At 30.3% G+C, this 72,089-nt stretch overlaps 2 protein-coding genes across 2 annotated transcripts; one reads left to right on the forward strand and one right to left on the reverse strand.

The window, feature by feature from the left end:
• Window positions 1–10,159: 10,159 nt before the first annotated feature.
• On the reverse strand, window positions 10,160–11,561 carry LOC141679906 (uncharacterized). Its single transcript, XM_074486269.1, has 2 exons — window positions 11,029–11,561; window positions 10,160–10,268 (listed from the first exon to the last, which is right to left on the reverse strand). The coding sequence occupies exons 1-2, from the start codon at window positions 11,559–11,561 to the stop codon at window positions 10,160–10,162; spliced, it is 642 nt and encodes a 213-aa protein (XP_074342370.1).
• Window positions 11,562–40,861: 29,300 nt separating this feature from the next.
• Window positions 40,862–43,309, forward strand: LOC141679908 (uncharacterized). The gene has a single exon (XM_074486270.1). It carries the CDS (start codon window positions 40,862–40,864, stop codon window positions 43,307–43,309), a length of 2,448 nt encoding a protein of 815 aa, XP_074342371.1.
• Window positions 43,310–72,089: the final 28,780 nt, after the last annotated feature.

The following is a 72,089-nucleotide window of genomic DNA, read 5'->3' on the forward strand; positions in this document are numbered from 1 at the left end:
TTTGTAATGTAACCTCCATAAGTAAAATGGATAACAATAAGATGAAGGTATCTACTTCCCCAACTTAATGGTGTCTCCATAGATTAATTATATGTATATTATTATCACACCAAAATAATATCATGTTTTAGTTTCCCTAAATTTTCCTCAAAAATTGTTAAAACAATTATTGAATTTTATGTTATATAAAATTAGCATAAGTGTGTCATTGTAAAATATATTTAAACCTATATGTTAAATGGTGTTGGCTAAATATTTAATTGTAAGTATTGTTTTTATTAGCGGTATCTATTTTTAGGTTGTTTCTTTACAAAAAGTGCAGTAATGATCCCATAAATAGTCATTACTGTAGTAAAATTGTTAAATATATTAGATTATGTAGTTTAAGAGTAAAGTTCTATGGAGTCCACCTTTAATTGGAGTCCTCGGAGTCCATATATGTTCTGCAAGTAAAATATAGCTTAAAATTTGCAAAACATATTATTTTTCGACAAACATCACTATTCTATCAAAATCTCGTAGATTGCATACATTTTATAAGCAGAACATTGCAAAAATATATATTCTACAAAACATGTTTAGTTTGCAGAACATAAATGTTCATGTTGCAGAACATATTGCAGAACATACATATTGTACCGTAAATATATGAGATTTGCATGATTTTGTTGAAGTTATGCTATTTGTGTAACATGTATTGCAAAATAACACGTTTTACAATATATTTTATTTGCAGAACCTAGATGGACTCCGAGGACTCCGATAAAAAGGTGGACTCCATAGAACTCAGCCCGTTTAATATAGTTATGTGAAAGTAATATGTCATGACAATATAATATGTGCATTTTGAAATCTTATAGTAGTTTTAAAGCATTGCTGGCACCAAATTTAATAACTTGGATAACATTCAAGTACTTAAAGTTAAATTATAAGAGACAAAATATTGTTATATGTGTGGTGATATAGTATTATGATATTAATTTGTTTTCTATCTAAAAGGCAATTATAATGATAATATTGAGCTATAATATTATTTTATAGATAGTTAGGTTGTACTCATTAAGAGTTTGATTAAATAATTTTTTCAAAAGTGTTAAAACAATTGTTGATTTAATGTGATGTATTAAATAGGCACATTGTAAGTATATTATTAACCATAGATGTTAAGTTTTGGTTTTAAAATATATAATTATTATAAGTACTTGTAGGTGTGTCCTTTACAAAGTTAGTATTTAAATTTATATAAATGTAGGTATGTTTATTAGAAAGTTTGTGAATAAACATTATGGTTATATGTATGTATGTTAGATTAGATTAGATTAGGTGTTTATATAATTTAGATATGTTATTCATTTAGGTTTTTACTTTCTAGGTGTTAGATAATATTAGGTTGAAATAAATTCAAATATTCATTAGAGTTCTATCTCCCAACACACACCTATGAAGTCATAATATGGCATCAAGATTATATATATTATAAATTAAACCAATGATTAGATTGAAACTTACAAAAATGCAGTTGATTTCATTGTGGCATTGGATTTTGATCACCCACTTTAAATCATATCATTGAAATACCATGCCAATTATTTAATAAGTACAATGACCAAAAAATATCTTCCCCACTATTTCTTGTGTTGCCTTCTAAGTTGATGAAAAGAATGTTCAAAGTTTCTTTAACTAATGAGATAAAATCACAAACTAGAAGGATGGAGGAAAAGATGAAGTTTTCACTAAAAATACATTCAACCTATATTATTTTGTATCCAAAGGTGGTTTATTTCAAAAAAGATTATGATGGAATGGATTTTTTTAAACATATCAAACTGAACCATTTAACGATAATTTATGTGATAGTGAAGTATGTGCCTATCTTCAGTATGAATTACTACATGGTTCCATGTTTCTGTGTATACTTTTTTTATTATCTACACGTTATCGTATCGGTAGATGATGTAGTTTTAGACAAGAAGTTCGTCAAATAATCATCATTTGATGATTAAATTATATGTTTTAATTATCAGAACAACATGTGGATGAATAGTAAGTTAAATATTGTTATTAACAAACTTATACAAACCGCATCAGCTTTAGATCATAATTTACGGCGGATACAAGATGGTGATGTTGTGAGACGTCAAATTAGATAAAGTGTTTAGTTTCCTAGGAACAATGCAAGCATTCCTCCCTCATTTTACTTTTAGAATAGCCAATATTTTACATATGAATGTGTTATTCTGATTTTGCAGGACCTGTTTCACTATTCTATATTCTGAATAGTTAGATATGTTTATATCCATATGTTAGATTTTAAATTATGCAAATGTTCTCACTATTGTAAATTCAGAATTTATTTTGAGATTATTGGTGACCATGTCAAATGGGGTAATTTATTTATTAAGGATATCGATTGATTGAGCTCCCTTTATTAAAGTATTTAAGGTGAGGTGGTTAGCATTAAACATCTGTGGGCAGCGGCGTAGCGAGTGAATATACTATGACACACTTTTCATCGAAGCATGATGCACTGCTGCTATTGGACTTATCATAAGTGGCAGTTGTAACACCCCTTATTAATAATAAAAGGAGATATTACTTAAACTCCATAAACCTGCAACAGAGCACTAATATATTTCTAAACACGATTAAACAGTCTAAAATCTCCAAAATAATAATAAATCTCCAAACTTTCTAAACCAATATATAAATGTAGAAATCTCTATTTAAATAATTAAGTCTAATATAATAAATTTGAAATCCTAATCTATAAATGGGTAACTCTCCATCACATAGTCCCAGACCCCCCTAAGCACCTGCCAAAAAAGAATACGGCATGAGCCAAACACCCAGTACGGATTTAGAATACAGTTTATAAAACAAGGGATCAGAATTAAATAATCTGTAATTTATAATAAATAAATAATTTTAAAAATTAAGGCTGAAATAACGAGGGGTTATGATATTTTATATCGAGATCAGAAAAGATACAAATACACACATCATAGGGTACCTAGTGCGTGCAACAGAATGAATAACGTGTACGATATATACAACGTCGCCATAAATCACATCACAAATCAAACTCTTGGTGCACCCACGTATCCTGAACAAATGAATGTGTAAAAGCTCCTCCCAAGAGCTAACAGAGGGATACTCGTGACCAATCACACTGTCACGAAAGTGTCATGTCACCGGTGCCGTAATGACATGGTTGTAGTAACCCTACAGCTGGTTAACTCGGTATACCATATATTACGCTAAGGGTCAAATTAAAAATAATATTTCTTGTAAAATTTAAAAATCATATGAGACAAATAATACAGATTTCAAGCAGACGGTGTCATAAATAATTTTAAACCAATTTTGGGAGTCAAAATAACCAAACAATATTGACGGAGCGAATAAATATGAAATTCAACAAATCAGAGATTTTAATTTCTAAGAAGAAGAGTACTGAATAAAAATGGGACATAATCCATACCTCAAACCTGTAACTAAATTTGCTAACGATATCCTCAACTTATCCGCTAATTTATGGGCTCTTAATCTAAATCACAAAATATAATTTCGTTAATGTGCATTCTTACTACATTCAATAATTAAACTCATCCCTCCTACCAAAATATTAATTATCTGTAACTTAGTTAACACTGGCCTGAACCACTCACCTATACAAATTGCATCGAAGCTCCGGACTTTCTTTTATAACTACCTTAACTTTAATATTAAAACCAATATTATATTTTCTAATAGAATTAATAATTAGGCAGAGTTCATTCACTTCAAAATATATAATATATTATTTGGACTATACATAAACAACCCTACCACAAATTTGGTTAATTAAATATTAACATGTCATGCCTAATTTATTTAAATATTAAAAATTAAGATCTCATCTCTTTTATATATGAAGTTACATGTAGACATTAAAGTTTAACTAATCGGGACACCAACTAGCGTGGAATTATATTATAGTCTTGGAATCTCTATTTAGGTACAAAAACGAATCAACATAATTGATGACAAGTAATAGCTTGAGACTTTATTGGCAATAATTGAACTAATTTATGAATATGGTTACCTGATCTATTAAGAGCTTGAAAGCTAAAAGCGAATTAACCCCTTTATTTTGCTCAGCTTCTTTTCCTTTTCGGTTCTCCGGCTCTATCTCTCTCCACTTCGTTTAGGATTTTAATAAAATGTAAATTTGTTTAATTAAGGGTCATGTCAACTATATATAGGTTTTATAACTACTCCACCTTTTTAATATAATTACTACTTACTCGATTACAAAATCTTTTATAATTCTAATTCTAATTTAAATCAAATTCTTTATTATTATTATTATCATTATTTTATTTTTATTATTATTTTTATTATTATTTTTATTTAAAATATTCAAAATTCGCTTATATTACAGCATCATACTGTCTTGTGATTCCCATGCAAAATGATTTATTTATTTGGTACTAACTTTTGATATATTGATTGAGAGCATTCATATAAGACTAATGATTCAGATTTTTTTATTGTATCATATTATGGCGTACAATAATAGTGGTGATACTTTTTTACTAGTTCTCATTCTTGTTGAGATTGAAATTGTCATTGAGCCTCGTTTCTCATTACCAAAGATTTAATGATAAAGTATTGAAAATTATCAAATCACTTTGTTATTATTAAAGTGAAGATTTCAGTTTTATTTGAAAAACCTGCAAATGTTTTGAGGCTTCCTAATGATGGTTCAGGCTGATGTTCTTAACACACACAATATATATATATATATGGTATCAGAGCTACATTCAGTGAATGGCAAAAGAGAATACGATGGAGACAACTAAAATTAAGGAGAATGCAGTTGGTCTGAATTACCCGATTCTAACAAGAAGTAATTACACATCATGGTCGTTAAAGATGATAGTTTTTATGCAAGTTCATGGGGTGTGGAGTGCAGTGGAGCCTAAAGGTGCTAAGGCCACGATAGAGGAAACGGCAGACAAAATGACACTAGCTGCAATTTATCAGATTACTCTAGAGGACATGTTACTCATAATTGCAGACACGCAAACGGCCAAAGAAGCATGATATATGCTGAAAACATTATGTCTGGGGACCGGGTTAAAAAGGCATGAATTCAGATGCTCAAGGATGACTTTGAGTCCTTGACTATGAAGGACACAGAACTGATAGATGATTTCTACATGAGGTTAAATGGCCTAGTTATTAATATCAATACCTTCTGTGAGATAATAAAAGACGATTATGTGTTGAAGAAACATTTATGAGCTATCCCTTCAAAGTTTCTACAAATTGCATCGGCGATTGAACAATTTGGTGACATAGAAAAAATGAATGTGGATTAGACAATTGGGTCTTTAAAGGCTCATGAAGAGAGGTTACGGGGACAAACTGAGGCTAGTGGCGGAAAACTCCTGTTAACTGAAGATGAGTGGTTGAAACAGGAGAACAATGAGGGTCAGCTATTACTCACTAAGGAGGAATGGGCAATGAGATCCAAGAAAATGGGATAGACGTGTCTCAAGGTCAGAGAAATAGAGGAAGTGTCTTGTATAATCCAAGGCAAGGAGGACGTGGAGGACGAGATAGAAATAAAGTACGAAGTTTTAACTGCAATATACTTGGTCACTATGCTGCGGAGTGCCGTAAATCACGACGTGATAAGGAACAAGGACCAGAAGCAAACATAACATAAACTCATGACGATGAGCATGCACTGCTTATGTTAGAATGTGAAAATAAGGAGAGACCTCAATTGCTGCTAAATGAGGGAGATGTAGTACCAAAACTGAATTGGAGTAAGAAGGTCGAATCAAATGGTTGGTATTAGGATAATAGAGCTAGCAACCATATGATAGGCCAACACTCAAAATTTCTGAAATTGGATGAAAACATGACGGGGCAAGTCAGGTTTGGCGACAGATCGACAATGGACATCAAAGGGAAAGGGTCAATAATGTTCAAATGTAAGAATGGGGAGGAGCTAGTCTTTCGAGAGGTATATTACATCCCCACTCTCTGTAATAATATCATAAGTATTGGGCAATTGTCAGAGAATGGATAATAAAATTGTATTAAAGGGTGACCACCTATGGGTTTATGATGCGCAACAAAGGCTACTCATGAAAATCAGGAGATCTGCAAATAGGCTATATAAGATTATTCTTAAACAGGAAAATCAAAGTGTTTAATGACAAAAATGAAGAAATAACATGGTTATTGCATGCACATCTTGGGCATATAAACTTTCAAGCGATGAGGCTGATGTCTGCAAATAAGATGGCATATGGTTTTCCACAGATAGTCTGAATTACCCAATGCTAACAAGAAGTAATTACACAGTATGGTCGTTAAATATGATAGTTTTTATGCAAGCTCATGGGGTGGGGAGTGCAGTGGAGCCTAAAGGTGCTAAGGCCACGATAGAGGAGAAGACAGATAAAACGACACTAGTTGCAATTTATCAGAGTATTCTAGAGGACATGTTACTCACAATTGCAGACATGCAAATGGCCAAAGAAGCATGGAATACGCTGAAAACATTATGTCTGGGAGCAGACCGGGTTCAAATGGCATGAATTCAGACGCTCAAGGATGACTTTGAGTCCTTGACTATGAAGGACACGGAACTGATAGATGATTTCTGTTTGAGGTTAAATGGCCTAGTTACTAATATCCATACCTTGGGTGAGATAGTAAAAGAAGATTATGTGGTGAAGAAACATTTATGAGCTGTCCGTTCAAAGTTTCTACAAATTACATCGGCGATTAAACAATTTGGTGACATAGAAAAATGACTATGGAGGAGACATTGGGTCTTTAAAGGCTCATGAAGAGAGGTTACGGGGACACACTATTTTATATTTATACGTCATAAAATTTACATATTAAATATACATATTTTCAATTAAATCAATTAACAATTGGTATGAACTCTTACATCAAACAAAGAGATATATATCATAAATTATTAATCCATATTGCTCTAAATTTGACATTCAAATAGGCCAATTATTATCATTTATCATTTAAATTTAGTATTTTATCCTCAACCGTATGACCAAAAAATTATAAATTATAAATTAATATTTAAACACCAAAGATAAAAGAAAAGAAAATATTATATATACTTATTTTGCTTATTATATTTTTCAAAGTTATTATTTCCTAATTTTTATACACTTAACAGACCAGTACACAAAATAATAGTTTTGTGAGGCCCAAACCCCACCCTTTAAGGTAATCAGGGTACCATTGTGGGCACACCTATATTAAAATAATAAGTTCACTAAAGGCCACTCCACATATGTAAATGGAGCCTCCACAGTTAATGTTTCTTACATAGATAGTACAAATACTACTATAAGTGGAAGATAAGATACAAGTAGTTTTAGTACATTATTACACATGATGATAATATAAAAAATGTATTATCTATTCTTCTTCTTTTTTCAAATTTTTTACCCAATTTTTTGATAACCTAAAATTATTATACATTTATAAAGATATATTTTTCCTAACAATTTCAACCTATATTATCTCTCTATCTATATAAGACAATATTTTTTAGTTTTTTTTAGGAAAAAATAATTCATTCGCATCATTTCATATTTTTGTTTTTATTAATATATTTGTAAATGTTATTAGGATAGATGGTAAGAATACTACATAGGCTATTATGACTGAAGGAACTTGACTCGTAATATTGTTCAAAAGCAATATTATAATATTGTTCAAAAGCAATATTATAGCTCAATATTATTATAATACTAATATCACCACACATATATGTACATTATTTTGTCTCTTACAATTTAACTTTAATTACAATTTAACTTTATGTACCTGAATGTTATCCAAGATATTAAATTTGGTGATACTTTAAAACTACTATAAGATTTCAAATATGCACACATTATATTGTCATGGAATAGTACTTTCACATAACTAATAGTAAACCCCATAATGATACGGCTAATAAATAAAAAAATATAATTACAATTAAATATTTGAGCAACACCATTTAACATATTGGTTTAAATATATATTTTCCAACCACACATTTATGCTAATTTTATATATAACATAAAATTCAATAATTGTTTTAACAATTTTATAGGAAAAACTTTAAACAAACTAAACATGATATTATTTTGGTGCCAATATATATATATATATATATATTTATATTTATATATTTATTTATTTATATATATAGGTTGAAAAACCAAAATAACCATTTTTAAATAACAATCATCGAAAATACCAGGTTTAAGTTATCCAAAATAACACCAGATACTCATGTGAGTATCGTGTTGATTTATATACTAAATGGAGTAACATATGAGATAGTCTTTTGTCAGTAGAGTATCATCTAAAATTTTAAAATTTTACTTTTATTTTTTTAAAAAAATATTTTTTTAAAAAAATTAAAAGTGATACTAAGCTGGGAAAGGAGTACGAGCACTGATACTCCACTAACAAAAGATTTGCCATGATACTCTACTGACAATGGAGTATTATTCTGATGCTCCATGGCGTATCATCATACTACAGTGGAGTATCTAGTGACTATTTTGGGCACCTATATTTTCGGCAAAAGGACGTGAAAACCCGGTATTTTCATCATTTTTTCATATATATATATATATATATATATAAAATTCTACTGATACCGCATTAAACTGGAGACGTGGATACCATTCATCTTTATTGTTTATTATTGATGGTATGGTTACTTTCACTTGTATACATTTTTTTGTTTTGTTTTCTAAAGAGAGTGGACCAATAAACCCCCCTTTCTATAATCTTAATATAACCTAACTTTTTCATCTTATCATTTATTTAGTTTCATTTTTTTCACTTATAACAAAAATCAAATAGCTAAACTTTTATACAAGATAAATAAGTAGGGTTATTTATATATTATAATTTATTCAAAAGTTTTTATTTTTAATGTTATTGTTAATAAAATTTGATTTGTTTTATTTTTAATTAGAAGAGAATTTGAATAATATGTGAAAGAGTTGAATACTATTTTCTTTTACGTTTTTACTATATTATTTACCATCCAGGCAATTAATAATCAAAATTATATAAAATAATTTTTATTTTTTTAATAATAAATTTATTTAGGTGTAATAAAAGTATTAATCACTTTTTCCTTTTTTATATTCAATTTTGATAAATATATCAAAAATAAAAAATTCAATTTATGGGTAAAACTTTTTTATCATGTACCCTACATCAAACATATTACTGAATTGCAAAATAATTTATTATTAGTTCATGTTTTGTAGTTCATATAGATGATACCAATACATATGCAAGATATTGCATTTTATTTACGAGATAATTCATGTAGGTTTTTGTGATAAAAATTTTGTATTTATGAATTTATTAAATAATTTTTTTGCCACACTCTATTCTATGACATACTTAATAATATATAATTTAATTATGGTATACTATATGTCTATATGTTGTTCTTATAAATATAAATTTTATGGTTAGCATGTTAGTTATATTTAAAATTTATTTAAAAGTACGGCACTTCAAAATTCAAAATTTAATGTCGCGTACTTTGTGTCAATTTGGAGGGCACATCATTTTTAATCTAATGGTGGTTAGTAGGTCTCCACTACTCCAATTATTAGGGGTCTCCACAAGAACTCATATATATATATATATATATATATATATATATATATATATATATACGGGAATGATGAAATACAAAATAAATTAAAATAGAAACTTAAAACTAATCTAAGTCATTAGATCTACCTAATCTAATGGTCCTCTAATCACACCACCTAACTACCCTGCACCCTCCCACACCGGATTTCCGCTTTTCCCCTCCTTTTTTAATTTGATATTTCGCGTCAAACCGTATTTTTTTTAAAAAATCTGATTTTACTGTATTTTTCTAAATCTCTCAACGATGGATTTGCATAACATATGTGTTATATTTCGAATTAATTTTAAAAAGAAAATTAATTGATTTCTAGTTTTCATTATGAATAGTTGAGTGGACTTCTCCAGGTAATAAAAAGTGGTTGCACCAAAAAGCCTCAATAGCACAAATCACAGACTTGATGAGTAGAGCTCTCCGAGCCAAAGACAGTAACAAATTAGTCTAAGCATTAAGTCTGTTCATGATTTTGGTGACAAGGGGCATGCAGTCATTCACACGAAGCCTCGAAGTGATCAATGGAACACCAAGGAACCTAACTGGCAAAGTACCTCTGAGAATCAATAGGGAATCAAACTACTCAATAAAATTAGGATCACAATTGCTTAAAAAGATGTTGCTTTTATGGATGCTAGGAGATAGACCACTCCAAGAGGAAAATTTAGCAATCGAATCCATAATATGCATAACCGAATTACGGGATCCATGAGAGAAAAAGAGAACGTCATCAGCAAAAAATAGGTGCGTCAGGCCCATTTCTTTACAATGCCAATGATATTTGAAATCCTGAGGGACTTTGTTGAGGATGCTGGACAATATTTGCATACACATGACAAAGATATAAGGGGACATTGGATCCCCTTGGCGAATGCCCTTAGACCCTGGAAAATACCCGTGAATAACACAATTTAGCTTTACAAAAAGCGAGTAGTGCAAAGACAAGCTTTGATCCACTTGATAACAATGTCTGGGAAATGAATCCTAGACAAAATAGCCATAATAAATCCCAGTTTAAAGAATCGAATGCCTTATGAAGGTCAATCTTGAGTGCACACTTAGAGGAGCCTGAGTCCCTATCATAGCCACGGAATAATTCTTGAGCAAGCAATATGTTGTCAGATATAGACCTCCCCGGAATAGATGCAGATTGAGCAATATCAATGATAGAAGGCATGATTAATTTGAGCCTTGTTGCTATGATTTTGGATATGCATTTTTATACATAATAATGCAAAGGGAGATAGGGCGAAAATCACTCATAATAGTGGGCGAATCTACTTTAGGAATAAGGGAGATGAATGTTGAGTTTATACCTGAGGGAAAACCCAGTCTCAAAAAAATTCTTTACTGAAGGACAAAAATCAGGCCTTGTGGTGCTCCAGGTAGCCAAAAAAAATTCGACATTAAAGCCATCAGGCCCGGGAGCCTTATTTTTCTTCAATTTCTTCAAGGTATCAAGAATAATAGCATATGTGACTTGAGCACAAAGCAAAGTAGCCTGGGCCTCAGTAAGGACCTTGCAATCCACAGGCTCCAAATCAATACAAGAGTGAATAATCTCAGGCGCCAACAGGTTTTTGAAGTAATTGACTGCTAAGTTAGCACACGACAACTGGCCATGCACCATGGTTCCCGAATCCTGAAGAGCTAGCACCTTGTTATGATTCCAGTTTGCTTTACATTGTTTATGGAAAAAAGAGTTATTTCCATCTCCAAGCCCCATCCACTTCACTCTATATTTTTGAAGAAATAAATATTCGTCCTCGACAAGAGCCATATTGAGCTTGATAATGAGGTCTTTTTCCAATGTAAGAAGGGTGGAATCTCCATTATTGATCATACGCATTTGGATATCCTCTAGATTAGCTCTTGCTGTCAGGACATTAGAAAATGATTATAGCAAGGGCCAGAGTATTGTAAAGACCAGGCTTTTTTAATAACATCATGAAACCCAGGAATATCGACCATGAAGTTGAAGAACTGAAAATGGTTGTTGAGCTTTTGAAGTTGCATTGGCTCTTCAAAAAAGATAGAATTGTGGTCCATGATTCCACGAGGTTTGACAAAAATATTTTCCTCGATGAAAGAATTGAACCAGTGACCATTAGCTATCATTCTATCTAAGTGTTTTAGCACAGGGTTATTTTGACGCTTGTTGGTCCAAGTAAATATATCCCCCACTGTACGCACATTATCAAGGCCACAGTTAGCAAGGCAATCTTTGAATGCTTGCATTGCTGGCGTCCAATGTTCCCTGCCATCAGAAATTTCACCAAGACTAGTAACATAATTGAAATCAGCGAGGAGGCACAAAGGTGATGTAGTAGTACTCAAAGATAAGCAATAATCCCACAGAGGAACTCGTTCTATTGCATTATTGAAAGTATACACAAACGATACTAAAAAGGAGATGTTCTTTTCTAGAAAAATAGCATTACAAGTAATAACATGGCTAGAGATCGAGTGAATAGAAATATCCTACACACTGGGATTCCAACCAACCCATACACGACCATTGTAATGGTGATTATAGTTAAATAACCATTTCCAGTCCCTATAAATTTTCTTCGAAATACCCAGAGCATTACCACTCTTGACTTTAGTTTCTAAAACTCCAATGAGGTTAACTTTATTAGATAGAATAAAATTTTGCAAATCTTTTTTATGAGAGGCTTTGTTGATGCCCCTTACGTTCTAAGCTGCAAAATTCATTTCAAACGTCTGAGGCTACGGGGCTGAACAGCCAGTGCAGGACTCTTTTTATGTGCTGAACTTTTCCTGTTTACCACCTTTGTAAACCCATCTTCATCGATTAAATCAGACTTTGGAGCTTTGAGTTCAATGATAATGTGTGCTTTTGGTGCAACAACTACTGCAAGTGTAGGTGTTGTGGATACTGCAGGTGATGCGAGTGCTGCAAGTATAGTTATCACTAGGAGGCTACGACCTCTTCTTCTTTTTTGACCTGGTGATTTTGCTGTAATATTATCAACAATTGTGCCCTCATTATTGGTAGTGGATTCTAATACAAGAGTTCCCACGGTTTGTTCCTCCAACTGAGTCAAAGCATTTACCAAATCATTGGTGTCAATTTCTTTGCCAGATTCCCTGTCAAATTTTTCTAAGTTGTCAACATTATCTGTGTTGCCTTCCTATTGTTGAACATCCTCAAGAGTCTGATCACCATCCAATACCAGATCACAGCCCAAGAATTCACCAAAAACCACAGGGTTAATATCTTTATTGTTTATATTAGTAGTAGCACTAGGGCCATCATGTTGTACTTGGGCTAATTCATTGGAAGGCTGATTTTTCTTTTCCAATTTTGAAGCACTCTAAGTGGCTCCCCCAGGTCTTGGTCTAGGATTCGGTTTGACAACATTAGGGTTATGAGCACACCTCGAGAAGGAGTGCCCAAATGTTTTACAGTGGTTGCAAGAGTAAGGTAACTGTGGGTAACCTATGTTAACCTTGACTAATTCCTCCTCATCAAACTCATCTTGAACTGGCACCCAAACAAAGTCCGTCCTTGGGCTAGAATATGAAAACATCACCTGAACAGATGCATACTTAGTGGGCTCAAATCTTGCAGATGTTTCATCAAATTTCAATGGCAAACCCACTACCTTTGCAATGTGAGTAAGACCATCCCGAGACCAATATGAATGTGGAACATCTTCCAGTTTTAACCAACAAGGAATTGATTCTATGAAATTTTTCTTAAATTTGTTAGCTTCTATCCAAGGTATAAAGTAGAGAGTTCGATCCCCATAACAACCGAATTTAGGTTAAGAACATTCTGCTTCTCCTTCTCAGAATTGAATTTGAAAGTGAAATAGCCCTTGGAGCTATAAAACACTCCGCTCAAGCCATGATTTTTCCGATACTTAAAAGCTTGCTCACGCACAAAACGAAAATCGAAACTTCCCCCAATGAAATGCCCTATGATACTTGTACTCCAATTTTTACGAGAATTGGCAAGAAAATCCTTAGGTGGTCTAACTGTTGTTGAACTATCCTCATTAAAAGTAATTTTTGCAGCATCATTAGGTGTGGGTTCCTTAGAAGGAATGCTCTTAGTTACAATAGAACTCTAGGTATCCTTATTTTCAATATTAGCATCATTATTTGGTAAAGGTTTCGTGTGTGCACTAGACTCAAACACAGTCTCCTTTAAAATATAAACTATAAGTATACCATTTTGCACAGAGACACTATCATGTAAATCTTCCAAGGTAGGGGGGTTAGTAGGAATTGTACCTGGATTCTTAGTTGTCACAGAGGCTGAAGATTTAGTAGAACCCTTTGGGGAGTTATCCTTGCTAGGGCCAGAGTCATTCCTGGTAGAACCACCATCCAAGATTAATCTAGTTTCTTCATAAATTCTTTGGGCCGTAGTAGGTGACCACTCACTATTCCAAGCAGCTTCTACCAAGAATACTTGATGATCAATTGCTGGAAGAGCTAACAAAGGGGGAGCCACGTAGTTGCGTCCAATGAAATTAGAAAATATTAGAAAATTCCTCCGAGTTCATGCTACCCAGGTTTTCAGAATCCGGGACCCCATGGAGAATCAAAAAGATATGAAATATGGGTGTTGAAATGTAGGTAATGAGGAGGGGAAGCAGAAAGTACAGAGCGTGTATAGAGTGAGTGAATAAAGGGACCAAGATGAAGGTCCGAAGAAAATTCAGGTTCAAGAAAGAGAAGGAAGGAGTGCTCGATAATAGCATGCACTAGATATTAGATCTGTGTAATAGCTAGGCGGGAAATTCAAATTCTACAGAGAAGGAGGAGCTTCTCACTCTAGAAATATTCTCTTAACCTAAATGTTAAATAGTGTTGTTAATATAGTTAATTGTTAAATATTAGTAGATTTATTATATATATAAATATATATATACATGAGTTGGGTTCTTGTGGTGACGGGTAATAATTGGTACTTACCATTACCATTAGATTAAAAAGATGTGATGTCCAGGGGCATGTACATGAAGGGGCCAGGGACATTAAATTTTTAATTTTGAAATGTACTAATTTTAAATTAATTTTAAATATAACTAACATGCAAAACATAAAATTTATATTTATAAGAACAACAAATTGAATTTGTTATTTTTTATATATTTAACAAAATTGAATATAAAAAAGGAAAAAGTGATTCATAATTTTATTACACCAAAATAAACTTACTATTAAAAAAATAAAAATAATTTTAAATAATTTTGATTATTAATTGCCTAGTATTCAACCCTTTCACATATATTTCAAATTCTCTTCTAATTAAAATTAAACAAAATAAAATTTATTAACAATAACATTAAAAATAAAAACTTTTGAATAAATTTTAATATATAAATAACCCTACTTATTTATCTTTTATTAAATTTTAGCTATTTGATTTTTATTATAACTTTGCATATTACATTGTGATATAATTGTTATGCTCCTTTGAATATTACAAACAATTATAATTAACCTACACTAAAGATGAAAAAAAATGAAACCTAATAAATGATAAGATGTAAAAGTTATGCTATATTAATATTGTAGAAAGGGGCATTTATTGGTTGAGTCTCCTTAGAAAATAAAAGAGTTATTAGGCAAAAAAAACCCAATAAACTTGTTACTTTTTTACATATTAACCTTTTAAAGTTTTTATTGGACAAATAAACCAACTAACTTTGCTAAATTATGATATTTTAGTTCAAAATTTTAGTTCAAATTGAATAAACAAAACTAACTAAGGTAATTTCTAGTGCTAAACTGGATTAACCATGTCTAGCTTATGTGATAGTGTACAATTTTTTTAAGTATTATTAATTTAAGATAATAATTGAATTTTTTTTGTAATTTAACCTCTATAAGAAAAATGGATAAACAATAAAGATGAATGGTATCTAAGTCCCCAACTTAATGGTGTCTCCATAGAACTTAATTATATGTAAATATATATATATTCACACCAAAATAATATCGTGTTTAGTTTGCCTACATTTTTTTCTCTAAAATTGTTAAAACAATTATTGAATTTTATGTTATATATAAAATTAGCATAAGTGTGTCGTTCTAAAATATATATTTAAACCTATATGTTAAATGGTGTTGGTGAAATATTTAATTGTAAGTATTATTTTTATTAACGTATCTGATTTTAGGTTGTGTTCTTTACAAAAAGTGTTCTGGTGCACTAATGATCCCATAAGTAGTCATTACTGTAGTAAAATTGTTAAATATATTAGATTATGTGGTTTAATATAGTTATGTGAAAGTTATATGTCATGACAATATAATATGTGCATATTTGAAATCTTATAGTAGTTTTAATGCATTGCTGGCACCAAATTTAATATCTTAGATAACATTCTAGTACTTAAAAATAAATTGTAAGAGATAAAATATTGTAGTATATGTGTGGTGATATTAGTATTATTATATTGATTTGTTTTTTATCTAAAAGGCAATTATAATGAAAATATTGTGCTACAATATTGGTTTTGAACAATGTTATGAGTCAATGTTCCTTCTCTGATAGTAGCCTATGTAGTATTCTCTACCACCTATCCTAATAACAATTATAAATATATTAATAAAATCATAAAATGAAATGATGGGAATGAATTGATTTTTCCTAAAAAACTAAAAAATGTTATATAGATATAGAGATAATATAGGTTGAAATTGGTAGGAAAAATATATCTTTATAAATGTATAATAATTTTAGGTTATCAAAAAATTAGATAAAAAATTTAAAAAATAAAAAGAATAGATAATACAGTTTTTATATTATCATCAGGTGTAATAATGTACTAAGACTACTTGTATATAATTTTCTACTTATAGTAGTATTTGTACTATGTATGTAACAAACAATAAGTGTGGAGGCTCCATGTCCTTACATATGTAGAGTGGCCTCCAATGAACGTTATTAGTTTATATTATTATATTATGGTTTGTAATGTTAATATAGGTGTGCCAAAAATGGTACTGTGATTACCTCAATCAGCAAAGGGTGGGGTCAGGGTGTCACAAAACTATTATTTAAAAAATAGTTGTTTGTGTACTCATGTGTTAAGTGTATAAACATTAGGAAATAATAACTTTGAAAAATATAATAAGAAAAATAAGTATATAATTTATTCTTATCCTTTATCTTTGGTATTTAAATTTTAATTTAAAATTTATAATTTTTCGGTCATAGAGTTGAGAATAAAATAATAAATATAAATGATAAATGATAATAATTGGCCTATTTCAATGTCAAATTGATCTATATCTCTTTGTTTCATGTAAGAGTTCATACTAATTGTTTATTGATTTAATTAAAAATATTTATTAACAATAACATTGAAAATAAAAACTTTTGAATAAATTATAATATATAAATAACCCTACTTATTTATCTTTTATTAAATTTTATCTATTTGATTTTTATTATAACTTTGCATATAACATTGTGATATAATTGTTATGCTCCTTTCAATATTACAAACAATTTTAATTAACCTACACTTAAAGATGAAAAAAATGAAACCGAATAAATGATAAGATGAAAAAGTTATGCTATATTAAAATTGTAGAAAGTGGGTTTATTGGTGGAGTCTCCTTAGAAAAGAAAAGAGTTATTAAGCAAAAAAACCCAATAAACTTGTTACTTTTTTACATATTAACCTTTTAAACTTTTTATTGGCCAAATAAACCAAATAACTTTGCTAAATTCTGATATTTTAGTTCAAAATTTTAGTGCAAATTGAATAAACAAAACTAACTAAGGTTATTTCTAGTGCTAAAGTGGATTAACCATGTCTAGCTTATGTGATACAAGGCGGCGTACAAATTGTTTTTAAGTGTTATTAATTTAAAATAATAATTGAATCTTTTTTTGTAATGTAACCTCCATAAGTAAAATGGATAAACAATAAAGATGAATGGTATCTACTTCCCCAACTTAATGGTGTCTCCATAGAACTTAATTATATGTATATATATATATTCACACCAAAATAATATCATGTTTAGTTTCCCTAAATTTTTCCTCTAAAATTGTTAAAACAATTATTGAATTTTATGTTATATATAAAATTAGCATAAGTGTGTCATTGTAAAATATATATTTAAACCTATATGTTAAATGGTGTTGGCTAAATATTTAATTGTAAGTATTGTTTTTATTAGCGGTATCTGTTTTTAGGTTGTGTTCTTTACAAAAAGTGTAGTAATGATCCCATAAATAGTCATTACTGTAGTAAAATTGTTAAATATATTAGATTATGTAGTTTAATATAGTTATGTGAAAGTAATATGTCATGACAATATAATATGTGCATATTTGAAATCTTATAGTAGTTTTAACGCATTGCTGGCACCAAATTTAATAACTTGGATAACAATCAAGTACTTAAAGTTAAATTATAAGAGACAAAATATTATAGTATATGTGTGGTGATATAGTATTATGATATTAATTTGTTTTCTATCTAAAAGGCAATTATAATGATAATATTGAGCTATAATATTATTTTATAGATAGTTAGGTTGTACTCATTAAGAGTTTGATTAAATAATTTTTTCAAAAAGTGTTAAAACAATTGTTGATTTAATGTGATGTATTAAATAGGAACATTGTAAAGTATATTCTTAACCATAGATGTTAAGTGTTGGATTTAAAATATATAATTATTATAAGTACTTGTAGGTGTGTCCTTTACAAAGTTAGTATTTAAATTTATATAAATGTAGGTATGTTTATTAGAAAGTTTGTGAATAAATATTATGGTTATATGTATGTATATTAGATTAGATTAGATTAGGTGTTTATATAAATTTTGATATGTTATTCATTTAGGTTTTTACTTTCTAGGTGTTAGATAATATTAGGTTGAAATAAATTCAAATATTCATTAGAGTTCTATCTCCCAACACACACCTATGAAGTCATAATATGGCATCAAGATTATATATATATTAAATTAAACCAATGATTAGATTGAAAACTTACAAAAATGCAGTTGATTTCATTGTGGCATTGGATTTTGATCACCCACTTTAAATCATATCATTGAAATATCATGCCAAATTATTTAATAAGTACAATGACCAAAAAATATCTTCCCCACTATTTCTTGTGTTGCCTTCTAAGTTGATGAAAAGAGAATGTTCAAAGTTTCTTTAACTAATGAGATAAAATCACAAACTAGAAGGATGGAGGAAAAGATGAAGTTTTCACTAAAAATACATTCAACCTATATTATTTTCTATCCAAAGGTGGTTTATTTCAAAAAAGATTATGATGGAATGGATTTCAGTTTTAAACATATCAAACTGAACCATTTAACGAATAAATTTATGTGATAGGTGAAGTATGTGCCTATCTTCAGTATGAATTACTACATGGTTCCATGTTTCTGTGTATACTTTTTTTATTATCTACACGTTATCGTATCGGTAGATGATGTAGTTTTAGACAAGAAGTTCGTACAATAATAGTGGTGATACTTTTTTACTAGTTCTCATTCTTGTTGAGATTGAAATTGTCATTGAAGCCTCGTTTTCTCAATTACCAAAGATTTAATGATAAAGTATTGAAAATTATCAAAATCACTTTGTTATTATTAAAGTGAAGATTTCAGTTTTATTTGAAAAACCTGCAAATGTTTTGAGGCTTCCTAATGATGGTTTCAGGCTGATGTTCTTAACACACACAATATATATATATGGTATCAGAGCTACATTCAGTGAATGGCAAAAGAGAATACGATGGAGACAACTAAAATTAAGGAGAATGCAGTTGGTCTGAATTACCCGATTCTAACAAGAAGTAATTACACATCATGGTCGTTAAAGATGATAGTTTTTATGCAAGTTCATGGGGTGTGGAGTGCAGTGGAGCCTAAAGGTGCTAAGGCCACGATAGAGGAGACGACAGACAAAATGACACTAGCTGCAATTTATCAGATTACTCTAGAGGACATGTTACTCATAATTGCAGACACGCAAACGGCCAAAGAAGCATGATATATGCTGAAAACATTATGTCTGGGGACCGGGTTAAAAAGGCATGAATTCAGATGCTCAAGGATGACTTTGAGTCCTTGACTATGAAGGACACAGAACTGATAGATGATTTCTGCATGAGGTTAAATGGCCTAGTTACTAATATCAATACCTTCTGTGAGATAATAGAAGACGATTATGTGTTGAAGAAACATTTATGAGCTATCCCTTCAAAGTTTCTACAAATTGCATCGGCGATTGAACAATTTGGTGACATAGAAAAAATGAATGTGGATTAGACAATTGGGTCTTTAAAGGCTCATGAAGAGAGGTTACGGGGACAAACTGAGGCTAGTGGTGGAAAACTCCTGTTAACTGAAGATGAGTGGTTGAAACAGGAGAACAATGAGGGTCAGCTATTACTCACTAAGGAGGAATGGGCAATGAGATCCAAGAAAATGGGGATAGACGTGTCTCAAGGTCAGAGAAATAGAGGAAGTATCTTGTATAATCCAAGGCAAGGAGGACGTGGAGGAAGAGATAGAAATAAAGTACGAAGTTTTAACTGCAATATACTTGGTCACTATGCTGCGGAGTGCCGTAAATCACGACGTGATAAGGAACAAGGACCAGAAGCAAACCTAACATAAACTCATGACGACGAGCATGCACTGCTTATGTTAGAATGTGAAAATAAGGAGAGACCTCAATTGCTGCTAAATGAGGGAGATGTAGTACCAAAACTGAATTGGAGTGAAGGTAAGAAGGTCGAATCAAATGGTTGGTATTAGGATAATGGAGCTAGCAACCATATGATAGGCCAACACTCAAAATTTCTGAAATTGGATGAAAACATGACGGGGCAAGTCAGGTTTGGCGACAGATCGACAGTGGACATCAAAGGGAAAGGGTCAATAATGTTCAAATGTAAGAATGGGGAGGAGCTAGTCTTTCGAGAGGTATATTACATCCCCACTCTCTGTATTAATATCATAAGTATTGGGCAATTGTCAGAGAATGGATAATAAAATTGTATTAAAGGGTGACCACCTATGGGTTTATGATGCGCAACAAAGGCTACTCATGAAAATCAGGAGATCTGCAAATAGGCTCTATAAGATTATTCTTAAAACAGGAAAATCAAAGTGTTTAATGACAAAAATGAAGAAATAACATGGTTATTGCATGCACATCTTGGGCATATAAACTCTCAAGCGATGAGGCTGATGTCTGCAAATAAGATGGCATATGGTTTTCCACAGATAGTCGAACCTAAAGGAGTGTGTACTGGGTGTTTGCTGGCTAAACAAACAAGAAAATTATTTCCAAATCAGACAGATTTTCACGTGAAATATGCTTTGGAATTGATCCATGGGGACCTCTGTGGTCCTATAACACCTGCCACACCAGCCGAAAACACGTATTTTCTTCTCTTGGTATATGAATTTAGTCGAATCATGTGAATATTCATGTTGACCGACAAAGATGAAGCGTTGGATGCATTTATTAAATTTTGAGTTCAAGTTGAAAAGAACTCGAAAACAAAAATACAGGTCTTGATAACTGATCGGTGAGGGGAATTTTGTTCAAAAATATTAAATTCATACTGCAATAACTCGGGCATCTCTCGATATTACACTGCTCCGTACTCCCCACAGCAGAACGATAGATGCCATCAAAACTATGGGGTGAAGCTGCTCGACATGCTGTTTATATAATCAACCGATTGCCAACACGAGCTCTATCCGGAAAGACTCCTTACGAAGTGTGGACTGAAAAGAAACCAGACCTTGGGCATATACGGGTTTTTGGTTATGTGGAATATATGAAAATACCTAGTGCATACATCACAAAACTTGATAATCGCAGCAAAGCAGTGAATCACCTTGGAAAAGAACCATGAACTAAGGCGTATCGACTCTATGCCCCATATACTAACACTGTTCATATCAGTACGGATGTAATCTTTGAAGAGGTAAAAGGCTGGTCATGGGATGCTCAAAAGGAGGCACAAGATCAACGAGGACCATTTATTGTTCTCGGAACTCAGAGTACTGAAGAAAGAGACATAACAAATGGGGAGGATCCATCTACACAAAGAATTGACAGTATGGACAGCATGGATGGGTACCACACAGATTCTGTAATATCGAATGAGTTTCAGTCAAATACGATGTCACCAAGAGATACAAGTGATGAAACTGAGCCCCGAAAATTTTGCTCATTAAGCGCAGTGTATGATGAAACTGAGGAGACTGAACTTGCAGATGAATTGATGTTATTAGGTGTGGAAGAACCAACTAATTATAGAGAGGCACCAATAGAGAAAGCATGGAAGGAAGCTATGATAATGGAGATTGACGCTATCGAAAAAAATAATACCTGGAAACTTGTAGAATTACCAGTAGATTACAAAGCGATAGGATTAAAATGTGTATACAAGTTAAAGCGTGATTCCAGTGGTCAGGTAATCAAAAATAAAACTAGGTTGGTCGCGAACGGTTATGTCCAGAAGTAGGGGATCGATTTTGAAGAGGTATTCGCTCCGGTAATGCGTTTGGAGACAGTAAGATTGTTATTGGCGCTTGTAGTTAAAAATGGGTGAGAAGTCCATCACTTAGACGTTAAAACAACATTCCTTAATGGTGATTTACTGGAAACAGTGTATGTATGTCAACCAAAAGGGTTTTTCAAAGAGAATGAAGAGCACATGGTCTATAAATTAATCAAAGCGTTGTGTGGGCTACTTCAGGCCCCTCGGGCTTGGTATACAAAATTAAAAAAATTTCTGGAGTACATGGGTTTTGTTAAATGTCCTCTACTTCAGGCCCCTCGGGCTTGGTATACAAAATTAAAAAAATTTCTGGAGTACATGGGTTTTGTTAAATGTCCTAATGAGCATGCTGTTTACACCAAAAGGGAGGTAGCTGGTTCTCTGATTGTTGGTTTATACATCGATGACTTATTGATAACTTGAACGAGCATGTCAATGATCAATGACTTCAAGTGTCAAATGAATAAGTAGTTCGATATGAGTGACGTTGGAAAATTGACTTATTATCTTGGCATCAAGATTAATTAACAGAAGGGTTATACGGAGCTTAAACAGTCAGCATATGCAAGGAAATTGCTCGAGAGAGGTGGTATGGCAGGATGCAATCCAGTAAAGTATCCGATGGAGCCAAACATGTTGCTCTGCAAGGATGAGCAAGGGAAAGCTGTGGACCCTACTCAGTTTAAGTCCTTAGTGGGAGGACTGAGGTACCTCATAAACACCCGTCCTGGTCTCGCATTTTAAGTTGGTATTATCAGTAGATACATGGAGCATCCAACAGTGGTCCATCAGAGTGCAGTCAAGCGCATATTACGGTATGTAAAGGGAACTATTGACTATCGGTTGGTATATTCGCAATGTTCAGGAAACTACCTCATGTCTGGATATTTCGACAGTGATTTGGCAGGGAATATTGAGGATCGAAGGAGTACGGGAGGTATAGATTTTTACTTGAACGAGAGTTTAATCACCTGGGTATCGCAAAAACAATGGTGTGTGGTGTTAAGCTCGTGTAAAGCTGAATTTATGGCAGCCACAGCTACAGGATGCTAAGAAGTATGGCTCCGTAACTTGCATAGTCAGCTAACAGGTGGGAAACAAGGTCCTGTCATAATATATATTGACAACAAATCTGCTATTGATTTGGCAAAGAATCCAGTTTTTCATGGGTGTAGTAAGCATATTGACGTTCGTTATCATTTTATACGCGAACGTGTTGAATGGGGGGAGATTATTATCAAGCATATAAGGACTGAAGATCAAAAATCAGATGTTTTGACCAAGGCAATGGCTATTGTGAAGTTCGAAAGAATGTGCGCATTATTGGGTGTCAAGAAGTTACAGAAAGGAGTTTAGACCAAGGGGGAGCATGTTGGAATATAGTCTAAACTAAGTTAGAATAAATATATTGTTGTCAAGTTTTGTGGGTGTCAACACGTGTTATTTGCTTTTGAATGGCTCATGTTCAGTTTTAGAAATAGTAGGAGTGTTTTGAATAAGTGAAGTAGTGGTAGAGTCTTTGTAGGAGTAAGTTGCTATTTTTTAGCACCTAGTGTAGGTGGCTTATCTTCATATTCTTCCTTGTAACTCATTTCCTTTTATGTTCAGAAATATATCAGTAGGATTTTATTTTCCTTTCAATCTATTACTATTATTGGAGTACGTGTATTTTACTACAGTATCGTAATGTTTATTTTAATATAGGTGTGCCCACAATGGTAAGGTGATTACGTTAAGGCTGGGGTTTGGGCCTCACAAAACTATTATTTTGTGTACTGGTGTGTACATATGCTACAACACTTTTTGTAAAGAACACAACCTAAAAACAGATACGGCTAATAAATAAAAAAATATACTTACAATTAAATATTTGAGCAACACCATTTCACATATAGGTTTAAATATATATTTTCCAACCACACGTTTATGTTAATTTTATATATAACATAAAATTCAATAATTGTTTTAACAATTTTATAGGAAAAACTTTAAGCAAACTAAACATGATATTATTTTGGTACCAATATATATATATTTATATATATAGTTTGAAAAACCAAAATAACCATTTGTAAATAACAATGGCCGAAAATACGTAACAGAATTTTAAGATGTGCAAAATACCACCAGATACTCCAGTGACATTTGAGTATCCGGTTGATACTTCATTGACATAGGAGTATCACACACGAGTATCCACCCATATACTCCTTTGTTAGTGGAGTAACATATGAAATACTGTTTTCTCAGTGGAGTATCATCTAAAATTTTAAAATTTTACTTTTATTTTTTTAAAAAAATATTTTTAAAAAAAATTCAAAGTGATATAGAAAAGAGTATGTGGAGTGATACTCCACTAACAAAGGATCTGCCATAATACTCTACTGACAATGGAGTATTATCCTGATGCTCCATGGCTTATCATCTTGGAGTATTAGTGGAGTCTCTAGTAGGTATTTTGGGCACCTATTTCCAGAATGGGTATTTTGGGCAAAAGGACGTCGAAAAGGAGCTATTTTGATCATTTTTTTCATATATATATATACAATTCTACTAAGACGGCATTAAGAGGTGGATACAATTCATCTTTATTGTTTATTATTGATGGTATGGTTACTTTCACTTGTATACATTTTTTTTGTTTTCTTTTCTAAAGAGAGTGGACCAATAAATGCCCCTTTCTACAATCTTAATATAGCCTAACTTTTTCATCTTATCATTTATTCAGTTTCATTTTTCTAATCTTCAATGTAGGTGAATTAAAATTGTTTTTAATATTCAAAGCAGCATAAAAATTATATCACAATGTAATATGCACACTTATAACAAAAATCAAATAGCTAAACTTTAATACAAGATAAATGAGTTGGGTTATTTATATATTATAATTTATTCAAAAGTTTTTATTTTTAATATTATTGTTAATAAAATTTGGTTTGTTTAATTTTAATTAGAAGAGAATTTGAATTATATGTGAAAGGGTTGAATACTATTTTCTTTTACATTTTTACTATATTATTTACCATCCAGGCAATTAATAATCAAAATTATTTAAAATAATTTTTATTTTTTAATAGTAAATTTATTTTGGTGTAATAAAATTATTAATCACTTTTTCCTTTTTTATATTTAATTTTGATAAAGATATCAAAATAAAAAATTCAATTTATGGGTAAAAAATTTTTATCATGTACCCTACATCAAACATATTACTAAATTGTAAAATAATTTGTTATTAGTTCATGTTTTGTAGTTCATATAGATGACACCAATACATATGCACCAATATATATGCAAGATACTGCATTTTATTTAAGAGATAATTCAAGTAGGTTTTTGTGATAAAATATTTGTATTTATGAATTTATCAAATAAGTTTTTTCCATGCTCTATTCTATGACATACTTAATAATATATAATTTAATGATGGTATAAATATAAATTTTATGTTTTCCGTGTTAGTTATATTTAAAATTTATTTAAAAGTACTGCACTTCAAAATTCAAAATTTAATGTCCCTTATTTTGTGTCAATTTGGACCGCACATCTTTTTTAATCTAATGGTGGTTAGTAGGTCTCCAGTACTCCAATTATTACGGGTCTCCAATTAAGGAAAAATAAACTACTTGATGATTATAAAGTAATGCAGTTAGTTTTAGTTTTATTTTATACACCTGAGAGTTCATTTCATCCAATCTGACCACCTATAAACAGCACTCCAAGTCTCCAAATAAAAAACGGACTCCACTAAACTTTTGTCTATATATATCAAGGGTCAGATCATATATATTAAGGGTCAGATTCAGTGGTAACTTATTTATTAAAGTAACTAGTTTTGATAGGTCCACTTCTTGACCCACTAACTACGTTTACACAGAGTCATTTACACCTAATTTTTTACATCATTTACTAATTTTTTTGTTCTCTCTAACTTTTATGTTTTACTTTTTATAAATTTTTTATAACTGCTTCTATATTTTTTATACGTGTTTTATTAATTGTTTTTCAATATTTTTGTATATGTGTTCTATAATTAAGTTTATTTATGTTGTTATTAATGTTATGTTCTCCAATTATTTTAACACATTAGATCATAATTGAACACATATTTTCTGTTTTGTGGTCTACTATTTTTTATCTTATTTACTTTTTCTACTCCAAACTTTTATATATGTAGCATGTATTATTATATGTCCACTAAAATTTATACATTTTCTCTAACTATTTTGCATGTGCACTGTATTTTATTTTTTATTATTAAGTATTAGTTAATTTTTTATTTGTGTACTTAGGTAACTATGTACTCTTAAGATGTAACTATGTACTGTAAGATGTTATCTATCTATATGTAGTGTAATGATGTTTTGTGTCTATTTTGTATCTTCTATATTTATTTGTGTCCTGTGATTTTATTTTTTCGTGTTGTGTATTTTTATTAATGTTGCGTTCTATTTTATTCTTGTATTCTTTGATTAAATTTATTTGTATGTCCTGTATTTTTTTGAATTCTTTATATAATGTTCTTTTTAGTTTTTCTTATTTTTCAATCCTTTATGGTAGGGATTAAAAATATTTGAAAAATAAATTTGATGAAAAAACTAAAAATTATTGAACGCAAGAACACATTTTTTTCATTACAAAAGGTAATTTATTGTGTTCTAATTAAATTTTTTTTTGAATCAAATAAACATATTTTGATCAAAAAATAAAAAAGTATACGTCTTCTAAAATTAGAACATGTAAAAATTTCTTTAAAATATTGTAATTTAATATATTAAAATTTGTATGATATATATATAATATATATCTTTCTTTTCTGAATTAAATTTATTAAAATTTACACTTAAAAAATATATATTGAATTTAAAGATATTTTTTTCCCTAAAATTTATATTTGAAAACAAAATTTATTCGCATTCATCATCTTCCTCGTCTCTTGGAAGATCATTGTTAGGTTCTTGAAAAGTAACATTTATAGATTCCTCAACAATATGCTTATACAAATTATAAACTCTATATGTTTTACTATTCATACAATAACCAAGAAAAATAGATTCATAAAATTTAGCATCAAATTTACCATCATTATCGATGGTCTTCAGAACAAAACACTTTGAGCAAAAAATCTTAAAATAACTAATGTTAGGCCTCTTTTTCTTTAGCAATTTATATGGAGTCTTGTCCAAAATAGGTCTTATCAATACTCTATTGAGAACATAGCGTGTTGTGTTTACTGCTTCTCCCAGAAACTTTTAGGTAGCTTCCTTTCTTACAAGAATGTCCTTACTGTTTCTTGCAATGACCTATTCTTTCTTTCTACCACACCATTTTGTTGTGGAGTCCTTGGAACCGAGAATTTGTGTGATATTCCTCTTTCTTCACAATAACAAATAAAGTCTTTTTGGAATTCACCACCTCGATCACTCCTTATACCTACAAGCTTTATATTGAGCTTATTATCAAGTTACTTAATTAGTTTTTCAAACTCAATAAAAGAAACAATACCCATGTAAAACGAGAATAATCATCAACAATTACAAAACCATATTGCTTACCTCCAATACTTTTATAAGCTTCTAAACCAAATAAGTCTAAATGCAAAAGCTCTAAGGGTTTAGAAGTAGATACCATCTTCTTTGCTTTGTGAGTACTTCTAATTTTCTTGCCTAATTGGCAAGCTCAACATACCTCAGTCTTGACATACTTGATTTTGGATAAACCTCTGACTAGCTTCTTCTTTGAAAGCTTATTAAGCAAGTCCATGTGAGCATGACCCAATAATATGCCAAACATAAGGATCCGTGCCTATTGCAGCAAGACCACAAGCTGTTTTCTATAACTCAAACTCCAATATATATATATTTCCTTCCCTTCTAGCAACTAGGGGGATTTTGTTAGTACCAATAACAATAATACACATCTCAATACCAAAATCAACCTTATGACCATCATCATATAACTGACTTATACTAAGCAGATTATATTTTAGGCCTTTAACATATTGAACTTTATCAATTGAAATGTGTTTACTACCTATTTTACCTTTTCCAAGGATTTGAAGAGTTTTGCTATCACCAATAGTCACTCTTCCACCCTTTCTCATCTGAAGACTCAAGAATTGTGCTTTGTCTCCACTCATATGTCTAGTACATCTGATATCTAAGATCCATTGAGTTGATTTGACTTGAGCGGCAAAACACATCTACAAAACAAATAAAATAACTCCACCTTTTTGGACCCAAAGTGTGTTGGGTCCAACATGGTGAGCAGATAAAATATATAAAACATGTAAATCAGATTTCTTTATCCATTTTTGGATAAATCTGGGTGATTTAACTCTGTCAACTTGATGATAGTAAGCTGTATTTGTTCTGCCATTCTGATCATAGTAAGCTATTTTCTGTTTATTTCCTCCATGGTATGATTTTTGTCCATTCTGAACTCTGCAATATTTTTCCAGATGCTCTTTCTTTCCACATCTATTGCATTTCTTCCAAGGCATAGCATAATCATAGGGTATGCCATGTTTCCCTTCATATCTTAGAGCTTTTTCCTTCTTGTTTGCATTCATTCCAATTTCTTTTGTAACTAATGGAATATTTGTATTGTTCATCATTGATTTGAGACTCTCTTCTGCTTAAACAAAAGATCTCATTCCCCTTTTCAGATCCTCAACTTCCTTTGTGAGCAGACCAATCCTTTTAGCTTGCTGACTATGATTTCAGCTTGTTGAGATGGTTCTTCTGCTTGATTTGTAGGTTCTGTATTTATTGATTCTCTGAGCTTGAACAGCTCCAAACATTCATCCCTTGCTTCAATTTCCTTTTTTAGCTCTATGATCTCCATTAATTGAGTCTTGTTTCTTTTGAGGAGAATTTTGTTGAAATTTTCTGTATGACTGACTTTAGCGTGAAGATCCTTAATTTCAGCCTCTCTATCAGCTTGTGTAGGTACCTTCTTCTCAATCCACGTATCCACTTTGCTCATCAAATCTTGTATTATGGTCTTGTGATAATTATTCTTCTCTTTCAGCTTGCTATTTTCAGCTTTAAGAGAGTGATATTCTCCCATAGATACATCCTCACATTCCTACATGGTTAGTGGTTACAAAATAATATTTTCAGAAGATAAATTATATTTACAAGAGTTTACCTCACTCTGATCTTCCTCTGAATCACTTTCTAGGTAGCCACTTTCTGAATTTTCTCGAACAGAATCATTATCAAGTCCAATTAGGGAAAGATTAACCATGTCTCCACTTGAATTATCACTAGAAACTGAGTCATCATCACTCCAAGTTATTAAATCTTTATCTTTCTTCTTATCCTTGAAGACAGATTGTTGTTTTGAATTCAATTTGTAGCTGTCCCGCTTATAATGGCATGGATTTCCACATTCAAAACATGTCTGATCTTTAAAATCCTTGTTGGCCTTCTTGTTGTTGGAAAATCTGCCTTTATCTCTTTTCAGCTTATTCCTCTTCTCAATCATCTTTCTGATCTTCCTGGATATTAAAGCAAGTTCTTTATCTAATTCATCTTCAGATTCCAGTAAGCTGTCATTAGTGTGAAGAGCTAACTGCTTCATTTGAGCAACTGGAGCTTGCATAGAACTTGATTGGCTTTCCTTGATTTTGCTTTCAAATTGTTCCAATTTTGCAAAAATAGCCAATTGATCTATAGTATCTATAGTTGGAGTGGATTCTGAAGCTGTTACCTTTGGTTCATAGATAAATAGCACAACACTAAGTATCTTCATGTTAATTTCCTCTTGAAGGATATATTTGCCAAGCTTTGAGGCATTTAGATTTTTCTAGAATCTAACTTGACTTTCTCGAATAGTTTCTCCATCTCGAAGCTTGAAATTTACGAACTCATTCATTAGTTTGCTCAATTTCACCTTCTTTAATCTCTTGGATCATTTGTGATACTATTTCAGAGTATCCCATATCTCTTTAGATGATTTTCATGAAGTACTATACTACCCCGTAGTACAAACTTCTCTAACACTAGTTCACCAAACCCTTGTTTCCTTTAGCCAACTATCCAGCAACTGCAAAATCCAAATTGAACAATACAAATCGAATGATAAAGTGATTATAACTCAAACTATAGACTCTCTAAGATATAATGTGTATATATAATTGAGAGCCCGAAAGTATTTTGGAAACAATAAAGTTGATTGAGTTGTGAGTGTTCTTGCTGCAATAAGTACATCATTAAAACTTCAAGAAACTTCATATATACACATACACCAATGTTCAAAACAATCTCAAAAACTTACAACGGTTAGAATCCAATTCTAACATTTATGTTCGTTGGGATGATTTCCAATGTTCATGTATACGTTTGACAGAAGAGAGAAAGAAAGAAAAATGATCAGAAAAAGTCTCTTCTATTTTGACAGAGTATAAAACATTTTTAATCAGATTTGTAGGAGATGGAGTTTAAAGATAAAACAAACTCATATAAATTAGGAACTATTTTGAAACTAGAAAACATTTTATAACTGAGCTCTAGTATATATAAATCACATATAATATAATAGAGAAGTCCTTATGATTAGTTACAAGAAATTCCTCAAATTTCTCCTTAAAAATTTGTTTCCTTGTTGAATCTGGACTATACAACTTGGCTTGCTGTTATTCTGAATAAGTTGATCATAGCTTGCTGAAATAGATCACTGTCTTATGACAGCTTGCTGTCATGATACTTAAACAACAATATATGTCATGATACTTAAACAACAATATATATCCTGCAATCATTGTCAAATAACAACATGATGCGTTGATGTGTTGTGATCATCAAAACTAAGGAGTTACATGAATATATGTCTGATATTGATAGGTATATATAATAAAATGTGGTAGTTATTATAAATTTATTTATACTCAATAATTTTAACAGTGGAATAATATTAGATTTTTTTAACTTTAAAAACATATATTTTTTGGAAAATTATGGTATTGTATTAAAAGTGTGTGACAATGAATATTTGCATGTAAAAGTTTATTTTTGTTCAGCCAAAACTTTTACTCTCAATGTATATAGTTTTATTTGTTAAAAAGTTTTCGGATTTATTGGTTGGTAGGTTGTAATTATTCACAAAATTTACATAGGTGTGTTATTGAAAAGTATATATTTAAACCTAGATGTCGAATAATGTTGATGAAATAATTATTTATAATTGTATATATTAGTATATGTGTATAAAGTAAGTATTATTATTTTTTAATTTGTTAGCATGTTTTTAGGTTGTGTTTTTTTAAAATTTTGTTATTTACAAAAAGTGTTCTAATGATCAATAAATATAAAAATAGCAGTATTAATAAAATATGATTTTAGATTGTACTCTTTTGAAAATTATGATGTTGTATTAAAATTAAGAGTGAGTATTTACATCTAGAAGTTTATGTTTGTTTTCTCAAAACTTTTACTCTGAATATATAAAGTTTTATTTTTTAGGTAATTTATGTTTTATAGATAGTTAGGATACTTATTCAAGAAATTTGTATTTTTGGATTTTATATGATGTATAAAATTGGCATATGTATGTGGTTGGAAAGTATATTCTTAAACCTAAACACTACAAGGAAAACTGGCTCAGACAAGTGTTTTAACCCGTTATCTGATTCCCTGAAAACCCGTTGTCTATTGAGCCGCCGTCTCTTACATGGATCAGACAACGATTAGAAATAGTTGTGTGAGTCATCGAAGACAACGACCAACTATGAGTCCCCGTTGTATTACAACCAGAACAAACAACGTCTTTCCATAAATTCTGTTGTAAGAAGATTTATTAGATAAGTAATGTTAAAAAGGTTGTGTATGTGGTCACTAAGAGTTTTAGAATAGAACATAACACACAACCCTTATTCAGATATATATATTGTCCTCTACCTTAACACACAATTCAAACGATAACCACCGTTGTATTACAACCATAACAAACAAGTATTTTCTACATATTCTGTTGTAACAAGTATACTTAGACAAGTTCTCTTGAAAACGTTGTGTATGTTCTTACTAAAAGTTTAGGAGTAGAACATAACACACAACCCTTATTATTTATTGTCCTCCAACTTAACACACAATTTACAAAAGATAAAATTTTGTTGTCTTACAACCATACAGACAACCCCTTTATTTTAAATTTGTATTGTTGGAATTGCTTTATACAACATTTTTTTATCACTTGGTATTGTATGATTATGTTTTGCACTTATATTTTAATGTAGAAAGTGTTGTGTGGTCTTCAATACATAATTCTTTTTATTCTTAATAGCATTGTTGGACAATGGATAATAGTTAGTTTTGTTCAGACAATGGTTTTTTATTGTGTGAATCTTCTTTTAACAATGTTTAGTTTTAAATAGCATTGTTATATGTTATAAAACATGATGAGCTTGGTCTTTATAAGTGTTGTGTGAGACACAATATAATATGGTTATTGTATAACTTTATTGGCTAAAAGCTCCTCAAACAATGGTTTTTCAAATTAAAATTAAACACAACAACATTATAAAATGAACATGCCATAAAAATTAAAACCCAGACTATCATTCAGATTACAAGCAAATTGTCACCATTACACCAACAATCAACCATCAATCCTTCTATTACACCAACAATCAACCAACCCTCCATTACATGAATCCACTAAACCAATATTTAACCATTGCAACCAAGAACTAACTTATAACCAAGTTTTATCTTAAACAAAACAAGACCATTCAAGTAGAAAGCAAAATATTTTCAGGTGAACATATCCACAAAAATGCCAGTAATTAGAAACAACGTTTAAATAGAGTTAACTACCATGACTAGAACTCCCAAATTTCAACACAAAATATGTTCACAACTCAAAATACCCAGCAGCACTGTATGCAAGTTCAAGTGGCATGCTTCTTCATGAAGTACTTTGCCCATTCAGTCTTTATCTCGTTCAGTTCTTTCATGCCATAACTTAGGTTGCTTCTGCGTAACCACTGAAACATGGATGTAAAAATCACATTTATTTACCATAATACATTTGGATATAGAAAAAAGAAAGATAACTATAACATTACCTTCTCATGAAATTTTAATTCCATATCGGCACAAATCTCTTTCATGTAACCCATTATAAACAAACCACAATCTTTGCTCCCAGTTTGGACAGGTACCCCCTGGAGAACATTAAAAACTTTATATATGTCTAGCTACACTATTCTTGTAGAATAGAGAAATTGATAAAATATACTATATTTACCCCCAGATTCTCCCAAGATATTTTCTTCTTTAAGAACTTCTTTGCTTTTTCCTGGTAGAGTTTGATGGCACTACGAAAATATAATATAGATCAATTGTAAGTCATATTTGTATTTAATTATTAAAGTGATTGTAGTTGAAATAAAATTTTAATATTGTACTCACTTGTCAATCACTTCTGTCCATTCTTCACTTGTAATCCTGCGCTTCAATGGGTCCATGTGATAAACAGTTTGTGAATCTGGATTTACAGCAGTGAGCGTCCAATGATTCCTGATAATTTATGAACAACAAAATTTACAATAACATATAGAGATGATGACATACAAAAAACAATCTTTAAGTAAGGAATATATTATTTATTATAACAGGTACTAACACAGCATTATATGGTAGCAGGAAAATTTGTCCTGGTTTAGCGTTCCTGAATCTGATAGATAAGGATTTTGACCTCTCTCCTGGACTACCACAACCAAGTGCGCCTATCATCCCAGGATCAACAAACGTTATCATGTCAACCATCTTGCGCTTTTTCAAATTCTCTTGCAATAAACTGTTAAAAATTGGAGATACAGATTATGAAAAATTCAAAAAAAAACTCAATAAGTATTCATAAAGGCAACAAAACTTTAGAAAAATGCTTACTTGATAAAAATGCAAATGGTGGACCCTGATATCTCACCCCCAGAGCACAAAGCGTGCACATCCGATAAAAACAACGCCTTCTTAGCGGTTACTCCAAAAGCTTCTTGGCATAGATAAAAAGCGTTTACTTGTCCATCAGCTAGGGCATTTTTTGCCCAAAGCCACAGACGTTTCAAAACAGGGGGATAATTCGCACCCATGTCCAATACATACTCTGGTTCCGGGACACAATCTTTTACCTTCTTCCATTTTTTCCCAGTAGTTTTCTTGCCTCCCTGAATTGAAAATATAAAAAGAAAATAGAGAATGCAAAGTTAAAGAAAGTTGACATGTTAAGTAATTGAAAATCTAAATTATGTTTTTATTCTTTACTTTTAAAAAACAACATAAGTTTCAAAAGAATTATAATATAAACAGATTTAATTCATTAATACGTAATAAATTAAAAATTGCATCATTATTAATTTAATTATCAAACCTATTTCCAACATTTTAACAAAAATAAATATGTGACAACCACCACAAAATCAACACTGAAATAAGGGGAAAAAATTATTATATATAAAACTGAACCAAACAATTATTCAACCTAAACATGAGAAACAATATCACAAAAACTTACCTATATATAGACCTGATATTGTAAAAATTAGATTACTAAGTTTAAAAATATACTTGCGTATATATATAGAGAAAATTTAACCTTTGGACTTCCTTTCACTGCAGCGGCGCTTGTCTTCACTTCCATTATGAGGTTTCTCGGCCATGCAATATATGTTCCCACAGCTTGTTCCACCGTCACGATCTCATCTTGGATTGGTAAGGGAATCTTTTCAGATCCTTGGAGTACACGAGTGATTGAGACCCGTACATTTTCTTTTTCCAGTTGTTTCCCATGAAGAACCTGACACTTAGTATCGACTGTTGCATAAGCAACGATATTTGTCGGGGAGCCAATTGCTAATTCCCACTCTGTGCATCCTTTAACCTCCAACACTTCCTCATTATTAGATTCCAGACACACATCCTCAACCAACATTTGATTATCCTCAACATCAACAACCTTGAGAGCCTCGCCATGTTCCTGAATATGTTCTTCGCCATCCACCAAAGGTTTCTCCTGAATATGTTCTTCAATATGTGTTTCCTTACCGATACCCACATTTTGAATGAGATCCAGTTTTTTCTTTACACCTTGCAAATCAAAGTCCTTCAGAATGTCATGTGCTCCCTTGGAACAACTTCCTTGTTGAGATCCAATATTTGGACTTAACCCAGTTTCAATAAGCTTCCCTCCTATACCAGCTTTCAGCTTTTGAAACTCTGCAGCCCAAAAGGCATCTCGCTTTTCAACTATCCTTTCTGTCTCTTCTTTCATAAATTTCTGAATACCCTCTTGAATCCTCTCCTCTATTGTCCTACATGTCTTCTTCTGCCTTGGAAGATGAAAGTATGTAGACTGCTTCACAAAGCGCCCTTGTCCACGCACCCGTCCTCTGTGTTCAGGGCTACCAAGCACCTTGGTCAAGATATCATCACTGCCTTCCACAGTCACCTCCCCTTCACTAACTCTTTGTTTCATTTTCCCCTAAAAATTTGATAAATAATAGAAGTAATTAACCAACAAAACAGATATTTGGTGATAAAAGAATATATTAACAACAGAAATAAAAACTTACAATCGCCTGAGCAATTTCTTTAACTGCTTCTGACTTGAAGTTTCCATCTTTATCTTTCCTTGCACGAATCCAGCTATCTGATCTATCTATCTCCATTTCAGGGTCAGCTTGAGTCTCCATCTGTATGAACATGTTTAAAATATTATACAATAAAATTGAAACAAAAGAATTGAAAAAAATTATATGATGTACGCGTGAAAGAAATATGTTTCATGATAACTAACCATTTCATGCTCTAGGTTAGAATAGCCCTTTCGAGAAATACAATGTGGATATAAATTAAGACTCCTCCTTAGTTTCTGTTTTTTGTGGATGTCCTTGGAGAAAAAAACACATAAATGTTAGCAGCATAGTTTCTTTCGCTATTTACTTATGCTACGTGGGAATTTTATAAAATAAAAAAGATTAAAGAAAAAACTCACTAAAAATTCATCAGTTAGACGGCCTGAAAGAAAAATATCCCAGTGTGCCTTCTCAATAAAGGAGTAGTCAGCCGGAGGAAACTTTAACAACTCAGGTTGATCTTTATTAGGAATGATATATTCAGTTGTTAAACGGCTTTTAAACTCCCTCCATTTCTGGCATGCCGATTGCAGAACAAGCTTTCGTGCTGATGGTGGTACAATGTATGCCATCTACGTACATAAATAAACAATTTTATTATCACATGTGTGTTAACTACAATTGGTAGTCATAATTTAACACAAGTAAAATTCTTAGTTGGTTTTGTAGATGCAATTTCTTTTACCTGCACACAATCCCAAATCTTGTTTTTTCTTTCTACCGGAACACGTAACCAACTGTCATACCATATCGGGGCTTTTGTTCTGGCAAGAACCCCAATATAAGACTGCATTTCTTTAGCAGCATCCCCATATGGCTCACCCTTTTTATTAAATAGTACCTCAAGCTTAATTCCCAGCATCTTACGCCTAACAATCCTATGCATCGTAACTGCTCCACGTTTTAGAAGCTTAAGTCCCTCTTGTTTGGTTGTTGTTTCTTCCACTCGTTTCCTTTTTTTAGATAATTTGCTTTTTAGATTCTTAGAAATTCCATTCTTCTTTACTGATTCAGGGGATGAATTCCGAAGGCAAGACTCCACTGGCTTTTCCTTCACAGGTTCAGACACCGCCTTGTTCTTTTCTAGCGCCCCTGCCTTTATTTTTAGTTCCTCTGTTTTGTTCTTCATAGGTTCAGGCTGAATCGGCTTGCTCATTTTTCGTTCCTCTGTCTTGTTCTTCACAGGTGTGGACTTAACCGCCTTGCTCATTTTTGGATCCTCTGTCTTTTTCTTTACATCTGCCTTGTTCTTTTTTAGTGCCTTGATAAGGTTTTCACTAGTTCTACGAGGATCGGATTTTGTTTTTCTTGAAGGCGCCATAATTAATCTACACTTAAAACATTAAGTTTAATCTAATTGTTTCACACAAAGCCAAAAAACTACATGAATATCAGTTGATTACAATTATATTAATGGAGGTTCTAAGGACACTCATGTGGCATCTCTATTAATGCACCTAAAACGTTTTCATTTCTTCTGCATTATGCACATAATACATATTGATAGTTGAGAAGCAATCAAGTATAGGCAAACTCGTGATTCCCCTCAGTAAGACAGTCATACGGCAACACAATCTAACACATCACTTTCCTAAACTTTCACAGCCCAAAAGACATGACATTCAAGGCAAAAAAAATTAAGCCTAATCTACCACTTTCACAACCCAAAAAAAACATCACTTCAGAGAAATAAACCTAAATCTACAACTTTTACAACCCAAAATATAAACACATTAACTTATTAAATAAACCCTAATCAGATTTCATAATCCCAAAAAACATCACATTCAAGGCATAAAAAATAAACCCAAATCATAAATAAGCCCCAAGTATAAATAAAAAACATCAGTTATACTACACTACCATCATACCCAAATCACAAAAATAAGTGCATGCATATCAATACCCCAATCGATGTTCAATTTAAAATAAAATATAAACCCAGATCATAAATAAGCCCCAAGTATAAATCAAAAAACATCAGTTATAGTACACTACCTTCATACCTAAATCACAAAAATAAGAGCATGCAAATCAATACCCATATCGATGTTCAATTTAAAGAGAGGGAGAGAGAGGAGGAGAGAGAGAGAGAGATAGAGAGATAGAGAGAGAGAGAGGAGGAGAGAGGGAGATTGAACCTGTATCGTGACTTGTGAGAGCTCTGAGAGGAAAGAAAAGAGAAAATGGAGAATGAGAGGGAATTGGAGTGGGGAGTGAAAAAAGAAGAGGGAAGTGAAATAATTTAACGGCTCAGATGCACTCCAGCTAAACTACTTTAATCCAACGGTATATAATGTTGCCAGCAAAACAAATAAAGTAAAAAGTAAATTAGAAAATGGTATAAAAAATTGTGGGCTGAAATTCAAAAATTTTAAACTCTTGTCTTAAACATATTCAGACAACAGATTTACATAAAATAGTATTGTAAGAAACATAATTACCCAGCAAAAAAGTATTCTAATAAAATAGTATTATAAGTACTAGGATAACGATTTTACAGTATAAGTACTAAAGTTTCTATTTTTTTAAAAAAGTTTATGAATGATCCAACCGTACGGATGTTAAGACCTATATGTTTTAGTGATGTGAGAAAAATTTGATAAAAAAATAAATGTGTTTGGTTTGTTATTTTAAAAGTCAACCGGTGTTTTGACCGGTACTTGTAACTTGTGTTTAGTCTCGTACTAAAGTTTCTATTTTTTTAAAAAAGTTTATGAATGATCCAACCGTACGGATGTTAAGACCTATATGTTTTAGTGATATGAGAAAAATTTGATAAAAAAATAAATGTGTTTGGTTTGTTATTTTAAAAGTCAACCGGTGTTTTGACCGGTACTTGTAACTTGTGTTTAGTCTCGTACTAAAGTTTCTATTTTTTTAAAAAAGTTTATGAATGATCCAACCGTACGGATGTTAAGACCTATATGTTTTAGTGATATGAGAAAAAGTTGATAAAAAAATAAATGTGTTTGGTTTGTTATTTTAAAAGTCAACCGGTGTTTTGACCGGTACTTGTAACTTGTGTTTAGTCTCGTACTAAAGTTTCTATTTTTTTAAAAAAGTTTATGAATGATCCAACCGTACGGATGTTAAGACCTATATGTTTTAGTGATATGAGAAAAATTTGATAAAAAAATAAATGTGTTTGGTTTGTTATTTTAAAAGTCAACCGGTGTTTTGACCGGTACTTGTAACTTGTGTTTAGTCTCGTACTAAAGTTTCTATTTTTTTAAAAAAGTTTATGAATGATCCAACCGTACGGATGTTAAGACCTATATGTTTTAGTGATATGAGAAAATTTTGAAAAAAAAATAAATGTGTTTGTTTTGTTATTTTAACAGTTAACCGGTATTTTGACCGGTACGTGTAACTTGTGTTTAGTCTCGTACTAAAGTTTCTATTTTTTTAAAAAGTTTATGAATGATCAAACCGTACGGATGTTAAGACCTATATGTTTTAGTGATATGAGAAAATTTTGAAAAAAAATAAATGTGTTTGTTTTGTTATTTTAACAGTTAACCGGTATTTTGACCGGTACGTGTAACTTGTGTTTAGTCTCGTACTAAAGTTTCTATTTTTTAAAAAAGTTTATGAATGATCCAACCGTACGGATGTTAAGACCTATATGTTTTAGTGATATGAGAAAATTTTGAAAAAAAAATAAATGTGTTTGTTTTGTTATTTTAACAGTTAACCGGTATTTTGACCAGTACGTGTAACTTGTGTTTAGTCTCGTACTAAAGTTTCTATTTTTTTAAAAAGTTTATGAATGATCCAACCGTACGGATGTTAAGACCTATATGTTTTAGTGATATGAGAAAATTTTGAAAAAAAAATAAATGTGTTTATTTTGTTATTTTAACAGTTAACCGGTATTTTGACCGGTACGTGTAACTTGTGTTTAGTCTCGTACTAAAGTTTCTATTTTTTAAAAAAGTTTATGAATGATCCAACCGTACGGATGTTAAGAACTATATGTTTTAGTGATATGAGAAAATTTTGAAAAAAAAATAAATGTGTTTGGTTTGTTATTTAAATAGTTAACCGGTGTTTTGACCGGTACTTGTAACTTGTGTTTAGTCTCGTACTAAAGTTTCTATTTTTTTAAAAAAGTTTATGAATGATCCAACCGTACGGATGTTAAGAACTAAATGTTTTAGTGATATGAGAAAATTTTGAAAAAAAAATAAATGTGTTTGGTTTGTTATTTAAACAGTTAACCGGTGTTTTGACCGGTACTTGTAACTTGTGTTTAGTCTCGTACTAAAGTTTCTATTTTAATTATAATAGACCTTACAACGGTTTGTTTTAAAAAATCGTTATATAACTTGTTTTCAGACGATTGAACAGTGTATCTGTTATACAACGGTTTTTTAAATATTTGTATTGTCGTTATTACTGTGATACAAGGGGTTTGGCTGCTTTACCGTTTTCGGATTTGTTTGTTAAAAAAAGCACAAAATGTGTGGTACTCATTAATAGCCCCAGATCTTTGTCTTAAGCCATTCAAACCTCTCAGATCTTTGTCCGAAGCCATTAATTTTCTAGCCTTTGACTCGATTTCTTCATCTTCTTCACTCGATTTCTTGAATCGATTTCTTCATCTTCTTCACTCGATTTCTTGACTCGATTTCTTCATCTTCTTCACACAATTTCTTCACTCAAGCTCTTCATCCTCTTCATCAAAATAACTTCAAAAAAACTCGATTGAAACCATAACTTCATCTTTTTGATTGGGTCAGTGTTAAGGTAATTACTTCATCTCCATTATGTTTAATTTCATTAAATTTTTAGGGTTCTTAATTATATTTGGGCAATGTTTTAGTGTTAATTTTTATTTAATTTGTATTTGCAGTTAGTAATTAGTAGTAATTAGTAGTACAATTAGTAGTACAATTATGTGTTAAGCTCATTAGTTGTAACTTCTAATTATGTGTCATATTTTGAATTAAAACAGATGGACAGGTCTTGGTTAAAGGCAGATAGAAGAACAAAACAATTCAAAAAAGGGGTCGAGGATTTGTTGTTGTGTGCATTTGAGAACGGATTTAGTGAAAATAAAATTTGTTGTCCATGTATAAAATGCGCACATAGTAAACATTGGCATGCTCGAAAAGTAAGGGACCATCTTTTTCTCAATGGTATCGATCAAACGTACAAGTGTTGGATTTGGCACGGAGAGTGCAATACAGAAGGAGGTGAGCCTACCACTAAAGGGACGGGCAGTTCAGAATCGGTAGATCAAATCCTAGTCGGTAGAAATGATGATGTATCCCTGGACTCCTCGGAAATGTTTAACCATATTCAATCTGAATATGAACCTCTTTATCCAGGATGTGAAGGATACACTAAGATGAAGGCTTTGGTAAAGTTTTATAACTTGAAAGCAAAATATGAAATATCTGATACTTGCTTCTCTGAAATGCTACTTTTGGTCGGGTCTATGCTTCCACAAGGCAACACATTTCCTTCTTCATTGAGTGAAGCTAAAAAAAGCTTGTGTGCCTTGGGAATGGAGTATGAAAAAATACACGTATGTCTGAATGATTGTTTACTATACCGTGGAGAGAGAGATGAAGATGAGACGAAGTGCCGCATTTGTCAGGCCTCTCGATGGAAGTTAAACAAAAACGGAGATGAATTGGAAGGGATTCCTGCCAAGGTTTTATGGTATTTTCCATTAATACCACGTCTGAGGAATTTGTTAAACTCACCTCAAACATCTAAGGACTTGACTTGGCATGACAGGGAAAGGTTAAAGGATGGTAAATTGAGACACCCTGCTGATGCACAAACATGGAAGGAAGTCGATGCAAGGTGGCCAGACTTTTCTTCAGATCCTAGAAACTTACGGTTAGCTCTATCTTCTGATGGATTCAATCCTTTTCGTAGCTGTAATCTTGATTACTCATGTTGGCCTGTTTTGATGTCAATTTATAATCTTCCACCATGGCTTTGTATGAAACGGAAGTATATAATGCTATGCTTGTTGATATCTGGACCAACTCAACCCGGAAATGATATTGATGTGTTTCTTCAACCACTTATAGATGATTTAAAAAAGTTGTGGCATGGGAAACAAGTATACGATGCTTACAAGAATGAGCAGTTTTTGCTAAGAGGCATCTTGTTATGGACTATTAGTGATTATCCAGCCTATGGTAACTTGTCGGGAAATATAATCAAAGGGTATAATGGTTGTCCTATCTGTGTTGATCAAACAAAAGCTACAAGGCTTGTCAATTATCGTAAGTGCGTGGTCATGAGGCATCGAAGGTGGTTGCCCCCTCATCATCCTTATCGTCGGAAGAAACAAGATTTTGATAACACCGTAGAAAAAGAAATAGCTCCAGTTCCATTAACCGGAGAGGAGGTACTTGAAAGAGTGCAACATTTAAAGGGACATGTCTATGGTAAAACACAACGCCAACCACGATTGAAGAAAGGTGATGCTCGACCTGTATGGAAGAAGGTTTCTATATTTTTTGAACTTGAGTATTGGAAATTTTTGCCGGTTCGACATGTTCTCGATGTGATGCACATCGAGAAAAATATTTGTGAATCTTTACTCGGTACGATGCTTAATATACCAAAAAAGACGAAAGACAAGGAATCTGTGCGCATTGACATGGCTGAAATAGGGATTAGAACAGAACTAAGGCCAAAAACTCCGGGGATAAAGGAGAAGTTACCATTGGCATCTTGGAATCTAACCCATTCTGAAAAAAAGGTTGTTTGCTCATCCTTCCTTGGCATGAAGTTGCCTGATGGTTTTTGTTCTAATATTCAGAACCTGGTTTCAATGGAAAATCTTCGTCTTACCGGAATGAAATCTCACGACTGCCATACGATTTTGCATCACTTGCTCCCAATTGCGATTCGCTCGTCACTACAAAAACAGGTCAGGAAAACTATTATCAAGTTTTGTCTATTTTTCAAAGCGATCTGTAGTAAAGTTATTGAGGTTGATAAACTGGAGAAAATGCAATCGCAACTGGTAGAAACTCTTTGTCAGCTTGAAAAATACTTTCCTCCCTCGTTGTTTGATTTAATGTTTCATATCTCGGTTCATCTTGTAAGAGAAGTCGAGCTTTGTGGACCAATTTTCCTTAGGTGGATGTATCCTTTTGAGAGATACATGAAGACATTCAAGGGATATATAAGGAATCGAGCTCGTGCAGAAGGTTGCATCGCTGAGGCCTATATTGCAGAAGAGGCAGTTGAATGTTTGGTGGATAATGAAGAAGTGACAATTGGGGTACCAAAAAAAGGTAGGCATACCAAGGATTCTATTTGCAAGCCATTATCCGGTGCAACAATTATAACCCCGAGCTGTACTGATTTGCACGTAGCACATTTATGTGTTCTACAAAATACCACTGTTGTTAGGCCATATATTGAGTAACTTCTTACACTTTCTCTCTCTTTACTTGAAAAATTGCATATATATTTTCTGTTATTAGTTCAACCAACTTATATTGGCTTATCTTTAAATGCAGTGAACACATGGCCTTTTTAATGACAAAATATCCGGAATATGAAAATGATGAAATGTGGCTTAAAAACAAGAAAAATGAGACATTCCCAAAATGGTTTAAGGAAAAGGTATTACGTGCGTCGTTTGATGTATTTTTTTCCCACTGTTTTATAACTTACTACCTCACCTGAATTATTTTACATGTTTGAATTCCTTTTTTTCAGATTGCTTCAAATTTGGCCGATGAAAAAGAGATATCGCCCGAGATAAGGTGGATTGCAGATGAGCCCAACAAGGATGTTCCTACATTCAGTGGCTACAGAATGGATGGTGTTACCTTTAGTACCAAGGATCGTGATGATATGCGTCAAGTTCAATGCAGTGGTGTGTGTGTAGAAGCAGACACAATGGATGTGCAGGGTAAGGATCAAAATATTGCGCACATATCACATATATATTACGGAGTTATAAAAAGTATATGGGAGTTGGACTATAATCACTTTAGGGTCCCTGTTTTTCTTTGCAATTGGGTAGATATAAATAAAGGGATTAAGGTCGATGACTTGGGATATACATCGGTTAATTTGAATAGGTTGGGTTTTTTGAATGATCCGTTTGTTTTAGCAAAACATGTTAAACAAGTTTGTTATATCGACAATCCCTCTGAAAAATTATGGTCGGTGGTGTTGAAATTGCCCGAGAAAAAGTACCATGAAGATAATGATGATGCAGATGAGGAATCCGTCAAAGTGGAACTCGAGAATGACTGTTTCATGCCCAATTTTCCCGAGATAGATGATAGTGGTGATGACATGGATAGTTACATGTGGGATGTTGATGAACTAATTCAACTTTCTTGAAGTATTTTTATTTGTACTTTCAATTACTATACTTTGTATGAACATGCATAATAACTTTGGCTTGGTTCTGCTATTTATTTTCAGTTCTTGATTGTTGGTTGATTTGCTTGTTGCATCTGGTTTGGGTGGTTTTCCTTGTTGCATTTGGTTTGGCACGTTCGCTTTGCTTCTGGTAATGTTTTATAAAAAAATCACCAGAGTAAGACAACGGTTTTATTGATTAGCCCATTGTCTGAAAGTATAATCTACAACATAGAAAAACACTTGTATTTTTAATTCAGACAACACTTATACTTGTACGTTGTTTGACACCATCTTAAAATACCAACAGAAAAAACACTTGTTTCATTTTTACAACTGTTAATTGAGACGTTGTCTCAATATCTTTCAGACATATCATTTAAAAACCGTTGTGCAAACTTACTCACTTGCACAACATGATGTTAGAAAGTGTTGTCTGGCTCTAAGAACTAGACAATGGATTTTATAGCGTTGTGGTAATGCTATAAGTTTGTCATTCACACAACATGAGGTTTATGAAAAGATTTTTCTGACTTGTTTTACTAGACAACAGTTTTGTTTTGCTTGTAGTAATATATATCAGCCAACACCTGTTTTTTGATTTTTGAAAAACTGTTGTATAAAAATTCTGGGCAACACTTTTTCAGCCAAGCGTTGTGTGATGGGTGTTGTATGATCGTGTTTTTCTTGTAGTGAAATGTTAAATAGTGTTGTCAATATAGTTAATTCTTAAATATTAGTAGATTTATTATATATATATAAATATATATATATATATATATATATATATGAGTTGGGTTCTTGTGGTGACGCGTAATAATTGGTACTCACCATTAGATTAAAAAAGATGTGATGTCGAGGGGCATGTACATGAAGGGGCCAAGGACATTAAATTTTTAATTTTGAAATGTAGTACTTTTAAATAAATTTGAAATATAACCAGCATGCAAAACATAAAATTTATATTTATAAGAACAACATATAGACATACAGTATAACATCATTAAATTATATATTATTAAGTATGTCATATAATAGAGTGTGGCAAAAAACTTATTTGATTTATAAATAGAATTTTTTTAGCAGAAGAACCTACATGAATTATCTCTTAAATAAAATGCAGTATCTTCTTGCATATGTACTCGTATCCTCTATATGAACTCCAGAACATGAACTAGTAAATTATTAGGCAATTTATTAATATGTTTGTTGTAAGGTACATGATAAAAATGTTTTACCCATAAATTGATTTTTTTATTTTTGATATATTTATCAAAATTGAATATAAAAAAGGAAATAGTGATTCATAATTTTATTACACCAAAATAAATTTACTATTAAAAAAATAAAAAATAATTTAAAATAATTTTGATTATTAATTGCCTAGTAATCAATCCTTTCACTTATAATTTTAATTCTCTTCTTATTAAAATTAAACAAAATAAATTTTATTGACAATAACATTAAAAATAAAAATTTTGAATAAATTATAATATATAAATAACCCTACTTATTTACCTTGTATTAAAGTTTAGCTATTTGATTTTTATTATAACTGTGCATATTACATTGTGATATAATTGTTATGCTCCTTTCAATATTACAAACAATCTTAATTAACCTACACTGAAAATGAGAAAAATGAAACTGAATAAATGATAAGATAAAAAAGTTATGCTATATTAAGATTGTAGAAAGGGGCGTTTATTGGTCCAATCTCTTTAGAAAAGAAAAGAGTTATCAGGAAAAAGAACCCAATAAACTTGTTACTTTTTTACATATTAACGTACATAACAAAACCAAGTAACTTTGCTAAATTCTGAAATTACCAGCCCTATATATATATATATATTCACACCAAAATAATATCATGTTTAATTTGCCTAAATTTTTTGCTCAAAAATTGTTAAAATAATTTTTGAATTTTATGTTATATATAAAATTAGCATAAGTGTGTGGTTGTAAAATATATATTTAAACCTATATGTTAAATGGTGTTGGTGAAATATTTAATTGTAAGTATTTTTTTTATTAGCTGTATCTGTTTTTAGGTTGTGTTCTTTACAAAACGTGTTCTAGCATATGTGGACTAATGATCCCATAAATAGTCATTACTGTAGTAAAATTGTTAAATATATTAGATAATGTGATTTACTATAGTTATTTGAATGTAATATGTCATGACAATATAATGTTTGCATATTTGAAATCTTATAGTAGTTTTAACCCTTTGCTGGCACCAAATTTAATATTTTGGATAACATTCAAGTACTTAAAGTTAAATTGTTGAGACAAAATATTGTAGTATGTGTGTGGTGATATTAGTATTATGATATTAATTTGTTTTTTTATCTAAAAGGCAATTATAATGATAATATTGAGCTATAATATTGGTTTTGAACAATATTATGAGTCAATGTTCCTTCCCTCATAGTAGCTAATGTAGTATTCTCTACCACCTATCCTAATAACAATTACAAATATATTAATAAAATCATAATATAAAATGATGAGAATGAATTGATTTTTCTTAAAAAAACTAAAAAATGTTGTCTCATATAGATAGAGAGATAATATAGGTTGAAATTTGGTAGGAAAAAAAATTTATCTTTACAAATGTATAATAATTTTAGGTTATCAAGAAATTAGGCAAAAATTTTAAAATAAGAAGAAGAATAGATAATATATTTTTTATATTATCATCATGTGTAATAATGAACTAAGACTACTTGTATCTTATCTTCTACTTGTAGTATTTGTACTATGTGTGTAACAAACATTAAGTGTGGAGGCTCCATGTCCTTACATATGTAGAGTGTTCAGTGGCCTGGGTGAACGTTATTATTTTATATTATTATATTTTGGTTTGTAATGTTAATATAGGTGTGCCAAGAATGGTACCGTGATTACCTCAATCAGGAAATGGTGGGGTTTGGGTGTCACAAGACTATTATTTTAAAAATAGTTGAGACTAATATTTTAAAGATAGTTGTTTGTGTACTCGTGTTTTAAGTGTATAAACATTAGGAAATAATAACTTTGAAAAATATAATAAGAAAAATAAGTATATAATTTTTTCTTATCCTTTATCTTTGTTGTTTAAAGATTAATTTAAAATTTATAATTTTTCGGTCATATAGTTGAGAATAAAATAATAAATATAAATGATAAATGATAATAATTGGCCTAATTCAATGTCAAATTGATCTATATCTCTTTGTTTCATTTAAGAGTTCATATCAGTTGTTAATTGATTTAATTAAAAATATTTATATTTAGATATATAAATTTTGTGAGGTATAAAACATAAAATAGTTAAGTAGTTTAATTATTAATTGTATAGGTCACAAAAGCATGTATTCTTTGGAAAATTATGGTGCTGTATTAAAATTTATAGTGACTATTTATAGGTAAAAATTAATGTTTGTTTAGTCAAAACAATGTATAAAGTTTTATTTGTTAAGTAGTTTATATTTTATAGACAGTTAGGTTGTACTGATTAAGAAAAACAAAATTTGGCACCCAAATAATATGATATTTAGTTTGATTAATTTTTTTTTTCAAAAAGCGTTAAAACAATTGTTGATTTAATGTGATGTATTAAATTGGCACATTGTAAAATATATTCTTAACCATAGATGTTAAATGGTGGTGTTAAAATATATAATTATTATAAGTACTCGTAGATGTGTTTATTAGGTGTTTATATAAATTTATATAAATGTAGGTATGTTTATTAGGTGTTTATATAAATTTAGATATGTTATTCATTTAGGTTTTAACTTTCTACACTTTTATGTGTTAGATAATATTAGGTTGAAATAAATTCAAGTATTCATTAGAGTTCTATCTTCCTACACACACCTATGAGGTCATAATATGACATCAAGATTATATATATATATATTAATTTAAATCAATGATAAGATTGAAAACTTAAAAAATGTAGTTGATTTCATTGTGGCATTGGATTTTGATCACCCACTCTAAATCATATCATTGAAATACCATGCCAAATTATTTAATAAGTACAATGACCAAAAAAATATCTTCCACACTATTTCTTGTGTTGCCTTCTAAGTTGTAGAAAACAGAATGTTCAAAGTTTCTTTAACTAATGAGATAAACCCACAAACTAGAGGGATGGAGGAAAAGATGAAGTTTTCACTAAAAATACATTCAACCTATATTATTTTGTATCGAAAGGTTGTTTATTTCAAAAAAGATTGTAAGTCACATATTTTACGTACAATATAGAATGGATTTCAGTTTTAAATATACCAAAGTGAACCATTCGATGAACAAAGTTATGTGATAAGTGAAGTATGTGTGATAAGTGAAGTATGTGCCTATCTTCTCTATGAATTACTACGTGGCTCCATGTTACTGTGTATAATTTTTTTATTATCTACATGTTATGGTATCGGTAGATGATGTAGTTTTAGATAAGAAGTTCGTCAAATAATCATCATTTTGATGGTAAAATTGTATGTTTTAATTATTAGAACAAGACATATGGATGAATAGTAAAGTTAAATATTGTTATTTAACAAACTTATACAAACCGCATCAGCTTTAGATCATAAATTTATGGCGGATATAAGATACTGATGTTGTGAGACATCAGATAATTCTGTTATTGAGAGAGTGTTTAGTTTCTAAGGAACAAATGCAAGCATTCTTCCCTCATTTTACTTTTAGAATAGCTAAATATTTTACATATCAATGTGTTATGTTCTGAATAGTTAGATATTTTTACATATCCATTTGTTAGATTTTAAATTATGCAAATGTTCTCACTATTGTAAATTCAAAAGTTATTTTTAGATTATTGGTGACCATGTCAAATGGGTAATTGAATTATTAAGGATATCGATTGATTGGGCTTTTAAGATGAGGTGGTTAGCATTCAACATCTGTGGGAGCGGCGTAGCGAGTGAATATACTACGACATACTTTTCATCGAAGCATGATACACTGCTGCTATTGAACTTATAATGGGTGGCAGCAGTAACACCCCCTTATTTATAATAAAATGAGATATTACTTAAAATCCATAAACCAGCAAACATAGCACTAATATATTTCTAAACATAATTAAACAGTCTAAAATCTCTAAAATAATAATAAATCTCTAAAATGTCTAAACCAATAATATAAATGTAGAAATCTCTATTTAAATAATTAAGTCTAGATAATAATAAAATTTGAAATCCTAATCAATAAATCGGGTAACTCTCCCTTTTAAGCACCTGCCAGAAAAATAATACGGCATGAGCCAAACGCCCAGTACGGATTTGGAATACAGTTTATAAAACAAGGGATCGGAAATAAATAATCTATAATTTATAATAAATCAACAATTTTAAAAATAAGTAAGGCTTAAATAACGAGGGGTTAGGATATTTTATACCGAGAACAAAAAAGATACAAATACACACATCATAGGGTACCTAGTGCGTGCAACAGAATGGATAATATGTACGATATATACAACGTCACCATAAATCAAATCACAAATAAAACTCTGGGTGCACCCACGTATCTTGAACAAATATCAAATATGCAAAAACTCATCCCAAGAGCTAACAGAAGGATACGTCGTGACCAATCACACTGTCACGGAAGTGTCATGTCACTGGTGTCGTAATGACATGGTTGTAGTAACCGTACAGCTGGTTAACTCGGTATATCCTATATCACGCTAAGGGTTCAAATTGAAAATAATATTTCTCGCAAAATTTAAAAATCACATCAGACAAATAATTCAGATTTCAAAGTAGAGGGTGTCATAAATAATTTTAAAACCAATTTTCGGGAGTCAAAATAACCAAAAAATATTGACGGAGCGAATAAATATAAAATTCAACAAATCAGAGATATTTAATTTCTAAGAAGAAGAGTACTGAATAAAAATGGGACATAATCCGTACCTCAAAATCTGTAACTAAATTTGCTAACGATATCCTCAACTTATCCGCTAATTTGGGGGCTATTAATCTAAATCACAAAATATAATTTGGTTAACGTGCATTCTTACTACATTCAATAATTAATTTCATCCCTACTACTAGAATATTCATTATCTATAACTTCGTTAACACTGGCCTGAACCACTCACCTGTACAAATTGCATCGAAGCTCCGGACTTTCTTTTATAACTACCTTAATTTTAATATTTAAACCAATATTACTGTTTCTAATAGACTTAATAATTAAGTAGAGTTCATTCACTTCAAAATATATAATATATTATTTTGGACTATACATAAACAACCCCTGCCACAAATTTGGTCAATTAAATATTAACATGTCATGCCTAATTTATTTAAATATTAAGAATTAAGATCTCATCTCTTTTAATATATGAAGTTACATGTAGACATTAAAGTTTAACTAATCGGGAGACCAACTAGCATGGAAAATAATATTATAGTCTTGGAATCTCTATTTAGGTGCAAAACTGAATCACATAATTAATGATAAGTAATAGCTTGAGACTTTATTGGCAATAATCGAACTAATTTATGAATATGGTTACCTGATCTTTTAAGAGCTTGAAAGCTAAAAGCGAATTAACGCCTTTATTTTGCTCTGCTTCTTTTCCTTTTCGGTTCTCTGGCTCTGTCTCTCTCTCCACTTCGTTTTAGGGTTTCAATTAAATGTAAATTTGTTTAATTAAGGGTCATGTCAACTATATATAGGTTTTATAACTACTCCCCTTTTTAATATAATTACTACTTACTCGATTACAAAATCTTTTATATTTCTAGTTCTAATTTAAATCAAATTCTTTATTATTACTATTATTATTATTATTATTATTATTATTATTATTATTATTATTATTATTATTATTATTATTATTATTTTTATCTAAACCATTCAAAATTCGCATATATTACGGCAACATACTGTCTTATGATTTCCATCAAAATTAATTATTTATTTGGTACTAACTTTTTGATATATTGATTGAGAGCATTCATATAGGACTAATGATTCAGATTTTTATTATTGTTTCATATTGTGTGCCTACAATATTAGTGTTGATACTTTTTTACTAGTTCTCATTCTTGTTGAGATTGAAATTGTCATTGAAACCTCGTTTTCTAAATTATCAAAGATTTAATGACAAAGTATTGAAAATTATCAAAATCACTTTGATATTATTAAAGGGAAGATTTGAGTTTTATTTGAAAAACCTGCAAATGTTTTGAGGCTTCCTAATGATGGTTTGAGGATGATGTTCTTAACAGACACAATATGTATATGGTATCAGAGCTACGTTTAGTGTATGGCAAAAGAGAATACGATGGAGACAACTAAAAGTAAGGAGAATGCAGTAGGTCTGAATTACCCAATGCTAACAAGAAGTAATTACACAGCATGGTCGTTAAATATGATAGTTTTTATGCAAGCTCATGGGGTGGGGAGTGCAGTGGAGCCTAAAGGTGCTAAGGCCACGATAGAGGAGAAGACAGACAAAACGACACTAGTTGCAATTTATCAGAGTATTCTAGAGGACATGTTACTCACAATTGCAGACAAGCAAATGGCCAAATAAGCATGGAATACGCTGAAAATATTATGTCTGGGAGCAGACCGGGTTCAAATGGCATGAATTCAGACGCTCAAGGATGACCTTGAGTCCTTGACTATGAAGGACACGGAACTGATAGATGATTTCTGCTTGAGATTAAATGGCCTAGTTACTAATATCCATACCTTGGGTGAGACAGTAAAAGAAGATTATGTGGTGAAGAAACATTTATGAGCTGTCCGTTCAAAGTTTCTACAAATTACATCGGCGATTAAACAATTTGGTGACATAGAAAAAATGGGTTAAAGGCTCATGAAGAGAGGTCAGGGGGACAAACTATTTTATGTTTTATACGTCATAAAATTTACATATTAAATATACATATTTTCAATTAAATCAATTAACAATTGGTATGAACTCTTACATCAAACAAAGAGATATATATCATAAATTATTAATCCATATTTGCTCTAAATTTGACATTCAAATAGGCCAATTATTATCATTTATCATTTAAATTTATTATTTTATCCTCAACCGTATGACCAAAAAATTATAAATTATAAATTAATATTTAAACACCAAAGATAAAAGAAAAGAAAATATTATATATACTTATTTTGTTTATTATATTTTTCAAAGTTATTATTTCCTAATTTTTATACACTTAACACACCTGTACAAAAAATAATAGTTTTGTGAGGCCCAAACCCCACCCTTTTAAGGTAATCAGGTACCATTGTGGGCACACCTATATTAAAATAATAAGTTCACTAGAGGCCACTCCACATATGTAAATGGAGCCTCCACAGTTAATGTTTCTTACATAGATAGTACAAATACTACTATAAGTGGAAGATAAGATACAAGTAGTCTTAGTACATTATTACACATGATGATAATATAAAAAATGTATTATCTATTCTTCTTCTTTTTTCAAAATTTTTACCCAATTTTTTGATAACCTAAAATTATTATACATTTATAAAGATATATTTTTCCTAGCGATTTCAACCTATATTATCTCTCTATCTATATAAGACAATATTTTTTAGTTTTTTTTAGGAAAAAATAATTCATTTGCATCATTTCATATTTTTGTTTTTATTAATATATTTGTAAATGTTATTAGGATAGATGGTAAGAATACTACATAGGCTATTATGACTGAAGGAACTTGACTCATAATATTGTTCAAAAGCAATATTATAATATTGTTCAAAAGCAATATTATAGCTCAATATTATTATAATACTAATATCACCACACATATAGGTACATTATTTTGTCTCTTACAATTTAACTTTAATTACAATTTAACTTTATGTACCTGAATGTTATCCAAGGTATTAAATTTGGTGATGGGTTAAAACTACTATAAGATTTCAAATATGCACACATTATATTGTCATGGAATAGTACTTTCACATAACTAATAGTAAACCCCATAATGATACGGTTGATAAATAAAAAAATATAATTACAATTAAATATTTGAGCAACACCATTTAACATATTGGTTTAAATATATATTTTCCAACCACACATTTATGCTAATTTTATATATAACATAAAATTCAATAATTGTTTTAACAATTTTATAGGAAAAACTTTAAACAAACTAAACATGATATTATTTTGGTGCCAATATATATATATATATATATTTATATATTTATTTATTTATATATATAGGTTGAAAAACCAAAATAACCATTTTTAAATAACAATCGTCGAAAATACCATGTTTAAGTTATCCAAAATAACACCAGATACTCACATGAGTATCGTGTTGATTTATATACTAAATGGAGTAACATATGAGATAGTCTTTTGTCAGTAGAGTATCATCTAAAATTTTAAAATTTTACTTTTATTTTTTTAAAAAAATATTTTTTTAAAAAAATTAAAAGTGATACTAAGCTGGGAAAGGAGTCACTACAAGAAAACAAGGCTAAATACAACCGCACAAATACAACCGATATCAAATTCAACCGTTTTCGGTTGAAATTAAGGGCGCGGCTAAATACAACCGCATGCGGTCGTATTTAAATACGGTCATATTTAGGCGGTCGAATTTAGTACTAATTATAACCGAATAAATACAACCGTATTTATATACAACCGTATACGGTTGAGTTTAGGTGTGCTCCTAAATTCAACCGCATTCGGTCGAATTTAGTCTTACTAATTACAACTGAATAAATACAACCATATTTATATACAACCGTATACGGTTGAGTTTAAGCGTGCTCCTAAATTAAACCGTATACGCACGAATTTAGCCTTGCCAAAAAATGGAGGGAATTTTCCCGCCAATGAATTTTGTACTAAATTCAATCGATTTCGTTCAAATTATTTTTAAAAATGGCGAAAAATTTCTGGAAAAAAATATAGAATAAAATTTACACGAAATTTATATTTTAGTTCTTACAAAAAAGATTATTATGGTAGTTAGATATTTATCATTCAATTAATAATTATAGTTTGAGTTTCAATTTATTTTGTATTTGTTTTAAATTATAATCCACCCATACGGATATGAAAATTGTTGAAAAAAAAGTTCACGGAAAAATGTAAGTAATTTGAATATTTAAATTTTAACTATTTTAACATCCGTACGGTTGGATCATTCATTAATATTTTTAAAAATATCGAAACATCAATATGGGATTAAACACTAGTTAGAAGTACTGGTCAAACTACTCTTTGACTACTAAAAAGGCAAACCAAATATATTTATTTTTTTCTAAAATTTTTGTCATATCACTAAAATATATAAATCTTGACATCCGTACGGTTGGGTCATTCATTAATATTTTTAAAAATATCGAAACATCAATATGGGATTAAACACTAGTTAGAAGTACTGGTCAATTTACTAGTTGACTGTTAAAAAAGCAAACTAAATATTTTTTTTTTCTAAAATTTTTGTCATATCACTAAAATATATAGATCTTGACATCCGTACGGTTGGATTATTCATTAATATTTTTAAAAATATCCAAATATCAATATGGGATTAAACACTAGTTAGAATTATTGGTCAAACTACTCTTTGACTATTTAAAAGGCAAACCAAATATATTTATTTTTTTTCTAAATTTTTTGTCATATTTAAAATATATAAATCTTGACATCCGTACGGTTGGATCATTCATTAATATTTTTAAAAATATCGAAACATCAATATGGGATTAAACACTAGTTAGAAGTACGGGTCAAATTACTCTTTGACTATTAAAAAAGCAAACCAAATATATTTATTTTTTTCTAAACTTTTTGTCATGCCACTAAAATATATAGATCTTGACATCCGTATGGTTGGATCATTCATGAATATTTTTAAAAATATCGAAATATCAATATGGGATTAAACAGTAGTTAGAAATACTCGTCAAACTACTCTTTGACTATTAAAAAGGTAAACCAAATATATTTATTTTTTTCTAAAATTTTTGTCATAACACTAAAATATATAGATCTTGACATCCGTACGGTTGGATCATTCATTAATTTTTTTAAAATATCGAAACATCAATATGGAATTAAACACTAGTTAGAAGTACTGGTCAATTTAATAGTTGACTATTAAAAAAGCAAACTAAATATATTTATTTTTTTCTAAAATTTTTGTCATATCACTAAAATATATTGATCTTGACATCCGTACGGTTGGATCATTCATTAATATTTTTAAAAATATCGAAACATCAATATGGGATTAAACACTAGTTAGAAGTACGGGTTAAATTACTCTTTGACTATTAAAAAAACAAACCAAATATATTTATTTTTTTCTAAACTTTTTGTCATGCCACTAAAATATATAGATCTTGACATCTGTACGGTTGGATCATTCATTATTTTTTTTAAAATATCGAAACATCAATATGGGATTAAACACTAGTTAGAAGTACAGGTCAAATTACCAGTTGACTGTTAAAAAAACAAACCAAATATATTTATTTTTTTCTAAAAATTTTGTTATATCACTAAAATATACAGATCTTGACATCCGTACGGTTGGATCATTCATTAATATTTTTAAAAATATCGAATCATCAATATGGGATTAAACACTAGTTAGAAGTTCGGGTCAAATTACTAGTTGACTGTTAAAAAAGCAAACCAAATATATTTATTTTTTTCTAAAACTTTTATCATATCACTAAAATATACAGATATTGACATCCGTACGGTTGAATCATTCATTAATATTTTTAAAAAATAGAATCATCAATATGAGATTAAACACTAATTAGAAGTACGTGTCAAAATTACTAGTTGACTGTTAAAAAAGCAAACCAAATATATTTATTTTTTTCTAAAAATTTTATCATATCACTAAAATATACAGATCATGACATCCGTACGGTTGGATCATTCATTAATATTTTTAAAAATATAGAATCATCAATATGGGATTAAACACTAGTTAAAAGTACGGGTCAAATTACCAGTTGACTGTTATAAAAACAAACCAAATATATTTATTTTTTTCTAAAAATTTTGTCATATCACTTAAATATACAGATCTTGACATCCGTACGGTTGGATCATTCATTAATATTTTTAAAAATATAGAATCATCAATATGAGATTAAACACGAGTTAGAAGTATGGGTCAAATTACTAGTTGACTGTTAAAAAAATAAACCAAATATATTTATTTTTTTTCTAAAATTGTTGTCATATCACTAAAATATACAGATCTTGACATCTGTACGGTTGGATCATTCATTAATATTTTTAAAAATATCGAATCATCAATATGGGATTAAATAGTAGTTAGAAGTACGGGTCAAATTACTATTTGATTGTTAAAAAACAAACCAAATATATTTATTTTGTTCTAAATTTTTTGTCATATCACTAAAATATACAGATCTTGACATCCGTATGGTTGAATCATTCATTAATATTTTTAAAAATATCGAATCATCAATATGAGATTAAACACTAGTTAGAAGTACGGGTCAAATTACTAGTTGACTGTTAAAAAAACAAACCAAATATATTTATATTTTTCTAAATTTTTTATCATATCACTAAAATATACAGATCTTGACATCCGTACGGTTGGATCATTCATTAATACTTTTAAAAATATTGAATCATCAATATGGGATTAAACACAAGTTATAAGTACATGTCAAATTATTAGTTGACTGTTAAAAAAAGAAACCAAATATATTTATTTTTTTCTAAAATTTTTGTCATATCACTAAAATATACAGATCTTGACATCCGTACGGTTGTATCATTCATTAATATTTTTAAAAATATCGAATCATCAATATTTTTAACCATAAATCCCCCCATCTGTAAATTAATTAAATTGACACTTCTAAATACAACCGACAGTTAAATTTAGTACCACGTCAGCGATCCGCGTGATTTAGATATAACGTTCCAAATTCAACCTCCTAAATAATGATCCAACGGTGGATTTTATATGTTATAAAACATTATTATAAATCAAAACAAAAAAATTATAAAAGAAATAGTTTTTAACCTAAACCCCCACCTCCCTCCCTGTTGGGCACGCACAACCCCCTCCCCCTTTCACCCTCTCTCACCGCACACCCTCTCTGTTCCTCAGTTTTTTTTTTCCGGCGAAAAATCATGAGTGACTTCGCCAGCTGAGTGTCCTGAGTACTTCCGTTGGATAAATGAAGATCTAAGCCCCTGGAGGAAGACCGGTATTACAGAGGAGATGGTGGAGCGAGCCAGAAGGACAGCAAATTTTCGTCTGGTAATACTAAATGGGAGAGCTAATGTAGAAACAAATCATAGATCATTTCAAACCAGGGATGTTTTTATACTATGGGGGATTCTGCAATTGTTGCGGTTGTACCCAGGCAAGGTTGTACCGGTGGTGAGGCCGCAGATGATTGTGTGTACCCGCCTAGTTCTCCATGGATTTTGCTCTTATTTCTCTTTAAATGGGATTTGCTCTGTTTAATGAGAAATCAAAAAAATTCAAGAAACAACAGCTTAGTTTAAAAACAGGTTAGTTGGTTCAGGTATTTCATCAAATAGCTTAAAGGCATCATTTAAAAACTCAAACTCCCCGTACAATTTGTGAGGGAAATGGAGACATTTAGTGGAAGGCTGTGGAGGGATGAGATAAAGGAGAAGAGGGAGAGAGAGAGGGGTGGGGGCCGAATGGAGGGGTGGCCGGGAGAAATTCCGGGCGTTGGCCGGAAAGGCAGATGAAGAAAAATAAGTTTTAATTTATTTTTTACTTTAAAAATCTATATTTAGATTATTTTTTTTTTAAATTTATGTTAGTTAATTCAACCGAATGCGGTTGATTTTAGAATCTTATCTTTGACTATATATGGTTGAATTTAAGTTTTTGGCGGGCACTTTAAATTTTTTTTAAAAATTCAAAATTTTGGGCGGAATTTTTAAATTTCAAGTAAAAATTCAAATTTTACTGAATACGGTTGTATTTAAGCGGTTGTATTTAGCCGGTCGTATTTATCCGGTCGTATTTAGCCGGTCGTATTTAGTGTAAATACAACCGGTCTGCTAAATATTACTCGAGCATTTTCGACCGGTCGAGAAACCGGTTGTATTTAGCTAAATACAACCGGAAACGGTCGAATTTAACTAAATACAACCGATTTTTTGCCGGTTGTATTTACCCGTTTTTTTTGTAGTGAGTACGAGCACTGATACTCCACTAACAAAAGATCTGGCATGATACTCTACTGACAATGGAGTATTATTCTGATGCTCCATGGCGTATCATGATACTACAGTGGAGTATCTAGTGACTATTTTGGGCACCTATATTTTACGCAAAAGGACGTGAAAACCAGGTATTTTCATCATTTTTTCATATATATATATATATATAAAATTCTATTGATACCGCATTAAACTGGAGACGTAGATACCATTCATCTTTATTGTTTATTATTGATGGTATGGTTACTTTCATTTGTATACATATTTTTTGTTTTGTTTTCTAAAGAGAGTGGACCAATAAACCCCCCTTTCTACAATCTTAATATAGCCTAACTTTTTCATCTTATCATTTATTTAGTTTCATTTTTTTCAGTTATAACAAAAATCAAATAGCTAAACTTTTATACAAGATTAATAAGTAGGGTTATTTATATATTATAATTTATTCAAAAGTTTTTATTTTTAATGTTATTGTTAATAAAATTTGATTTGTTTTATTTTTAATTAGAAGAGAATTTGAATAATATGTGAAAGAGTTGAATACTATTTTCTTTTACGTTTTTACTATATTATTTACCATTCAGGCAATTAATAATCAAAACTATATAAAATAATTTTTATTTTTTTAATAATAAATTTATTTTGGTGTAATAAAAGTATTAATCACTTTTTCTTTTTTATATTCAATTTTGATAAATATATCAAAAATAAAAAATTCAATTTATGGGTAAAACTTTTTTATCATGTACCGTACATCAAACATATTACTAAATTGCAAAATAATTTATTATTAGTTCATGTTTTGTAGTTCATATAGATGATACGAATACATATGCAAGATATTGCATTTTATTTACGAGATAATTCATGAGGTTTTTGTGATAAATTTTTTGTATTTATGAATTTATTAAATAATTTTTTTGCCACACTCTATTCTATGACATACTTAATAATATATAATTTAATTATGGTATACTATATGTCTATATGTTGTTCTTATAAATATAAATTTTAGGTTAGCATGTTAGTTATATTTAAAATTTATTTAAAAGTACGGCACTTCAAAATTCAAAATTTAATGTCGCGTACTTTGTGTCAATTTGGAGGGCACATCATTTTTAATCTAATGGTGGTTAGTAGGTCTCCACTACTCCAATTATTAGGGGTCTCCACAAGATCTCATATATATATATATATATATATATATATATATATATATATATACGGGAATGATGAAATACAAACTAAATTAAAATAGAAACTTAAAACTAATGTAAGTCATTAGATCTACCTAATCTAATGGTCCTCTAATCACACCACCCAACTACCCTGCACCCTCCCACCCTCCCACACCCGATTTCCGCTTTTCCCCTCCATTTTTAATTTGATATTTCGCGTCAAACCGTATTTTTTCCTCCGTTTTTAATTTGATATTTCGCGTCAAACCGTATTTTTTTAAAAAAATCTGATTTTACTGTATTTTTCTAAATCTCTCAACGATGGATTTGCATAACATATGTGTTATATTTCGAATTAATTTTAAAAAGAAAATTAATTGATTTCTAGTTTTCATTATGAATTGGTTTTTATTGGAGTAGCCACATATATATATATATATTAAGGGTATTCAGTGGGTTACTTATTTATTAAAGTAACTAGTTTTGATAGGTCCACGTATATAATATACAGTATACGGGTTCTTGACCCACTACACAGAGTCATTTACACCTAACTTTTTACATCATTTACTAATTTTGTTGTTCTCTCTATCTTTTATTTTTTACTTTTTATAAATTTTTTATACCTGATTCTATACTTTTTATACGTGCTTTATCAATTGTTTTTCAATATTGTTGTATATCTTTCTATAATTAAGTGTATTTATGTTCTTATTAATGTTATGTTCTCCTATTATTTTAACACGTTAGATCATAATTGAACATATATTTTATTGTGGTCTACTATTTTTTATATTATTTACTTTTTCTACTCCAAAATTTTATTTATGTAGCATGTATTATTATATCTCCACTAAAATTTATATATTTTCCCTAACTATTTTGCATGTGTACGGTATTTTATTTTTTATTATTAAGTGTTAGTTACTTTTTTATTTATTTGTGTACTGTAAATTTAGGTAACTATGTACTCCAAAGAACTATGTACTCTAAAGATGTTATGTATGTATATGTACTATAATGATGTTTTGTGTCTATTTTGTATTTTCTATATTTATTTGTGTACTGTGATTTTATTTTTTCTTTAGTGTTCTGTATTTTTAATAATATTGTGTTCTATATTATTCTTGTATTCATTGATTAAATTTATTTCTATGACCTGTATTTTTTTGAATTCTTTATTTAATGTTCTTTTTAGTTTTTCTTATTTTTCAATCCTTTATGGTAGGGATTAAACATATTTGAAAAATAAATTTGATGAAAAAATAAAAATTACTGAACGCATGAACACATTTTTTTATTACAAATAAACTTATTTTGATCAAAAAATAAAAAAGTTTACGTCTTCTATAATTAGAACATGTAAAAATTTGTTTAAAATATTGTAATTTAATATATTAAAATTTGTATGACATATATATAATATATATCTTTCTTTTCTCAATTAAATTTATTAAAATTTACACTTAAAAAATATATATTGAATTTAAGAAATTTTTTTCACTAAAATTTATATTTGAAAAGAAAATTAATCTAAAAAGGGTCAGCATGTGACATTATTTTTTAAAATTTTTTTTAATGTTATACTGGTAATTTCAGAAATTAGCATTTTAATAAGAAAAATATTGATCATATTATGTTTAAAAAGGATAAGTTAGATTAGAATATATAAGAAGACAAAGAAAAAAAAATATAAGATGTACATATGAAAAGTAAATATGTAATGTGCATTTTTTTAGGTTTTGACAGTTATTTTTTAGGTTTTTTAGATAATCTAGAGCATCAATGATCAAAAGAGTTAGCATATAAGTGATTCATTATAATTACTCTTCTACAAAAAGTTTAATCAAATACACCCAAATCATTACAAGATATTTCAAAATAATACATGAATAAATACTAGTAATACTATCAAAAAAATGTATTTTCTATTGGTATTCTTTTTTTTACAAATATTACTTAATTTTTCATAACCTAAAATTATTATAGATTTATAAATATATATATTTTTCTTTCAATTTCAACCTATATTATTTTAGTTTTTTAGGAAAAATTAATTAATTCTCATCATTTTTTAATATAATTTTTCTTAATATATTTGTAATTGTTATTATGATTGATCTTAGAGATTAGTAAATAATCTATTATCAAGGAAAAATTATTGACTCATACTAGTGATAAAAACCAATATTATAGCTCAATATTATTATTATAATTGTCTTTTAAGTCAAAAATAATACATGAATAAATACTAGTAATGCTATCAACAAAATGTCTTATCTATTCGCATTCTTTTTAAAAAATATTATTTAATTTTTCATAACCTAAAATTATTGTAGATAAATATGTAATGTGCATTTTTTTTTTGTGTTCTTAAACGTTGTTCCCTAATTTTGACAGTTATTTCTTAGGTTTTTTAGATAATCTAGAGCATCAATGATCAAAAGAGTTAGCATATAAGTGATTCATTATAATTACTCTTCTACAAAAAGTTTAATCAAATACACCCAAATCATTACAAGATATTTCAAAATAATACATGAATAAATACTAGTAATACTATCAAAAAATGTATTTTCTATTGGTATTTTTTTTTTACAAATATTACTTAATTTTTCATAACCTAAAATTATTATAGATTTATAAATATATATATTTTTCTTTCAATTTCAACCTATATTATTTTAGTTTTTTAGGAAAAATTAATTAATTCTCATCATTTTTTAATATAATTTTTCTTAATATATTTGTAATTGTTATTATGATTGATCTTAGAGATTAGTAAATAATCTATTATCAAGGAAAAATTATTGACTCATACTAGTGATAAAAACCAATATTATAGCTCAATATTATTATTATAATTGTCTTTTAAGTCAAAAATAATACATGAATAAATACTAGTAATGCTATCAACAAAATGTCTTATCGCATTCTTTTTTAAAAAATATTATTTAATTTTTCATAACCTAAAATTATTGTAGATAAATATGTAATGTGCATTTTTTTTGTGTTCTTAAACGTTGTTCCCTAATTTTGACAGTTATTTCTTAGGTTTTTTAGATAATCTAGAGCATCAATAATAAAAAGAGTTAGCATATAAGTGATTCATTATAATTACTCTTCTACAAAAAGTTTAATCAAATACACCCAAATCATTACAAGATATTTCAAAATAATACATGAATAAATACTAGTAATACTATCAAAAAATATATTTTCTATTGGTATTTTTTTTTTACAAATATTACTTAATTTTTCATAACCTAAAATTATTATAGATTTATAAATATATATATTTTTCTTTCAATTTCAACCTATATTATTTTAGTTTTTTAGGAAAAATTAATTAATTCTCATCATTTTTTAATATAATTTTTCTTAATATATTTGTAATTGTTATTATGATTGATCTTAGAGATTAGTAAATAATCTATTATCAAGGAAAAATTATTGACTCATACTAGTGATAAAAACCAATATTATAGCTCAATATTATTATTATAATTGTCTTTTAAGTCAAAAATAATACATGAATAAATACTAGTAATGCTATCAACAAAATATCTTATCTATTCGCATTCTTTTTTAAAAAATATTATTTAATTTTTCATAACCTAAAATTATTGTAGATAAATATGTAATGTGCATTTTTTTTTTGTGTTCTTAAACGTTGTTCCCTAATTTTGACAGTTATTTCTTAGGTTTTTTAGATAATCTAGAGCATCAATGATCAAAAGAGTTAGCATATAAGTGATTCATTATAATTACTCTTCTACAAAAAGTTTAATCAAATACACCCAAATCATTACAAGATATTTCAAAATAATACATGAATAAATACTAGTAATACTATCAAAAAATGTATTTTCTATTGTTATTCTTTTTTTTTACAAATATTACTTAATTTTTCATAACCTAAAATTATTATAGATTTATAAATATATATATTTTTCTTTCAATTTCAACCTATATTATTTTAGTTTTTTAGGAAAAATTAATTAATTCTCATCATTTTTTAATATAATTTTTCTTAATATATTTGTAATTGTTATTATGATTGATCTTAGAGATTAGTAAATAATCTATTATCAAGGAAAAATTATTGACTCATACTAGTGATAAAAACCAATATTATAGCTCAATATTATTATTATAATTGTCTTTTAAGTCAAAAATAATACATGAATAAATACTAGTAATGCTATCAACAAAATGTCTTATCTATTCGCATTCTTTTTTAAAAAATATTATTTAATTTTTCATAACCTAAAATTATTGTAGATAAATATGTAATGTGCATTTTTTTTATGTGTTCTTAAACGTTGTTCCCTAATTTTGACATTATTTCTTAGGTTTTTTAGATAATCTAGAGCATCAATGATCAAAAGAGTTAGCATATAAGTGATTCATTATAATTACTCTTCTACAAAAAGTTTAATCAAATACACCCAAATCATTACAAGATATTTCAAAATAATACATGAATAAATACTAGTAATACTATCAAAAAATGTATTTTCTATTGGTATTCTTTTTTTTACAAATATTACTTAATTTTTCATAACCTAAAATTATTATAGATTTATAAATATATATATTTTTCTTTCAATTTCAACCTATATTATTTTAGTTTTTTAGGAAAAATTAATTAATTCTCATCATTTTTTAATATAATTTTTCTTAATATATTTGTAATTGTTATTATGATTGATCTTAGAGATTAGTAAATAATCTATTATCAAGGAAAAATTATTGACTCATACTAGTGATAAAAACCAATATTATAGCTCAATATTATTATTATAATTGTCTTTTAAGTCAAAAATAATACATGAATAAATACTAGTAATGCTATCAACAAAATGTCTTATCTATTCCTATTCTTTTTTAAAAAATATTATTTAATTTTTCATAACCTAAAATTATTGTAGATTTATAAAGATATATATTTTTCAGCCAATTGAAGCCTATATTATTTTAGTTTTTTTAGGAAAAATTAATTAATTCTCGTCATTTTTTATGAAAATTTTTCTTAATATATTTGTAATTTTTATTATGATTGATCTTAGTGATTAGTAAATAATCTATTATGAAGGAAAAATTATTGACTCATACTAGTGATTAAAACCAATATTATAACTCAAAATTATTATTATAATTGCCTTTTAAGTCAAAAATATACTAATATCATAATACTACTATCACAGCACATATACATATAACATTTTGTCTCTTACAATTTAACTTTAATTATTTGAATCTTATTCAATAGATTAAAATTTATTGCGAGTGTGGCCTTAAAAAATTTAATCTAATTTAACTATAAGATTTTAATTATTCACACGTTATATTACCATGCCATATTACTTTCACATAAGTGATAGTAAACCACATAGTGGAACACTTTTTGTACACAATACACCTAAAAACACCAAATACTAAATAATAAAAATACCTTTACTGGCTTCATTAAAAATACACACCTACAAATATTTATAATTAAATAGTTCACAACACCATCTGACATATATGTTTAAATATATATTTTCAACCACAGACATATGCTAATTTTATATATATAATATAAAATTCAATAAATATTTTAACAATTTAATAAGAAAGATTTTAGGGAAACTAAACATGATATTATTTTGGTGCAAATATATATACGGGTTACTCCAATCAAACTCTCATATAACAAACACTAGAATCTAAATTAATAAAATTTCTAAATCACAGACAAAATATATTAGATGTGGTATACAAATTCATGGGTGTGAGATGGAGAAAAAGAGTCTTTTCCATTTAAGTAGACAATAAATCTCTCTTTTATAAAATATAAAACCTCCTTATAAAATAAGAAAATTTACCAAATATCACTTTTAAAATAAGGAGCATAAAATTAGCTCTTCTCTCATATCTTAAAATAAATTTTTAAGCGAATAGATTATTTAATATAGATTTTTACAAATAATCGTAAATAATATAAATAAACTCAATAAAATCATTTTAAAATCTCAAACAATCAAAATAAATCCAATTATTTTTTTTAAAGTCCCTCGTACTATTTTGAAAGCACCAAAGCAAACTTCATAATTTAATCACATTTCTATAATTTTATAAAAATGATTAAAGACCAACAGAATCCTTATAAAATCATTTAAAATACCACCAAGGGCAAATTTGAACACATATACATAAAATATCATGCAGACACGCAAGATCATCAAATATAATTCATATTTGAATTCTTCAACAGTTTAGTCCCTTTTAATACGCGTCCCGTTCAACTTAACGCGACAACACAGCCTAATACCTTAGCTGACTCATCAAACTTTACGTCCCCGATCACTATTATACAATAACGACAATTAACCAAATTATCACTTAATCTTTTATTTATTCACATAAATTCACAACTACAACACAAAATTATACTTTACTCACTAATATTACATCGCGAAATTCCAAGTCGCTACAATCTACCCCCTTAAAATAATTCTGTCCTCAGAATCTAGTCTAAACAAATAGATAGGGATACTCCTCTCGCATTTCACTTTCTAATTCCAATGTTGATTCTTCTATCTTAGGATTTCTCCAAAAAACTCTAACTAAAGGCACCACTTTATTTCTAAGCGCTCTCTCCTTTCGATCTAAGATTCACACCGGTTGTTCCACACAGGAAAGATTCACTCGATCACATGACTATCATTAACATTATACTTTTTAAATAAAGACACGTGGAATACATTATAAAGAAGTTGCATTTGCGGAGGTAACGCTAGCTCGTATGCTACTTTTCCGACTTGCTTAACACCTCGAAGGGTCCAATATATCTAGGACTCAACTTCCCTTTATTCCCGAATCTGGATAGACTTTTCCATGGAGAGATCTTTAACAATACTTTGTCCCTAGGTTTGAATATCATATCTCTTCTATTTTGATCTGCATACTTTCTTTGTCGATCATAGGCAGCTACCAGCCTTTTACGAATCACTTCCACTTTCTCTTTCATTTGTTGCACTGACTTTGGGGCCAACAGCTTGCGCTCGCCAACCTCATCCCAATAGGTAGGGGATCTGCATTTTCTTCCATACAACGCTTCATATGGCGGCATGCCGATACTTGCGTGATAAATGTTGTTGTAAGAAAATTCAATCAACGGAAAATGGTCGTCCCAATTTCCTTTGAAATCCAATGCACAAGTTCTCAACATATCCTCGATCATTTGAATAGTCCTTTCGCTTTGTCCTTTTGTCTGCGGATGATACGCGGTGCTCATTTTCAACTTCGTTCCCAAATGATCAAGAAATTGTCGTGAAAATCTTGAGTTAAATCTCGGGTCTCTATCAGATACGATAGACATTGGTACTCCATGACGCATTATGATTTCATCCAAGTACAGCTTGCCCTACTTTTCCAGTGAGAATCTTTCATTGATTGGTAAGAAACGTGCTGATTTTGCTAGTCAATCAACTATTACCCAAATGGCATCATGATTAGACTTGGTCTTTGGCAATCCTATCACGAAATCCATCGCGATATATTCCCATTTCCATTCAGGTATATCCAGTGATAGAAGCAATCCACTTGGCCGCTGATGTTTTGCTTTCACTATTTGACACATATAACATATACTTATTCATTCCACGATTTTCTTCTTCATGTTCGGCCACCAATAACCTTCTTCCAAATCCTTGTACATTTTCATACTCCCAGGGTGAATTAAAAATTTTAAGTTATGCGCTACGTGCAAAATCTCGTTCTTTAGTTCATCAACGTTAGGAATCCAAATACGCGAGCTAACGTGATATATTCATTTTTCATCCTTTTGAGCTCTCACCTCTTCTTCTGTCAATTGGTCCTTTTTGTGACTCATCACTTATTCTTGACAACATCGAATCTTTTCCAAAATCTCTGGATGAAATGTTATCGCATACTTTGCTTCATTTGTAAATTCTGGAACACGTACTTCTATTTCCAACTTCTTAAATTCCTTGATCAACTCTTCAGATGAAGTTAATACATTCAACCTTTCCTTGCGGCTCAAGGCATCCGCTACAACATTCACTTTTTCGGGATGATAACTTATCGTACACTCGTAATCTTTGATCAATTCCAACCATCTCCTTTGCATCATGTTCAGTTCTATCTGCGTAAAGATATAGTTAAAGCTCTTGTGATCCATATAAATCTCACACTTTTCTCCGTACAAATAGTGTCTCCAAATCTTAAGAGCAAACACAATTGCTGCCAATTCCAAATCATGTGTATGATACTTCTGTTTGTGCGGCTTTAACTGCCTTGATGCATATTCCATTACATTTTCGTGTTGCATTATCACACAACCTAGTCCTTTCTACGAAGCATCGTTATAGATTACAAACTCACCCTTTTCATCCGGTGGAACCAATATTACGGTAGTTACTAACCTTTTCTTTAACTTTTAAAAAATTTCCTCACACTTACCCGTCCAAACAAACTTCTTGTTCTTCCTTGTCAACTTAGTCAATGGGATAGGGATCTTTGAAAAATCTTAAAAGAATCTTCTATAATAACCCGCTAATCCGAGAAAACTTCTTACTTCCGTAGGAGTCTTTTACCTATCCCAATTCATCACAGCTTCTATCTTTACAAGATCTACTTTGTACCTTCATTATTAACTACATGCCTGAGAAACTGAACTTCTATTAGCTATAATTCACATTTTGAAAACTTCGCGTATAACTTCCCTTTCCTTAAAATCTCCAAATAAATCCTCAAATGTTCCATATGTCCTGCTTCCGTCTTGGAGTATATCAAGATATTGTCAATAAATATAATTAAGAACTTATAAAAATATTACTTAAACAATCTATTCATGAGATCCATAAATGCATCTGGTTCATTCGTCAAATGGAATGCCATTACCAAGAACTCATAGTGACCATATCTCATTCGAAATGCTCTCTTGGGTAAATCTTCCGCTTTGACCTTTAATTAATGGTATCCAGATCTTAAATCAATCTTCGAGAAATAGGTAGCTCCTTTCAGCTGCTAAAGTAAATCGTCGATTCGTGACAGAGGATACTTATTCTTAATAGTCAACTTATTCAATTCACGATAATCGATAAATAATCTTATGCTTTCATCTTTCTTCTTTATGAACAGCACTGGTACATCCCACGGGGATACACTCGGGCGAATTACTCCTTTGTTTAACAATTCTTGCAATTGCGTCGCTAATTCCTTCATCTCAATAGGCGCCATTCGAAAGGGAGTTTTCAAAACTGGTTCCGTTATATGAGCCAAATCAATTATGAATTCGATCTCTCGAACTCTGAACACTATATTATCAAATTGTTTCCGATTATTCGTGACAAGGATGTGTGGGATTCCATATCGGCATATCATATTCTCCTAGAAGAATTGGGCAATTTTCTTGGTGGTTATCTCGGCTAGTGCTTTAGCCTCAATCCACTTCGTAAAGTCGTCTATTGCTACCAGAATGAACTTCCTCAATCCCCATACTATATGAAATGGTCAAAGTATGTCCATTCCCCACTTTGAAAAAGGGATGGGTGTGCCGATAGATGTAAGCCTCTCTGGGGGTTATCGTACTATTGGAGCATGTCTCTGGTATCTGTCACATTTCTTCACATAGGCCTTTGCATCGGCTAGGATAGTTGGACAGTAGAATCCCAATCGAGTTATCTTGTGAGCGAGGGCCCTGCCCCCCAAGTGTTGTCTACAAATCCCTTCATGGGCTTCTTTAAGTGCCTTCTCCGCTTGAAGAGGTCTCAAGCACTTCAGATATGGAATAACAAAGGACAGTTTGTAGAGAAGGCCTTCAATCAAGGAATATCTTGATGCTCTGACCGACAGCTTGCGTACCTCCTGGGAATTACCGGGGAGCCATCTAGTCTCTAAGTGGGTTTTAATCGGGTCTGTCCAGCAGCTTATCACACCAACCAATGCTATCATATTTATGACATGAATAATAGTGGTGTTCAAGACCTTGAAGTAGATACATCTGGGATAGTATTCTATTTTAGACGAGGCGAACTGAAACAAGGAATCTGCCGTAGTGTTCTCCTTCCTTGGAACATGTTCTACGTACCATTCATCGAACTGAGTCAGTATTCCCTTTACGACTCTCATGTACTTGGCCATAGTATCATCTTTTGCCTTAAACTTTTCATTAACTTGAGCAACTACAAGTCTTGTGTCTCTACAAATCTTCAGGTTTTTGGCCTTCACGGCTCTAGCTAAGCCTAAGCCGGATATTAACGCTTCATATTCTGCTTCATTATTCATAGTTGGGAAGTCCAACTTTAAAGCATACTCAATCATAAACCCATCAGGGCTTTGCAAGACTAGGCCAGCACCACTATATTTTATTTTGGATGCTCCGTCAAAATGGAAAACCCAATACTCCTTCAGGGTTATTTCTTTATCCTTCTCTTTCTTTCCTTCTTCTGGGGTTACGATCTCTTGCCCCCGACTTTTTGGTCGTTAATGGTGCATTCGACCACAAAGTATGCTAAGGCCTGAGCCTTGATGGCCGTTCGAGGCTTGTACTTTATATAAAATTTTCTTAACTCAATTGCCCACTTGATGAGCCTTCCAATCACCTTCGGGCTACGAAGAATGTTCCTCAAGGGATGGTCCGTCTGGACTTCGATCTTGTGAGCCTGGAAGTATAGTCTCAACTTCATCGTGGCTGTGAGGAGAGGAAGCGCGAATTTCTCCATGGTGGAGTAATTCAACTCTGCTCCATGGAGCACCTTGCTTACATAGCATACAGGCTTCTGGAGCTTCTGCTCTTTCTTCACGAGGACTGCACTCACAGTATGTTCAGATATCGCGAGGTATAAATAAAGAGTGTCCCCCGGACTTGGTTTGGCCAACAACGGGGCTTCAGTCATGTACTTCTTTAGATGTTCAAAGGCTTCTTAGCCCTTAGCTGTCCATTCAAAGTCCTTCACCCTCTTAAGGGTTTTGAAAAAGAGAAGGCATTTATCTCCAGACTTGGAGATGAATCTCCCTGGACCTGCGATTCTTCCTGTCAGCTTCTGAACGTCCTTGATGGAACGTGGTAGCTCCATGTCTAGGATGTCTTTGATCTTGTCAGGGTTGGCCTTTATTCCCCTCTTAGAGACCATGTGATCCAAAAATTTTCCAGAACCAATGCCAAAAGCACACTTGGCTAGGTTTAACATCATCTTATGGTGCCTCAACACTTCAAATACCTCTCTGAGGTGACTAATATTATCGTCCTTTCTTAGTCTATTGACTAACATGTAATCAACATAAACCTCAACGGTCTTCCCAATTAGATGGACAAATATCTTGTTTAGCAACCTTTGGTAAGTAGCTCCTGCATTATTAAGTCCAAAAGCCATAACAAGATAATAAAATACACCAAAGTTAGTCATGAAAGATACCTTGGGGGTATCATCCTTATACAGTCTATTATGATTGTAACCACTGAAACCATCCATAAAGCTTAACATCTCTTTTCCAGCAGTGGCATCGATCAGGGTATCAATCCTTGCTAGGGGTAACAGTCCTTTAGACAAGCGTCATTCAAGTTAGCTGTGAACAATAAAGTGACTACACAATACAATTTAAATAATACAAATCGAATGATAAAGTGATTACAACTCAAACTATAGACTCTCTAAGATATAACGTGTATATATAATTTAGAGCCCGAGAGTATTTTAGAAACAATAAAGTTCAGTTAGTTGTGAGTGTTCTTGCTGCAATAAGTACATCATAAAAACTTAAAGAAACTTCATATATACAAATACACCAACGTTCAAAACAATCTCAAATACTTATATCGGTTATAATCCAATTATAACATTTAAGTTCGTTGGGATAATTTCCAATGTTCATGTATATGTTTGAAAGAAGAGAGAAAGAAAGAAAAATGATCAGAAAAAGTCTTTTCTACTTTGACAGAGTATAAAACATTTTTAATCAGATTTGTAGGAGATAGAGTTTAAAGATAAAATAAACTCCTACAAATTAGGAACTGTTTTGAAACAAGAAAACATTTTATAAGTGAGCTCTAGAATATATAAACCACATATAATATAATAGAGAAGTCCTTACGATTCGTTTGAAGAAATTCCTCAAATTTCTCCTTAAAAATTTGTTTCCTTGTTGGATGTGGATTGTCCAACTTGGCTTACTGTTATTCTGAATAAGGTTATCATAGCTTGTTGAAATAGATCATTGTCTTATGATAGCTTGCTATGATGATACTTAAACAATAATGTCATTAAGCTGATATATCATGCAATCATTCTCAAATAAAAACTCTCAAATAACAATATGATGCCTTGATGTGTTGTGATCATCAAAAACTAAGGAGTTACATGAATATGTATCTGATATTGATATGTATATAT

Source organism: Apium graveolens, chromosome 8 (assembly GCF_009905375.1).
Source record: "Apium graveolens cultivar Ventura chromosome 8, ASM990537v1, whole genome shotgun sequence".
Taxonomy (NCBI): domain Eukaryota; kingdom Viridiplantae; phylum Streptophyta; class Magnoliopsida; order Apiales; family Apiaceae; genus Apium; species Apium graveolens.

Coding starts and splice junctions, on each gene's coding strand:
- LOC141679906 (XM_074486269.1), bottom strand. CDS start 11,561: ATGCGTATGATCAATAATGGAGATTCCACCCTTCTTACATTGGAAAAA. Junction 10,269..11,028: donor GAGACTGGGTTTTCCCTCAG/GTATAAACTCAA, acceptor ATTGATTCTCAG/AGGTACTTTGCCAGTTAGGT.
- LOC141679908 (XM_074486270.1), top strand. CDS start 40,862: ATGGACAGGTCTTGGTTAAAGGCAGATAGAAGAACAAAACAATTCAAA.